The 71205-nt window shown below is 37.1% G+C and overlaps 8 protein-coding genes across 8 annotated transcripts; 1 reads left to right on the forward strand and 7 right to left on the reverse strand.

Moving 5' to 3' along the window:
* Nucleotides 1–4400: 4400 nt before the first annotated feature.
* On the reverse strand, nucleotides 4401–5946 carry LOC116213559 (WAT1-related protein At1g09380-like). The gene is made up of 3 exons (XM_031548566.1): nucleotides 5804–5946; nucleotides 5210–5327; nucleotides 4401–4553 (listed from the first exon to the last, which is right to left on the reverse strand). The coding sequence occupies exons 1-3, from the start codon at nucleotides 5944–5946 to the stop codon at nucleotides 4401–4403; spliced, it is 414 nt and encodes a 137-aa protein (XP_031404426.1).
* A 2378-nt stretch (nucleotides 5947–8324) lies between these two features.
* Nucleotides 8325–9523, reverse strand: LOC116214705 (AP-1 complex subunit mu-2-like). Its single transcript, XM_031550129.1, has 4 exons — nucleotides 9364–9523; nucleotides 9098–9239; nucleotides 8714–8836; nucleotides 8325–8534 (listed from the first exon to the last, which is right to left on the reverse strand). Exons 1-4 carry the CDS (start codon nucleotides 9396–9398, stop codon nucleotides 8436–8438), a joined length of 399 nt encoding a protein of 132 aa, XP_031405989.1. The 5' UTR covers nucleotides 9399–9523; the 3' UTR covers nucleotides 8325–8435.
* A 2100-nt stretch (nucleotides 9524–11623) lies between these two features.
* LOC116213342 (ankyrin repeat-containing protein ITN1-like) lies at nucleotides 11624–14493 on the reverse strand. Its single transcript, XM_031548230.1, has 2 exons — nucleotides 13090–14493; nucleotides 11624–12723 (listed from the first exon to the last, which is right to left on the reverse strand). The coding sequence occupies exons 1-2, from the start codon at nucleotides 13729–13731 to the stop codon at nucleotides 11977–11979; spliced, it is 1389 nt and encodes a 462-aa protein (XP_031404090.1). The 5' UTR covers nucleotides 13732–14493; the 3' UTR covers nucleotides 11624–11976.
* A 636-nt stretch (nucleotides 14494–15129) lies between these two features.
* On the reverse strand, nucleotides 15130–18909 carry LOC116215659 (AP-1 complex subunit mu-2-like). Its single transcript, XM_031551458.1, has 12 exons — nucleotides 18750–18909; nucleotides 18514–18655; nucleotides 17913–18062; nucleotides 17767–17829; nucleotides 17499–17675; nucleotides 17300–17403; nucleotides 16923–17030; nucleotides 16682–16778; nucleotides 16344–16441; nucleotides 16077–16218; nucleotides 15692–15814; nucleotides 15130–15512 (listed from the first exon to the last, which is right to left on the reverse strand). The coding sequence occupies exons 2-12, from the start codon at nucleotides 18640–18642 to the stop codon at nucleotides 15414–15416; spliced, it is 1290 nt and encodes a 429-aa protein (XP_031407318.1). The 5' UTR covers nucleotides 18643–18655; nucleotides 18750–18909; the 3' UTR covers nucleotides 15130–15413.
* A 3861-nt stretch (nucleotides 18910–22770) lies between these two features.
* On the reverse strand, nucleotides 22771–25058 carry LOC116213127 (protein LATERAL ORGAN BOUNDARIES-like). Its single transcript, XM_031547954.1, has 3 exons — nucleotides 24888–25058; nucleotides 24719–24797; nucleotides 22771–23644 (listed from the first exon to the last, which is right to left on the reverse strand). Exon 3 carries the CDS (start codon nucleotides 23632–23634, stop codon nucleotides 23149–23151), a length of 486 nt encoding a protein of 161 aa, XP_031403814.1. The 5' UTR covers nucleotides 23635–23644; nucleotides 24719–24797; nucleotides 24888–25058; the 3' UTR covers nucleotides 22771–23148.
* Nucleotides 25059–49351: 24293 nt separating this feature from the next.
* On the forward strand, nucleotides 49352–51216 carry LOC116212920 (myb-related protein Hv33-like). Its single transcript, XM_031547672.1, has 4 exons — nucleotides 49352–49504; nucleotides 49587–49759; nucleotides 49877–50006; nucleotides 50109–51216. Exons 2-4 carry the CDS (start codon nucleotides 49624–49626, stop codon nucleotides 50857–50859), a joined length of 1017 nt encoding a protein of 338 aa, XP_031403532.1. The 5' UTR covers nucleotides 49352–49504; nucleotides 49587–49623; the 3' UTR covers nucleotides 50860–51216.
* A 948-nt stretch (nucleotides 51217–52164) lies between these two features.
* LOC116212919 lies at nucleotides 52165–55698 on the reverse strand. Its single transcript, XM_031547671.1, has 2 exons — nucleotides 55193–55698; nucleotides 52165–55059 (listed from the first exon to the last, which is right to left on the reverse strand). The coding sequence occupies exons 1-2, from the start codon at nucleotides 55559–55561 to the stop codon at nucleotides 53575–53577; spliced, it is 1854 nt and encodes a 617-aa protein (XP_031403531.1). The 5' UTR covers nucleotides 55562–55698; the 3' UTR covers nucleotides 52165–53574.
* Nucleotides 55699–56225: 527 nt separating this feature from the next.
* LOC116212918 (copper methylamine oxidase-like) lies at nucleotides 56226–61216 on the reverse strand. The gene is made up of 12 exons (XM_031547670.1): nucleotides 60645–61216; nucleotides 60040–60149; nucleotides 59631–59936; nucleotides 59354–59466; nucleotides 58921–59251; nucleotides 58607–58822; nucleotides 58274–58510; nucleotides 57790–57975; nucleotides 57527–57667; nucleotides 56983–57251; nucleotides 56767–56848; nucleotides 56226–56655 (listed from the first exon to the last, which is right to left on the reverse strand). The coding sequence occupies exons 1-12, from the start codon at nucleotides 60877–60879 to the stop codon at nucleotides 56509–56511; spliced, it is 2373 nt and encodes a 790-aa protein (XP_031403530.1). The 5' UTR covers nucleotides 60880–61216; the 3' UTR covers nucleotides 56226–56508.
* Between the last annotated feature and the right edge of the window lie 9989 nt (nucleotides 61217–71205).

The following is a 71205-nucleotide window of genomic DNA, read 5'->3' on the forward strand; positions in this document are numbered from 1 at the left end:
CCTAACTGCTTATTACTCTCCTCTCCCCTACAATCGACCCACCAACAATATGGCGGTTGCTGCCTTCTTCTCTGCCACCTTCTCCCACAACCCCTTCCTCATCAGGTTCAACTGTCCTCTCCTCCCCAGTGGTAGTGACACCTCTTCCCGCCTCCACTCCCTTGGAATCTCTAGCTCCTTCCTCACCCCTGAAGCTCCTAACCCTGCTGCCATTACTAGTACCACCTCCGCCCTTACCAACTCTTCCCCCGCTACTTTCGTCCCCCGTTTTGGCCCCAATGAGCCCTGCAAAGGCGTCGATGTCCTCGTGGAGGCCCTTGAGAGGCAGGTCATGCGCCATGTCTTTACATACCCTGGAGGAGCTTCCATTGAGATACACCTGGCCCTCACCCACTCCAAAACTATCAGAAATGTCCAACCTCGTCACGAGCAGGGTGGAATTTTTGCTGCGGAAGGCTATGCCCGCTCCTCTGGCTGTCCTGGAGTGTGCATTGCTACTTCTAGGCCAAGCGCCACAGACCTGGTTAACGGTCTCGTTGACACCTCCCTGGACCGTGTCCCCATTGTTGCCATCACGGGCCAAGTACTGTTCTTATATGTATATATACACATGTTCGCTTGCCACGTTACAGCATGAGAAAAGAAAACGCCCCACAATATGAGCCTATTATATAGCAGCCGTTACGGCCACACATGCCGCTTTTTAGTTCCATCTCAAGTAAAATGTAATATAGAAAGCCCTTGTCATTTCTCTTTATATGTATACACAAATATATGTATATACATATACTGTAGAGAATTGAGACCGTGACCCAACTAGGTCATCGTATATTATATTTATAGATACACATAAATACAATTGAGGTGTCCCGATATAGTATCAACTATACATATTTTCTATTGTCACGATATACTTATTAAGACGAGCTTGTCTTGACAAAACTCGTAATAAGTTACCGTTACTTTCGTGGCATAAAATCTTATCTGTTGTTGTGCCTTTCCTTTAATCATAAATATAGAGAGACGGCGGACTTTAATATGTATGCTCGTGAGAAATTATGGATTATGGATGTGGACAGATTTCCTTTTGCTTCTCTTTCTCTCCGGCTCTTAATTATATTGCATTTTCTTCCGTAGCTATTTCCTTCCTTATCTAGAAAGTTCAACGTACAGCCGTGTGGAGAAGCATCTTTGATGAATATGATATGTACACGTACGTACGCTCGTCATGTGATCATTTGAACATTGATCACGTATGAATCAGCGTTGGACGGGGAATAGTCAGTATAAGCACGCATCTCAGTTTCTTTGGGCAGTGCTTCCTGGTCATGAGTAAGAGCTAGAGCCAGAGCTAGAGCATGATTATGATTACGATAATGATCTCTAATTTTTTTATTATTATTAAAAGAAAAGCCTATTGGAGATGTCCCTTGATCAGCACTGGATTAAGCTCTGGCCACACGCTTGCACTCAATTTCACACTTTCACCACATCTAGTTATCTGCTCCGTCAGCTCATGTAGCTTACTGGTAGTCGCAGGCTCAACCTCTTGGTCTTGGATAAGTTTCTTTACATTTCTCTGTACATGCATGAAGTAAAGTTCCAGATGGACCACCTTGAAAATAAATTTCGATACATTTAGTCATATGAGTATAAAAGATGTCGACACAGTCCTAACTGCTTGTTACTCTCCTCTCCCCTACAACCGACCCACCAACAATATGGCGGTTGCTGCCTTCTTCTCTGCCACCTTCTCCCACAACCCCTTCCTCATCAGGTTCAGCCGTCCTCTCCTCCCCAGTGGTAGTGACACCTCTTCCTGCCTCCACTCCCTTGGAATCTCTAGCTCCTTCCTCACCCCTGAAGCTCCTAACCCTGCTGCCATTACTAGTACCACCTCCGCCCTTACCAACTCTTCCCCCGCTACTTTCATCCCCCGTTTTGGCCCCAATGAACCCTGCAAAGGCGTCGATGTTCTCGTGGAGGCCCTTGAGAGGCAGGTCATGCGCCATGTCTTTACATACCCTGGAGGAGCTTCCATTGAGATACACCTGGCCCTCACCCACTCCAAAACTATCAGAAATGTCCAACCTCGTCACGAGCAGGGTGGAATTTTTGCTGCGGAAGGCTATGCCCGCTCCTCTAGCTGTCTGGAGTGTGCATTGCTACTTCCAGGCCAAGAGCCACGGACCTGGTTAGTGGTCTCGTTGACAACTCCCTGGACCGTGTCCCCATTGTTGCCATCACGGGCCAAGTACTATTCTTATATGTATATATACACATGTTCGCTTGCCACGTTACAGCATGAGAAAAGAAAACGCCCCACAATATGAGCCTATTATATAGCAGCCGTTACGGCCACACAGGCCGCTTTTTAGTTCCATCTCAAGTAAAATGTAATATAGAAAGCCCTTGTCATTTCTCTTTATATGTATACACAAATATATGTATATACATATACTGTAGAGAATTGAGACCGTGACCCAACTAGGTCATCGTATATTATATTTATAGATACACATAGATACAATTGAGGTGTCCCGATATAGTATCAACTATACATATTTTCTATTGTCACGATATACGTATTAAGACGAGCTTGTCTTGACAAAACTCGTAATAAGTTACCGTTACTTTCGTGGCATAAAATCTTTTCTGTTGTTGTGCCTTTCCTTTAATCATAAAGATAGAGAGACGGCGGACTTTAATATGTATGCTCGTGAGAAATTATGGATTATGGATGTGGACAGATTTCCTTTTGCTTCTCTTTCTCTCCGGCTCTTAATTATATTGCATTTTCTTCCGTAGCTATTTCCTTCCTTATCTAGAAAGTTCAACGTACAGCCGTGTGGAGAAGCATCTTTGATGAATATGATATGTACACGTACGTACGCTCGTCATGTGATCACTTGAACTTTGATCACGTATGAATCAGCGTTGGACGGGGAATAGTTAGTATAAGCAAGTATCTCAGTTTCTTTGGGCAGTGCTTCCTGGTCATGAGTAAGAGCTAGAGCCAGAGCTAGAGCATGGTTATGATTACGATAATGATCTCTAATTTTTTTATTATTATTAAAAGAAAAGCCCATTGGAGATGTCCCTTGATCAGCACTGGATTAAGCTCTGGCCACACGCTTGCACTCAATTTCACACTTTCACCACATCTAGTTATCTGCTCCGTCAGCTCATGTAGCTTATCGGTAGTCGCAGGCTCAACCTCTTGGTCTTGGATAAATTTCTTTACATTTCTCTGTACATGCATGAAGTAAAGTTCCAGATGGACCACCTTGAAAATAAATTTCGATACATTTAGTCATATGAGTATAAAAGATGCCGACACAGTCCTAACTGCTTATTACTCTCCTCTCCCCTACAATCGACCCACCAACAATATGGCGGTTGCTGCCTTCTTCTCTGCCACCTCCTCCCACAACCCCTTCCTCATCAGGTTCAGCCGTCCTCTTCTCCCCAGTGGTAGTGACACCTCTTCCCGCCTCCACTCCCTTGAAATCTCTAGCTCCTTCCTCACCCCTGAAGCTCCTAACCCTGCTGCCATTACTAGTACCACCTCCGCCCTTACCAACTCTTCCCCCGCTACTTTCGTCCCCCGTTTTGGCCCCAATGAGCCCTGCAAAGGTGTCGATGTCCTCGTGGAGGCCCTTGAGAGGCAGGTCATGCGCCATGTCTTTACATACCCTGGAGGAGCTTCCATTGAGATACACCTGGCCCTCACCCACTCCAAAACTATCAGAAATGTCCAACCTCGTCACGAGCAGGGTGGAATTTTTGCTGCGGAAGGCTATGCCCGCTCCTCTGGCTGTCCTGGAGTGTGCATTGCTACTTCTAGGCCAAGCGCCACAGACCTGGTTAACGGTCTCGTTGACACCTCCCTGGACCATGTCCCCATTGTTGCCATCACGGGCCAGGTACTGTTCTTATATGTATATATACACATGTCCGTTTGCCACGTTACAACATGAGAAAAGAAAACGCCCCACAATATGAGCCTATTATATAGCAGCCGTTACGGCCACGCATGCCGCTTTTAGTTCCATCTCAAGTAAAATGTAATATAGAAAGCCCTTGTCATTTCTCTTTATATGTATACACAAATATATGTATATACATATACTGTAGAGAGTTGAGACCGTGACTCAAATAGGTCATCGTATATTATATTTATAGATACACATAGATACAATTGAGATGTCCCGATATAGTGTCAACTATACAAGACAAGTAGACCACAAAGATCCCAAACCACTCATCGAGTCTTATCCCTTCAGATCACTTGCTCGTAACGAGCTTTTAGGCATGACTTGGAATATCCTTGAGTGCACCTAACATATACAGCAGAACTGGTCGATATGTCCTTGAGTATCCTGATTAATATAATTATTTTAGACTTCAGCATGGACATGATGATCGCCATCCAACGGTGCATCGGCTTGCAACTCTAGGTCTGGCTTCATCTCGTCCTCCTTTACATGTCCTTGCATTTCCTCCATAAAACCACTTATATCCCCACAATTATCACAATCCATCCCCAACATCTGAACAAATAAAAATATATGAATTGATCATCAAACAGTAGCAGCCACGCATTATTAAATGAATGTGAGTTTTGGTTAATCTATATCTATATAATATAATATATGAACTTGACTCCACATAGGGATAAAAATAGTAAATGTCTTAGTAATTCATAATAACAATTTAATATTATGAGTAATAATATAATAATAGAAATGAAAAATTAAAGGTTCATTAGATAACTTATTAAAATCAATTAAATTTATTCAATCTTATGATAACTTTATATCAAGAAATATTACAACACTTTTCCTGTTCTAAGGGTCTCAAAATACATATACTATACAAGTAGCCCACTTTTCATTCTCTTAATATCTTATTTTACAACACACTCTTCATCTATATTCCTTCCCTCATAAATTACCGAAACTCTTAGATCACGATTTGCTTAGATAATATTTTAATTAACAGAAAACATGGAAATACCTCTTAATGATGTTAAATTTGTTTATCATTATCGTTAGATAGAGTCATTTTTGTCTTATTTGCTATTAATTTTTATCTTACTTTGTTCAGGATATATAGATTTTTTTAATCCAAGTTTTACAAAATTAAGCCGTACATCACACGGGACAAAAAAAAAGTTAGTTAAAAAGGATTGATCAAATAAGAAGACCATTATAAGTATGTACTTGTCGAGATTAACTTTCTCACGAAGGAGGGCCCAACTCAAGATAGCGGTTGTCACGAGCATCAGAGGGGCGAACACTGAGACAAAGAGAGCACCCTTCCTCCTGATGCACCAAATCATTATACAAAATGCCAGTGCAGAACATACGATACCCTGTAAATTTTAAACCCTCTACATGAGCATCGATCGAGTTGATGATCACTTGACTTAAAGTATTTAACATACAATATGTACATAGAAGCTTATCAAGTAAAGAATTGCGATGATCCTAATACCGGAGTTGAGGGACCAGGTTGAGATGTCATGTTCTATCCGTACCCCGACAACCACACACTCAACACTAGTCATGAGGCACATGAGCGTTGTGGTGGTGTAAGGAGCTGTGAACTTGGTGTTCAATTTGGCTTGGAGAGTTAGATATATTTGTATAAGAAAATCCGAACATAATTATGTAAGAAGAAGACTATCAATCAAGTAATTAAAAATTCTTCAATATCTATTATCAATGCATGCCGAAGAATGAATTTTGCATCTAAATATTGTCGAGAAAAGCTGAGTCAGTTTACCTGGATGACGAACCAGAGAGACCAGGAAGCAGAGCTAGCCAGGTAGAAGAAAGGCCCTGAGATGTTTGTCTTAATACCGGTCATCTTCTCTGTGAATTTCCAATAGACGGGGGAGTTGCCTTCGATGTTCGGGTCGCCATAGAAGGAAAGAAGCATAGCTCCCCCCACGCACACTATTATGCATGTATATACATACTTAATATGTATATTATGATAAGAATATTAAATTACACTAAATAAAGTCTCATAATGCACATACTTAATATATATGTAGATACATATATATTTATATGTATACACATATCTTTAATATTGTGTAAGCGCCACAAACTGAGTATTTGCATAATAACTAACATATATGTATATACATATTTTTATATATTGTGACACATATTATGTAACGTTTTCATCGTGAAAATAAGTTTATTACCATAAATTATAAGATATTATGATCAAATGTTATCTTATCACTATATACTTCTTAGTACGAGCTTATTTTGACAAAATACGGAACAAGTTATTCGCTATTTTCGTGACATTAAATCTTATCTATTATTGTGGGTTTAAATCCTACTCAAAAATCAGTATAAAAAGTACTTATGCAATCGCTACTGAATTCTTGAACGAAAATGTGTGAAAAAAGTTTGTCGTATAGTCAAAGAAATAATTAATCTTTTTCTACGTATTAGGTTTATATCTGTTTATGTGCATGTATATAAGTACATTGGCGCCTTACCAGGTTCTTCTTAGGTCATAGCAACTCTTCCCAGGCACGAGCACAAATGGCTGAGCAATTTGGCACAGAACTTGATGGCATACAGTCGTTAAGAAAAGAGCTTGCTGAGATAGGGAGGAGTGTCAGGTCATCATTTCAGATTCGCACCTCCAGCTTCCGGTGCACTTCAGGGAAGAGTTTGGCGTGGAAATGGTGAATACGACCTCCAGCGGGCTGCCATTGAGAGGTTACCAACGTTTGAGAGACTGAGTCAGTCAGTTTTGGAGAAGGATGATGAGGGAGTTGAGAGAACGGTGGTTGATATCACTAGGCTCGGGCCTGGGGAACGGCACCTGTTTATAGAGAAGCTCATCAAGCACACTGAGCAGGACAACCTTAGACTGCTTCGGAAGATAGGCAAGAGAACAGACCAGTAAGCCAGGCCTTTTCTCATAGTATCGATTTTTGGCTAAATCTTCTGTTCCGATGACTTGGATCCTATTTCTGCTCTTATCTTTTGTTTGTTTCTGTTCCATTTGTACGATGTCTTTTAAGTCCTTCCACTTGGCTTTATATCGGACCATAGATTGTTCGATGTCAATGAGTACACTAAGTGAAACCTTGCTTTCTCAAATCTTGGTAGTTTATATTATGTTTTGCTTATTTGACTTTGTGACATGTCCTTGGTAGGGTTGATGTTCAACTGCCTACGACTGAGGTGAGATATAGGAATCTCTGTGTGGAAGCAGATTGTCAGATTGTCCACGGAAAGCCGCTCCCGACTCTATGGAATTCCCTGGATGACACTCTTTGTGTAAGTATGGTAGTTCCCACGTAGATGGCAAAAGGAGTTATTAGTTCAGCAACTCGTCAGGCAAGTTTGCATGGAATTTTGTGATCAGGGCTTTACAAAGTCAAGATAAGCATCATCGGTTGCAATTGCAAGCACCTGCATCGTTCATCAAGACTATACTATAAAGTTCAGGATACAACATTTGGATGAGCACGACGATCTTCATTCATTAAAATTCTGTATGATAAAACTACAGAGCATGGCCTTAATTTCAACCAGTTGATTAGTGGTGGGTTTATGGTAGTATTCTATTCTTTCTTCATGTGGGGAAGAATAATCAACTCGAAGCATATATGCCTGTGACTGAACTTTAAGCAATGGCTTCTTGAGTGAGTGAGAAGCTGGCTCGTGTCTGGCTGTATATTTTATATATGCCATTCAAATCCAAATTAAAGGAGTAATCCAGACCTGGAATACTCACCATTTTCTCATGCCATTAGAGCCAAGTTCTTTCCCAGTTTTGGTGTGCTGTCTGGTATTTTAATGATACTCCGTAGTCTCCATTAAAAGGGAGTGCTTGGGACGGGTCGCTCTGCATGCAGTATCTGTATTATTCACTTGCAAAGTTCTCCATTTCTTCTACAGCCAAACAGAAACCTCTCTGCCACTGTGGCCCTTCTTCTCTTCAGGTCAGTCTCACAAATGGGTTATTGATTTGTTTCATCAGTAAGTACCGAAAAGCTCCGGTTTATTAGTTCCTGATCACTTTCTTGTAAGGAGCTTTTTCATCTCTCTTTTGAGCGTGTGAATTAATTCTGTTGCCAGCTGGTGTTCCCAAGCTATAATTGTAGCAGCTAAGGCATAAGAGCTACTGATTTATTTTCATTTTAAGTTACAGTCGGCGGCGACATAGTGATCAAGAAGGCAAACAGATTGAGCTGTATTCACCACATAACCTTCATGTTAAGACAAATTTGTGCGGAAGTTTTGCAACAGGAAAAATCTGTTATGTGCAACAAAAATCGCAGGACGGATTTATATCTTTGCATGGGGAAACACCGTACGATTCTCCAGCAAGTTTCGAACCGATAGCATGTAGTCGAGATGTACATTGGTCAAGCTTCAAAGGTCGGGCTTTCACATGAGTCTCAGTTCATATTCTCCAGCCATTGTTATGTATCTCACCCATGGTAGAGCTTGGTACCCGCTTTTCTCGATGATCTTGAGATAACGAACCTATAGAAACAGCACAATCAATCACCCATAAGTTTTGGTCTCGTGACTAACGACTCCAAGAGTTATCGCAGTTTCACAGCTTCATAGATGCCCAAGGCTAAGGGTCAAATGAGTAATGTTATGAAGTTGTATCACACTTGAGAATCAACGTTAAGCAGAAAATGGTTAGAAAGCAATACCTGAATACCGGACACGGTGAAGTATGGGATCTCGAATTTCACTCGAATAGGAGCCTTTTTCTCGGGAGCAGCTTCTTCAGCAGCAATACTAGGGAGTCCGAATTCTGCCCTCAGCATGTACTCCTGATCATTTTTATTTCACACGCATCAAAGGTGGGACATGAAGTCAAAAAAAAATGCACATTGTTCGGAAATCTGCCAACAAAACGAAATTTGCCACCTAAGCTAAAATAATTGTACAGAATGAAAACCACCGGCAATTGCATTGCACAGAATGAAATTTGCCAACTAAGCTGAGCTCATTGGTAATTACGTGGTTGACTATAAACCACCTAAGCTAATTGTACAGAATGAAATTTGCCAACGGAACTCACAAAAATCTACCTTATTGCCTGGAAAAGATTTGATCTTCCAGACTAGAGCATCATTTTCTGGAGCATAAGAAGCAGAACCCATTGATGTCCTCACATTCGGCTTCGTAGCATCTGATGGCACCGGTAGCTCAATTTCAACATTTGTTGCAGTGCTGCCCCCAAAACAAGCGCAAACTATCTGTAATCCTTATAACTACTTTCGCTATATGCTCTCCACTAGTAACTTAGAAAACTCAAAAACTGATATATGGCTTTTGAGAATCTCGAAAGTTTTACCTGCGCTCCTTAAACTGGCTTCGTGCTTTTACCATAAATTCTATACGACTCCTAGAGTGCCGTTCTATTTGAGCTTCCACCCAAATGAGAGGTTTCACCTGAAGCCATATGAAGTGGAACCATAGTAAATTCAATCCTTATCCAATATATTGGATGCTTCAGTTACCAGATCTTCAGCAGTGAAAATTTTCCTATGTGCACATAAAAGTGATAAAGGTATAACTCTGAATTTGGATGTATCAGGGAGAGGCACGGACAAGTTTCCTGAGTGCTTAATTAGAAAACAGCAAAACACCTAAAAAAAGAAAAAAACATGTGGCATTGTGAAATTACCTGAGTGCAGAGCCTATACGTCATAAGATCAAAGAATCTGTCAGGAGGTATGAAAGATATTGTTCGATCATTCTCAAACCGAGCCAAACGTACACACCTACAACAATCAGAAAACCAAAACAGAGGAGAAAAGGTTGCAACCAGAGCAGCATGGTACAAATCACTTGTACACAAAAGCAGGAAGCAGTCCCAATAGGGAAAAGATGTACGTTAATTACAGAAAAGTAATCCGGATACATACTGATGCAACTTGATATCGTCCGGGTCAATAGCTTTTCCTTTGGTGGTCCGACCTTGGGCTTCAAGTAGTACTCTATCGTTCAGTCCCAGCTTGCATTCAGGCATGCCACTGAAGATACAGCTTGCAAGCATAGGTGCAGAGCATGCTGCTGTATTCAGCCTTGAGGGGATGAATGAATATGGTAATGCTACTGTCTTGGACATATGCACGGTCTTCGTACATACCTCTTCTAGCTAGCTAGCTAGTTAGTTTCACCACCAGCTTCAGATCAGCATCCATCCAACTGGCTGTATATATATATATTTTTTGCAAGCATAGGTGCGGTGCAGCATGCAATCTATTATCTCCAATTGACCTTCTCACGAAGACATTGAATGAAGAGAGTTGCTGCCAGGCTCAGTCACGCAATATCTCTTGCCCGATCTCAACACCTCTTCTCGTTGCCATCAAGTGAAGAGTAATGTGCAGATGATTAAGGAAGGGAGGGCAACTCTAGCTAGTATGAGTCGTCTGCTTGAATCAATGCGTTTTACTTTCCAAGGAAGGAAGGAAGCAAGGACGGAAAGAGAGGTCCCTCGATCGGGAAAGAAATGAAAATTAGAACTACAGCCAATCCTCTCCTCTTCATATTTTGTATGCGCGATGGAAATTAATTCTCCAATACAATCTGCAAATGTAAATGTGATGGTTGAAAAGACAACTACAAATTGATACATCGCCATGGCCTAGTTGAATTCATTGTCTTGCTGAAGGAAAAAGATCGTGGACGATGGTCTCTTGCAGCAGCAGTATTTCGTATTTGTTAGATAAATTTTCAAATAAAATGGGCCTAATTCGGACTTAAGTACATATGCAATCCAAAAGCTTAAGTCCATGGGTGGGCCTTTGTCTTTTATAAACTTTTCCCATATTTTCCTTTCAACCGGTGTGGGACATTTTTATCCTCTCACACTCCCCAATTTTTCTCCGACATCCCGCCCTCACGTGGTATCGTGTCGTCTTACACGAGCCACGTGACCTTAATCAATCGACGGGACCACACGACTTAATCACACCCGCTCTCACTTCGATGTCCCAACATCGGACACAACGGGTGCCTGCTCGAGGCACATGTTACACTTACACTCAAGCATACGGGTCACACGGACCCACGCATACATGCGCGTTATGCGCACCTCACGGCACAAAACGGCCCTACACACCCAGGACTATAACTGTGGGCTCTGATACCAGTAAGATAAATTTTCAACTAAAATGGACCTAATTCGGACTTGAGCTCATATGCAACCCAGAAGCTTAAGCCCGTGGGTTACTGGGCCTTTTATCTTTTATAAAATTTTCTTATATTTTCCTTTCAACCGGTGTGAGACATTTTTGTCCTCTCACACTCCCCAATTTTTCTCCATCAGTATTCTCATGGCCCTATCAAACAGGGAAGAAGGAATCTGGGTTGAGCCTATGGTATGGTAAGGATACCTCTTGTTTAGCTAGGATCCAATCCAACATCGTTAGTTTATTTTCTAGTGAATCTTTTCTGTGCATATATGCACACAAGTATAAAGCGAGAAAAATCAGCATATCTATCTTCTGCTCGCACAAGTCCAAACAAGAAATGAAGGGGAAGAGAAATACTTACTATGTAAGTTTTGTAGGGCCAGAAATTTGGCCAAATCTTATTTTCGAACGTCAGTGAGTCAGTACTGACCACATACAACAAACAACACGAGAGCAGCAGAGCAGACATTCATTATTTCACTTCAAATTCACTACCACTACCGAAAAAGGTATGATATTAGCCGCTTCCGCACGCCCCGTGCATTTTGAACAGTCATTTTGCCATCCGACTGATCAAAACGATCGAGGGCGTCAACAATGCCAAGCAATTGGCACCATCTCCGATCCCCATCTGGGGAGCTGCATGCAATGCAAAATTATTCCACTTTCTTACACGATACATAAATATACTATATAGTATACAAGAAAATAGATATAACGTAACTGCCTGCTCTCAGCTTGAGGCTGCTGCTTCTTCTGAATCTTTAATGGGCCCAAGCCTTCCTGCTGGTTCTGGCAGCAGATCTTCTACTTTTTGTCCACTTGAGTATCAAATATGCGAGGATAACTGCATTGAAGATGACAAGAATTCCCACCAAAGTTGACCAGCTGGAGAGCGACCCTCTGATCACGACTCTGAGCTTACTTAGAGCCTGGTCAGGTGACACTAGTATCATTGCTATAATGAAAGTGAAGCCCAAGAACGAGACGGTGATGCACACGATCATGGTCAAGACCCACATCCAGAACTTATTCTTGGGAGGGAAACCCGATATGAGCAAGAAGAGCACTGAGAGAGATCCCATAAAGGCCATAGTATTGCAGACCATGAAGTATCGGTATTTTGGTTCGTCGTAGTACGCCGCCACTGCATTCCCGGCTAAGCATGTGATATTATCGTCCCTTTTTAACCTGGAGCAGGTAAAGCCTGTAGTCGTGTCTTCTTGCCAGACTCCCCCTGGGGGAGATAGCACTGAATCGAAAGTTATGCCCGCAATGAGAGTGGCCACAGTCATCAGCGAGCCGCGAGTGTCTTCGATCCAATTTGTCGGGTAATTCACCAAGGGGACGACCAACTTATCCCAGCACCTCGACATCTGTTCTCGCTTTCCGACGCTCTTGAAATTCCCTGGAGACTGGTGCATGACATTGAGTGCAATAGAATTGTCCTCAGGCAACGCACTCGCCGATCCTTCTCTTACCGTGGGCACTGAAAGCAGAAATCTCACTGTCTGCACAAACAACGTAAGTATGTCAATGATCATGTGTGTACATATAAATATATGGTTATATACTAGCACCTGATGCGGTAACTGGAACATTAGAAGACAAAACCAATTGCAAGTATGAGCACCATATTCTATATATGTTGAAAAAGTATGTACAAGAACCTGAACGTGACAAGTAATTAATGGCATAAAAGCATGCACCTTCCTGTGATGTCAAGCCTAAATATATATTTGCCCTCTGAGTGCACAATTAATGTATAGATATATATATATATATATATATATATATTCATGGATTCAGATGGCCCTAACTAACTAAAATTAAGCACAACAGCATATATCGTCAGGGAAGGGATGTGGGGTAGGTACCTCTTCTTGTTTCAGCAAGACAGCTAAATGGAACATGGTGTTGCCTTCAGCATCTCTCGAGTTGAGTAGTAGATCCTCGTTATCTTCTGCCAACGAGTTGACAAGCACCTTGAGAGCATCCAACTGGTTGTATTTCACACACAAGTGCAGCACGCTATCTCCTTCGAGTGTCTGCTGGAGGGAGCCGCGGGTGGGGTCGGGAGAAGAGATGATGAGCTCTTTTACAACCTCAACTCTTCCTCTCATGGCCGCCAGGTGAAGGGGAGTCCTCCCCTCCCTATCACAAACTGATCGAGCATCGGGGTAGGCATCCAGCAGCACTTTGACGACCTCAGCATGACCATTTGCAGCAGCCAAGTGAAGCGGGGAGCATCTCTGGGCGTCCAGCTCTGCTGCCAACTGAGGCCTGTGGTTCAAAACCGCCTTGGTGAAATCTAAATGCCCGAGTAATGCAGCTACGTGAAGGGGAGTCTCAGGGGAGGAGGTGAGTGAAAGTCGGTCTAGTATAAGAGGATCTGCTTTTAGTAATGCGTCGAAGGTGTCGACGGATCCCAGCATAGCTGCTTCATAGAGGCTTTTTCTGTTGTCATCTTCGCAGTCTCTTTTCCTGCTTATAATGGCATCTCCCATCTCGATATCCATTTTCGGATCCTCCTAATTGCTCTCTGTTGTCGCTCTCCTGTTTGTTGCTCGACTTATTATACAACTATCGTAGACACTGTTCCCCCCCTCCACAAACAAAATATTATCAAAATCTTGTTTATCCTTTCCTTTGTCTTGTTTATATCCTGCCATGGAAGAAAAGCATCAAGGAGAAGGAAATCCATGAATTTAATTACACTTCTTTGCTTCTGTTGCTCCATAATATATATATATATATATATATATATACATGTATATGATTGTATATGGGACTACCTGCAGGAATGTAGTTAGCTGGCTAACTGGAGCAAAAGTTAAAAGTAGGAGAGGGCCACAATCTTTCATAGCTTTTCGTGGGGCTCAAGTAATTTAGTATAAGCTGGCGGTTGGGTTCCACTTTGTTTGGCAACCCCTATGCTTTTTTTTTTTTTTTTTTAATTTAAGTTTTATTTAAAGAGGCAGAATTGGATTGGCCCCCGCCCTCCCGTCCCGATTAACATTTGAATGAAGTTCCCCCATCTCATTTGAATAACCTGGAATTTCGATCCTCAGAGTGCTCTGCTGCTGCTGGACTTAGATGCTCAGGTTTTAATTTAGATCGTGTCTTGAACCATCTCTTGTTTTGGAAAGCTTCCCACCAAAAAGACTCGACTGGGATGAGCTCCTGGTCTAATCATAACGCAGCTTTTGTGTTCACGAGTCGTAAATGAGACAGTGGATTTCAAGCAAATATTGTGGCCAACGAATCAACAGATCCGACATGGCTTCCACGCGGACATGGGGGGCATCCCATAACCCCCAGTAATCCTCAATACATTCAAGCTTTGTTATAGAAAAAGATTATTAATCAGTTTAGGAGACTTGTTGGGTGGTACCTGAGCCAACTGCAAAACAAGCAAATACATATTCCGTCCACATACTCAGCTGGTCCCATTCTTTAACCGTGCAATCAGCTCATTTTTATATATGCCATTCAAATCCAAATTGAAGGGGTAATCCAGACCTGGAATACATATACACCTTTTTCTCATACCATTAGAGCCAAGTTCTTTCCCAGTTTTGGCGTTCTGTCTCGTATTTGAACGATACTCCGTAGTCTCCAGTAAAAGGAAGTCCTTGGAACGGGTCGCTCTGCATGCAGTGTCAGTACTACTCATTTGCAAAGTTCTCCACTTTCTTCTACAGCCAAACAGCAACCTCTCTGTCACTGTGGCCCTTCTTCTCTTCAGGTCAGTCTCACAACTGGGCTATCGATTTGTGTCATCAGTAAGTACCGAGAAGCTCCGGTTTATTAGTTCCTGATCACTTGCTTGTAAGGAGCTTTTTCATCTTCTCTCTTTTGAGCGCGTGAATTATTTCTGTTACTAGCTGGAGTCCCCAAGCTATAATTGTAGCAGCTAAGGCATAAGAGCTATAGATTTATTTTCATTTTAAGTTACAGTCCGCGGTGACATAGCGATCAAGAAGGCAAACAGATTGGAGCTGTATTCACCACATAACCTTCATGTTAAGACAAAATTTGTGCGGAAGTTTTGCAACAGGACAGATCTAATCTGTGCTACAAAAATCGCAGGACGGATTTATAACTTTGCATGGGGAAACACCGTACGATTCTCCAGCAAGTTTCGAACCGATAGCATGTAGTCGAGATGTACATTGGTCAAGCTTCAAAGGTCGGGCTTTCACATGAGTCTCAGTTCATATTCTCCAGCCATTGTTATGTATCTCACCCATGGTAGAGCTTGGTACCCGCTTTTCTCGATGATCTTGAGATAACGAACCTATAGAAACAGCACAATCAATCACCCATAAGTTTTGGTCTCGTGACTAACGACTCCAAGAGTTATCGCAGTTTCACAGCTTCATAGATGCCCAAGGCTAAGGGTCAAATGAGTAATGTTATGAAGTTGTATCACACTTGAGAATCAACGTCAAGCAGAAAATGGTTAGAAAGCAATACCTGAATACCGGACACGGTGAAGTATGGGATCTCGAATTTCACTCGAATAGGAGCCTTTTTCTCGGGAGCAGCTTCTTCAGCAGCAATACTAGGGAGTCCGAATTCTGCCCTCAGCATGTACTCCTGATCATTTTTATTTCACACAGCATCAAAGGTGGGACATGAAGTCAAAAAAAAATGCACATTGTTCGGAAATCTGCCAACAAAACGAAATTTGCCACCTAAGCTAAGATAATTGTACAGAATGAAAACCACCGGTAATTGCATTGCACAGAATGAAATTTGCCAACTAAGCTGAGCTCATTGGTAATTACGTGGTTGACTATAAACCACCTAAGCTAATTGTACAGAATGAAATTTGCCAACGGAACTCACAAAAATCTACCTTATTGCCTGGAAAAGATTTGATCTTCCAGACTAGAGCATCATTTTCTGGAGCATAAGAAGCAGAACCCATTGATGTCCTCACATTCGGCTTCGTAGCATCTGATGGCACCGGTAGCTCAATTTCAACATTTGTTGCAGTGCTGCGCCACAAAACAAGCGCAAACTATCTGTAATCCTTATAACTACTTTCGCTATATGCTCTCCACTAGTAACTTAGAAAACTCAAAAACTGATATATGGCTTTTGAGAATCTCGAAAGTTTTACCTGCGCTCCTTAAACTGGCTTCGTGCTTTTACCATAAATTCTATACGACTCCTAGAGTGCCGTTCTATTTGAGCTTCCACCCAAATGAGAGGTTTCACCTGAAGCCATATGAAGTGGAACCATAGTAAATTCAATCCTTATCCAATATATTGGATGCTTCAGTTACCAGAGCTTCAGCAGTGAAAATTTTCCTATGTGCACATAAAAGTGATAAAGGTATAACTCTGAATTTGGATGTATCAGGGAGAGGCACGGACAAGTTTCCTGAGTGCTAAATTAGAAAACAGCAAGACACCTAAAAAAAGAAAAAACATGGGGCATACAAATTATGAAATCACCTGAGTGCTGAGCCTATACGTCATAAGATCAAAGGATCCATCAGGAGGTATGAAAGATATTGTTCGATCATTCTCAAACCGAGCCAAACGCACACACCTACAATAATCAGAAAACCAAAACAGAGGAGAAAAAGTTGTAACCAGAGCAACACGGTATAAATCACTTATACACAAAAGCAGAAAGAAGTCCCAATAGGGAAAAGATGTACGTTAATTACAGGAAAGTAATCCGGATACATACTGATGAAACTTGATATCGTCTAGATCAATAGCTTTTCCTTTGGTGGTCCGACCTTGTGCTTCAAGTAGTACTCTATCGTTCAGTCCCAGCTTGCATTCAGGCATGCCACTGAAGATACATAGTTTCCCTTAATTTCATAGTTCATTACAGTCTAAAATATTTTACAGTTTAAGTAATAGCAGCAATGCTTTCAACAACATGCCATAGCCTAATGATAAAGAGGAATCACAATCTAAAATACCCTGAACAGTATGATTATCAGAAGTAAAAAATATATGCAACTTGCAAGACTCCTTGCACATAAAGTGCACCAAGCTTTTGACATGGAGCAAGGAAATGATCTTGTTTTCTCAACAACTCCAAAGAAAACTGTATACCTCAAATATGTTCTCATCTTGAGTGCCCCTACAACATCTGAGCGGATTATTTGCCCATTGCTGTTAACAAGTATATTGACGCTTTCCACCACATCCAAGAAGACCTAATAGAAGAATGAATAAATAAATAAAAGAACCCATCATGACATGATTTGCAGGTGCATGATTTTATAAGTCAAAGAAGTGTGATTGAACCTACTTCATTCTTCTTGTACCGTATTCCCTCACTACGCCAAGAAACTGCATTGGTCACAGCCATGGGAGGCCGTTGTGCAACTTCCATTCTGTATGCATCAGTCTTGATAAACTCGCTAAGAATTTTGGCTTCTGTGTATTGGGGGAAACCAAAGTCCATCATTTCGTCGAGCAGCTCATACTGTCAAATCATAATAATGCATCGTGTCCAAGTATGTCAAACTAATTTAGCCACAAAGGTATGATTTGGAAAATTAGTGTAAGATTCTTACCACAACGACAAAGTTATCTCTCAAGGATTCCTCTTCCAACTCCTCAAAGTAATGCTTAAAAACCTACAGATAAAAATCCTCTCAATTAGTAATTTATAAGTAAATCAAACGGATCGAATTCTTTAACTAAAGGCTGAAATGCTCACGTCGACTACACGGTGCAGAAAGAGGAGGAGGCTCGCGGCGTTACAGTTTTGCCTTGACGCTGTCATCAAGTAAACATTGTTGTGTTGTATAAACATGTAACTCACACCATTATCATACACAACGGGATCCTGAGACTGCGGATCACCACCCTGAAAAATATCAAGCAGTAGAACCTCTCCGTGAGTACAACTAAAGTCGCACAGTGCGGCTACCCAGAGCACCCATAAGACAAAGGCGGTAGTATTTTCCTAGTTTACCCGAGCAAAAAATCTCATTGAAAGATTAGTACAAATAAGCAAATACTTCATACTAGTAATACACATTTCTTCCTCCATAAGATGATAAATTCGCAATCACGAACACTCAATTACGAGTATTGGATTAACAAACAGCACGATCATGAGCTTCCTAACCGTGCTTAACGATCCGATCACATAAGAGAATACTTCATTAAGGAGCAAACAGTTCCAAGAGCCAACCGAATCCCAATAGCACTAACTCAATCATCAAGACCGAAAAAGGCTAAAAACTAAGCACGAGGAGCTAGCTGAATATGAGGAAGAACGCTTTTATCAATTTGGAAATGGGGATGATGGGCACCTCTTTCTCGATGAGCTTGGTGAAAAAGCGCTCGGCTTGGACGGCGGAGACATCGCCTCTGTAGTCCCGCCAAATCAAGACCCGGCCTTTGATGTCCAGGAGGAACAGCGCCGAGGCGGCGCCAGCCATCTCACGGCGGAGCCTAGGAGAGAAACACCCAATTGAATTGAATTGAATTGAATCGAATCAGATGACAACCAGCAGCTGGAGCTGATTGATCCGGACGGAGGACTTACTTGCAGCTGAATCAATCACAAAGCTTCTCGATCAATCGAACGACAAGAACGATTGCCCGCCCCCAGCAGATCTTCTTTTGCACCAATACGTTTCTGTAAAATAAAATGTCTCCTCTCCTTTTTTTTCTTTTTTTCTTTTTTTTTTTTTGCATTTTTTGCCTTTTTTATATTTAATTATAATTATTTTTCTCCTCTACTTTTTTCACCGGTAAATGACTTTGACTTTGATAAGTTAGTATCCGTATGACGTCATTCTTTCTTGCTGCATAAGCTGCAGAAAGCCTCTACTCTGCTCATTCTATTTCCTTGGTAAGCAAGTCATCAACTGACAGAGCGAACCGAGCGATGTGCAACCGTGAAGGGAAGGAATCAAGAAGTGCGATGGAAAGGGACAGGCCGTCGAGCACACAACATACTCTCGTTTCGCTCGACAATGTCGTGTATAAACTGATCAAGGAATGTCGTGTATAAACTGAGCAAAATTATTAGTGTCTTCCTGTAGAATCCCAACGGGAGATTTACAAAATTCCATGATAATTATCCTTTTAAATATAAACTGACAATTTTTTTCTTTTTTCTTTTTTTCTTGGCAAACTACTTAATATAATCTTTACGATTGTAATGTAGCGATATTTACAACATAGACGGGCCCTTTAATGCTCCCGAAGAAAAGCCTGACTAGCCCATGTTCTTATGCATAGGCCCATTTCTCTCTTGAGTTATGGATTGACGATTGAGCCCATACATGAACATAAGTGGGCCCAGTGGCCCCCTGACACACGTACATCATGTGATGGGCCCACATAAATTGGCCCCATATCCGAATCAAGTCCTCCTTCTCTCTCTCTCTCTCTCTATATGTAATATATATATATATATATAGCATACACGTATATGTATGCGTAATTACTACAAAATACGTATAGCAACACAAAAAGGAAATTTGTGAATTCGAAGTAGTGCTATCCCTTCTAATTAATGGATTAATCTTTCAACCTCATGATGGTCGGTTATGATCCTAATTAAGTCAAAGTCAATTTCATAAATTATCTACCGAAAAAAGTCAATTTCATGAATTCCGTTGCCAATGATAGGCTGCTTGTTGTTTGCCAAATAGCAATTTTAAAAAATTTTCAGAACATTCACCCAAAAAAAAAAATTTCGAACTATCCATTGCGTGACGTTGACCGAGATAGAGATGTCGTTAACAAACACGAGCCCCTAAAATCATATTTCTAATAGATTCAGCTTCTGTGTGTAAGTATATGTGTGTGCGCGTGTTCATATGTATAGTCATTCATTTCTATTTGGGGGGACCAAGGTAATGAGTAGGGGGACGAATTCTCTCATCAGGTCACTATATATATATATATATATATACGTGTCTAATATATATATATATATATATATATATTTGTATAAATGCTTGTAAAAGAGAAATAATAGTACCCTGAAGTCAGAGAATATGAATCTGCAGAAGATTCACCCCTCCACTAATGAAATGATAGCTCAATCAATTACTGGGGGCATAGAAATGTCTATTACATATAACGCGCACATACATGTCTATGTCTCCGTATGGTTAACACATCAATAGACATAGACATGGTTTATTACATATAATATATGCATGCATGGTCAAACATTTTTATGTCTACCCATCATGCCGATCATTGGATGACACGATCAATATATGATGATGAAGAGCTCCTTTCAGCCCCCAAAAGCACGAAAGCATGCATATATATATATATATATAAAACTTATAGCTTCAGAAACGTTGGGTACAAATACTCGATTAATTAATCGATTACCTCTGAATTATAGACGAGTCTTCTCTTTTACTACCAATTAAGGTTTATATCAAGCTGATATTTTTTTTTTGTTCATTTTTTCTGTTACAATTGAAGCTCATGTCTTATACTAAAAAATAAAAATCATAATATCTAATAAAATAAATATGGATAGTTTCATAACGAAAATTGAACATGTAACTTCTTGATTGACTTCTTTAAAATATTTAAACTTTTTGACCTATTCCGTTTAAGCATAATTATTTTCTCCGTAATCCATTTCTCTTATCTTTTCTTTTCCAGTCGAGCTTGTCCTCTTCATGATCTCTTATCTTCAATTGTTGTACGTGCTAATTAAATTCTCCTAATAAAACTCTACCAGTTATCTAAATGTCAAATGAGTCCTATACCCAAAAAATAAGTTCTATACCCGTGGTGTTTAGCTTGAAAAATTAATATATAATTAGTGTGTTTTACGTACATTACAAAAGAACTGCTATTGAGAAATAATCTTTTTCATTGCGCAAACTGATCTTCTTCTCCTCACAATGGGAGATTTCTTCTCTCTCTCTCTCTCTCTCTCTTTTGTGAATGACAGTGAGAGATTTCTTAACTGTACACAAAATTGAATGTTGGGGGAGAAGAGCATGGAGGGACATAATAATAATAACAGTGTCATATATCTATTTGTTCATGTTGTCCTTTATTGATGTTACATTTTTTTCTCTTCTTCATGCATGACGTTTGAGTCTGACTGCAACAATATATATGGTACATGTCTGTACACATATAGAGGGTGATAAAATAGAGATGCAGACTGACAAATGGTGAAGAAGAAACAGTATATGTAAATGTACGTATCACTCCTCTCGATCGAAGAAAATTAAGGATCGAATTTCAGACCTCCCTCCCCCTCTCTCTCTCTCTCTCTCTCTCTCTCTCTCTCTTTAATAATGCAGCTTTATATTTTTTTCTCTTGTACTTTTCTTTCACTTTTATATTTAGCCTATACGATATAAGTATATATATATATATATGTGCGTTTACGTGTTTATCTTCATGGAATGTGTGGTTGTGTCCTCATTGAATAGTCGTAGTAGGTCGAGATTCACGGTTACGGCTAAGAATGGACCTCTTCATTTGAATTTGTACTTATTTGGTTTGTTTAATACATGTATTCTCCTTTGTAATTGTCCCGGTAAATCGGCCGTGTTTCATGTTCTTGTAATTTTTCTCTTGAGCATTTTTTTTCCTCTGGTACCAGCCTTTTGATAGGAAATGAATTCTTATCACCTTTAGAGAGGGGGAAAAAAAAGAAAAAAGAATTTGCGGTTGTGTCATTTTGCACGATGTGCCCTAACTCTATGCATGTCTGTTCATATAGGTATTAAACATATCTATATGTGTTTGGAAAAAGAGAAACAGAGAGATTCTGGTGTACGTACCATTTCGCCTCAAAGCAAAGTCCTCTTTTCTTTGTTTTAGTAAACGAGCAAAGTACTTCTATGCCCTACTCATGCAATCCTAAAATAACATATAAATAGAGAGAGGGTCGAAAATATATATTCAAGATTTTTTAAAAAAAAAACATTTATATTAGTGCAAGAAAAGTATTATATACTTATTTTGTCAGTTGGGTACTTATATATATATGTGTGTGTGTGAGAGAGTGTGTGTTGGAGAAAAGGCTGAAAGTTTACCCTGCATTCTGATGAAAAAGCCTACTGCTGTGAATCCCAAAGCAGAAACAGTCGGCTTAATAATCTCATCAACCAAAAGTTAAATAAGATATCACATATATGCTTCAATAAATTACAGCAGTGGATTTTATGAGAATCCCCTTGACTCACTAAAATGCACAAGCTGTCAAGCTTAAGCAAAACAGTGTCATGTATATAAGAGTAATGGTAATTCGACTGCGTGTAAGATATATATGGTTCTTCCTCCAATAATTAAACTTATCTAATCAGAAACAACTAGGAGCTTTAATGAAGCAATCTATAATGCATGAGCATGAGGGAAATTGTGGAGTAAGAATTTCATTGACCAATAGGATATATATATATATATATATATATATATATATATATATATGCATGCACGCTGTAATTGAAGTCGCCACAGACATATCCAATTTAATTAGTTGATCCTGCAGAGAAGCAATAGACCATGCGCTTTATGCTGGTATCATCAGGTCTAATTAATGTTAAATTCCATATATGCTGACATAATTAACCCTGCAAAGCACTTTTATTTCATTTACGGAGTACAATGAAAGCACTTTAGCCCTCCTTAATTATATACTAGTTAATAATTGTTATTACACAAGTGACATCATGTCTTGCTACATATATAATTTATTATCACAATCTGCTAGCTGCATAAATTCAATCAACCTAGCGATTAGATATTCCTAGCTAGAGTATGCATGCATCCACTGATATCTCAGAATTCATATATGATGCTTGTCCCCATGTGCGTATCAGGACGACCCGCAGTTACAATATGCAAGAAGCAAGGGAAGAGAAGAGGATGGAATACGCATCAAGAAATACCTAATAGTTATCTCCTCCTCTTTCATTTATATCCCCTGAAGAGTTATGATTCTATGGAAGAGGGTAAGGAAGAGCATATGCGGAGCGTCGTGAGAAACCTACTCCACCACCGAAGCCAGAAGGTGCTGGTTGTTGCACTGAAGTACTAATTATTGACGTGGATGGATCAATCTCATTGTTGTGAGCGTATGTGATGAGATCTGCATTGGCTGCATCCAGTTCCTTTTGGAGCCTCTCGACCTGCCTCTGAAGGAAAGAGATGGCCCCGACACATCCGTAGACTGGATCCCTAACCCTAGCCTCAGCCTCGTAGGCAAGTGAGCTCACAGCATCATCTCTTTGGTGAGGCGGGATCTCGTTGAGGAGCTTGGCCACATTACTCGCACCAAATATCTTGTGAACGTTTGCAAACTTCTGGGGCTCCTCTGGTGGGAAGTAAGGCGCAAATATGCAGCCAGGCAAGCATTTCCTTCGAAGGAACTTGCACGCAGCACATGGAGAGTTGTAAGTACTAGTCATGGTTGACGAAGAGTACATTCTTTGCTAGCTACACCAAAGATATATACATCAGTACTTTTGAGCATAATTGTATCTATAATTCTCTCAAAGCATCCCTTAATTATAAGTCCCAAATAAATTAGCAACGCATCAAGCACACAAATATTAATGAAACGTTCATTGGTTAATTAACTACATATATGACATAGACACCACCTATAGGGTCGGATTTTTCTCAACACAGATACCGATATACTTGATCTTAGTTATGGACGTAGAGGAAAGTCATTACTTAAATAAATTGCCTCACATCGGCTGTTATAGCATCATAACCTCACAACTAGAAGTCGAGATCATGTAAATTCCTTCTTAGAGACCAATTATATATGTGTCCTGCTATGATCTGTATTTAACTATATAAGGCACAACAATAACTTCATGCATGCATGCAGATTAATCTCCATAAAACCCAACCTTATTAGATATGCATATGTATATAATTGCCAAACATATATGTAGATCGACCAACGAACACAAAGTTTAAATTTAAGTATTTATATAAGTGACTACTTATTCATGGCCAATTCCTCGTACGTGTTTAATTTTGAGGCAAAACTTCAACACAAAAAGCAAAAAATGTTCACTTCTTCAAGTCAACACTCAGATTACTGTAATCAAAGGTCTACCAAATATACTCAAGATCAGTCAGGACTCTCTGAAGTTGTCCTTTCTATACACATATATAATATCACTGACAAGATCTCTCTCTCTCTTAAGGAGCAAAAAAAGTTAAATTCTCACAAACAGTGAACTCACAGATCTCCCAGCTGGGTGAACACAGAGAATTGGGGGAGCCCTAATTTAGAAAATGCCCACTTTTGTAAAATACTCTCTCTCTCTCTCTCTCTCACTCTCTCTGTTTGCGTGTGTGTGTGTGTGTGCGCTCTCACAGCTTTTCCTGAAAAACAAGCTAGCTAGACACAGATATATAAAAACCTCCACTATATGATATATAAATATATATATGTGTGTGTGTGTGCTCAGATATTAATGTTTGGCCATAGCCAGGCTTGGATATAGTGTGATGGATGTTAGTTTGTGTATTTAGTTACTACTGACTTACCCCCTTTGTAATTCTCTCTTTCTTCTGCGGCTACACAGCTTACACTGATCGATCAGGTGCTGCTGGGTGGGTGGGGTTGCTGTTAATAAGATATATTCAGAGAGATTGATATGTATATATGTATATATAAAGGAAGTATATACTCTCAGTATAGCAAGCAAGCAAGTACCCTTTTTTTTCCCTTCTCTCTCAGTTGGAAGCCTTTGTTTCTGATGCATATAAAGCTTTCTCTGATCAGGAAGAGGAAACCCTAATTGGAGGACTTGAGAGAAGAGAGAGCCCAAGGTGGATTGCAAAAGACATCTTCTGTTCTGCGGATGTATGATTGAAGAGGTGGAGAATAGAGAGACAGACAGATAAAGAGAGAGCCAAAAGACAAAGGTAATAAATTGGGAGGTACAGTAGTGAAAAAGAATGACTATGACCTTTCATCACTTCATCTCATCTTATTTTTAATAATAATAATAATAATAATAATACACATATGTTATATAAAAATTTTGACAAAAAAACTAACATTGTAACCATCCAATCAAGGTGGATTGATTCGGGCGATAATATTCAAATTTGAGTTTTAAATATAAAGAAAATATACGATTTAGACAGTTTTTTCTTTAATGGGTCAACCAAACTCAACCCCGAGTTCGTCGGGTCTATTAGACTTTTCGAGATCATGATGGCATAGACGGAAAAATTAATATGATAAATGAGTGTATATATGTGAAGGTTATCTACAATATATAATCAGAGTTGAGGTTTGTCATAATCTGACTTTCATGCCTCTCACTAGAGGAAATCGAAAAATTCAGTTATTTAATAAGTTAATCATACCAAAAATCATGAACTTTCACCAAATTCTCAAATCTAGCAGCAACTTGCCGACAGTCTAAATCTAACATCCTTCCCCAAGTTTGTTAATTTTGATGACGTGGCAAGTAACGACGGTGACTGGGCAAATGAAATCCAACGTGGCAGTGACTGAGCATTTTCTATCAATTTGTAGGTCCCACTAAAAGCAAAAAGACACCTTCATCACCTGCTCGTCACCATCGCCACCTGCATCTCATTCCGAAAATCCACCATCTGCCTCCATCACCATCATTATCGCTACCTTCATTTCCTACTCGTCATCACCACAGCCACACCATCAACATCACATTCCTCATCCTCTGCCCACCCCTCACCTTGTGGAGCTGTGGCTGAAAGGGAAGGAAGGAGATTGAAGAGACATCGGCAGGGTCAAGAACGGACATGGCAGTAGCACAACAAGTGGCTCGAAAAGCAACAAAAGCTTAGGAGCTCAGCAAGGGAAGGTGGAAGCCATAGCAGCAGCTCGGGAAGGAGCTGCAAGAAGTAATAGCCTCGGAAGCAAAGCAACACCAGCAGGAGTAAGGAAAGAAGAGTAGGCAGCAGGTGTGTTGAGATATGTTGTCCCACATCGAAAAATTGAGAAAGAAACCACAAGCTTATATGAGGCTTGGATCCAGTAACCTATCAGCTTAAGCTTTTGGGTTGCAGATGGGCTCAAGTCCGTGTAGGCCCAAGTGGGTATTTTACATGGTATCAGAGCGGGTTATGCTTCCGCGCCCTCATGTGGACTCACACCACGCCAGATTCAATTTCGAGGTAGCCAAGAGTGCGCCTTATGTTAATCAGGCCCAAGAGTGGTCCGGTCCAGTTCCGAAGTAGCTAAAGGTGCACCTCTAGTTAGGCCCGAGTGTGGAGCTCGAGGCTAATTTGGTATTTGTCCCCCCTTGCCCGAGCACGGCTCGGGTCAGTTGTTAAGGGCGGGTGTTTAAAGCACGTGACACGTGTTGGACTACACGTTGCCACGTGAGGGCGGGTGTTGAGATATGTTGTCCCACATCGAAAAATTGAGAAAGAAACCACAAGCTTATATGAGGCTTGGGTCCAGTAACCTATCAGCTTAAGCTTTTGGATTGCAGATGGGCTCAAGTCCGTGTAGGCCCAAGTGGGTATTTTACAAGGTGGTTGGGTAGGCCTCGTGATAGAGATTATAACATGGAGAAGAGGGGAGCCGACATCTGAGAGTGATATAGAGAGAGCAGGAAAAGAGAAGGACGGGAAGAAGGAGGAGGAGGACAGAAAAAGATGTAATGATGATAGTGATGGTGATATTCAAAGGAGGCTGAGGAATAACAGTAATTAGTAGAGCAGCGGCAACAAGTAGGAGGCAAAGGTGCAACAACAACAACAGTTCTTAAAGAACTTTCAGCGTGGGGGGTTGTAGTATGGTGAGAAGGGAAGGGAAAGGGATGGAGAAGAGATGGTAATAGAGATGAGAGAAACATAAAATGGAGGAGGAGAAAAAGCTAGTGAACTGAGGTGAAAATAGTGAAAGAAGGAACAAGTTGGAGGTGATGGAAGGAAGCCGAGAATAATATAGATGATGATGAAGTTGCTGGTATGGTGATGGAGAGAGGATGATGGTGGTTGTGGCGTTAGTGATGGTGGAAGGAAGTGGTCGAAGAGATCGAAATGATAATGGAGATAGATGGTGTAAAGGAAAGGAGGAGAAGGAAAGTGACAGAAGCTGAGGAAAGATTGGGATGGAGCAAGCAAAGGATGAAAGGGAAGGTGGCTGAGGAAAGGTGATGATGGAGAAGAGATGAAGAATGGTAATGGAGATGGAGTGAAAGAAAAACGTGAAGGGGATGGAGGAAGCAGAGGGGAGGAAAGGAGGATGAGAGGGCATCGGGGTCTGTGTGTGTGCTATTGTGTGTGGTTGTGCATGTATGTGTGTTGCTACGAGAGAGGATGAAGAAGAAGAAAAATGAAGGTGTAGAAAGGATTGATGGTGATGGTATCATGTAGATGAGGTTGTAGAGGATGAGGATGACAGGGGATGAGCATGGCAATTGACTAAGAAGAAGAGAAGAGAAAGGGTTACAACGAAAGAAAATGTTTAGTCACTGTCATGTCGGATTCCGTTTGCCCTATTACCACTATTACTTGCCGCGTCAACAAAATTAACGGACTTGGGGACGGATGTTAGATTTAGACTAACGTTGGCAAGTTGTTTCTAGATTTGGAGGAAAAAAAGTGATTGCTGGACTTAAAATTTGATGAAAGTTCATGATTTTTACCGTAATTAACCCGTTATCTAATACTAACCCTCCACAAATTCTTCACGTGAGTGAGATTTCTCTCACATTAAAGATATAAGAGATTTTTTAGGAAAATAAAATAGCATGTTTTTTTTTTGGGTCATAGAAGTTGTTTAAAGGACCTAATATAATACAATATAGTATATGGATAGTTCCACAATGATAATCAAATTTATAGTCTCTTAATTAACACGTAAGAGCGTCCTTAACTGCTCTATACCCTCTTTCTCGAAGAGTGGGTTTTTTAATTAAATTTTTAGATTTTTTTTGTCCTATAAGTTTAGCATTCAATTAATTTTGATTCTTTAAGTTTTAAAATACCGAATTAGTCCTATACGTTTGCTCCATAAGGTAATTTTGTCCATTTCGTGACTTATAAAATAAAAAATGTCTTTCTTTTCCAAAGCTTACATGATCACATTTTAATTGAAAAATAACTTATAGGACTAAAAATATCTTCCTCAAAACTTATAGGATTGAAATTTTCTTACAGAGCAAACATATATGATTAATTCCGTAGTTTTAAATTTTATATAATCAAAATTGACTGAATATCAAATTTATATGACCAAAAATATTTTTTTCTTTTACAACATGTTTAAACTTTAGGAAAAGTTGCGGTAGCCGTAAAATGAAGGTTTTTCTTAAATAATAGTAAGTATAAGATTACGAAGGTAAAGTTAGATATAAATGAAAAATAAATAATATTCAAAAATTAATGCTGCGCACATATAAAATTTAGTGACTTAGTATCATATACATTTAATAAAAGTTTTTAATAAACTGATGAACTTACAATACAGAAAAAAGGGTCGAAATTAATTAAATAGCAATTAAAATCTTTGAGTTTTGATAAGAGAAACCATGCACACCTGAACTAATTAATATCAAGATCATACAACACAAAGATATAATAAATACTTGATATCGAGCAAAAGTGAAAATAATAAATAAATACTCCCATCGCATTGATTAAGTACATCATATATGTTCAAAAGATGATATAGACAGTGACGTATCTCTCATCTAGTGATTAAGATGTTTTAAATTCAATATTTAGTGAAATTATCCGTATTAATTTAGTAAATATTTAAAATTTTTATTTCAATATATTAAGTATATAAATCTCTTTTATTGAAAAAAAAAAAGTACATCATAACGTAGAAGGAAACAATAATATGAACTATGAAGTAGTAGTAGTAATCGTCTTTCCCCTTCGTGACCATCATGAGATGAGAGGGTCCCTGTCCCCTGTCCTTGTCCTTGTCCCTTGTCCTTCTCTCACCTCCTCCTCTCTCTCTCTCTGTACACACACACACACACACACACACACAGCTACATCCCTTCCTCATTACCACTTATTTAGTAGGGATAATAATAAAATGAACATCCATTTTTCCCCTTCCCAATCCCCATGTGGTGAAGTGGACCCGCCGATCTACTGTGGAAAGGCCAGGCCTGTCAAGTCACTTTAATTGTCGGACCTTGGCCTATTCTATCTATATACTTCCCGAAAGAAAGAATATACATGCAGATCTTACTAGCAAATATTACGAGCTAAAGTTGTGACAATTTGTTAATTTGAATTATTCTTCATATGCTAATGCTGGGCATTTGCATGTACAGTTACTTAACGCTAACTATAATTATTTCTCCTATCTAAATTTTTCTTCGATAAAATTAATTACTATTAGATTTTTTTTGGTTGAGAGTTCCTCGTAAGATTTGTAATTTTATCTGCCAATCATTTTAGTGAATAACCAACTTGCCCTGAATCTATCAAAAGAAGGGGGGGGGGGGGGGGGGGGGGGGGCGCAAAAAAAACTTGCCCTGAGGCCCACAATAGAGATCTCTTTGCAGGGTTTCAGCTCATGACTTTGACTGGGTCAACGACAGTGAAGCCCATTTCCAACCATTCCTTTTGGCCCGTAACCATCAACTCCTTTGCCCTCCCGAAAGGGCCACTCTTAGCTAATCAATCCTATCTGTGATTCATTTCTGTGTATGGAGCGTGCTCCGGTTATATTGCTTGTTTGTTAATATTCATTGCTGTTGCGGTGAAGGTAGCCTTTTCGGGTGGGTTCCGGCTTAGGCATTAGAAGCTCCTCGTCAGCTGTTGATAAATAATGTACCCAGTAGATGCCCAGAATAAACAGTTTACTTATAAAATCAATTTGCGACGACTGATCTTCTGTCGAATATAACAGTACAGAAAGTATCTGATCGACTCTATGATCAATATATGGTACGGTAGCATGCAAGACATTCATTTAATGATAATAAAACAAGTCGAAACAAAATGATAATATTATCCGAGCATAGTCCCATTGTTCTGACTATGCATGAATATATATTATGTCAGATAAGCTAGGGTAAAACTGCCAAACATGCACGCATGTGATTATTGAACTGTAACGAAACATCTTCCCCATTATTGGAAAACAACCACGCCCTTGGAACCATGGACTATATGCCAGCCAGCCGGATCGGTTTGTTACGATATCAGTAGAACGGCGGAGGAGGTGCATAATTGCCCATGGAAGACCGTTTGCCAACAACTGGAGATGGTGGAGAAGGCTTGACGTAGGCTCTAAGGCTCCTGGGCTGCCCCACACCAATCTTCCTTCCATAAATTTCACCATTAATACACCCTTCCGATGATGATTTCTTCATCACCTTCTCAACACCTAATCTCACATAAACCCATATAACGACATATATGTGATTACTAAGAAACTTCAAGCACATATATATACATTTAGTTTTTGTGCCGAACTGGTCCCCGAGCCTTAATTACCAGGCAAGAGGCACATATATACTATACGATCAGAAGAGAACTATATAGATTAAACCAGTTTTTGTTGTTTACCAGTACTTGTAGGATCAGTGAGACAGGAAACCGCAGGAAAATCCCCCATGATCAGAAGATGATGAAGCACGAGCACCGTCAGCGCAAGCTTCTGTGTCATAAGACGGTTCATCGCGCGAGAAGTTGAGTTGAGATCGGAGAAGAAAATGAAAGGAGTGAGTTGGAGACTTGAGATTGAGCTAGACAGAGTAAATTAATATAGCTCTATACAAAGATAGATTCCATTAGGTAATCCATTATACAGTTGGCAGTAGAAATTATATATTTTTTATCCACGTTTGTTGTCGATTAGCGAGCAGTAGACTTTGACTTTCGAGTTTTCTTGACCCACTCTCTCCGGTCTCCTTTCACACACGATCAGAGAGCTAGGCTGCCAGTTCTGTACTTCTCCGTCACTTGGGATCGGTGCTCTTCTTCTTTGGCAATGTAGTCAGCGTTTTCATACCCCGCTTTTGTTCTTCTTGTTACTTTCATTTGTATTTTCTACGACGGTTCGCCTTTCTAATCTTATCCAAAAAAAAAAGAAAAAAAAAAAAAAACTACGAACGACTTACGAAGAGGAGGATAAGCATAAGCATATATACGACTGTCTTCCACCGTAACGTTTGACTCTCATCCGATTCATACCCTACCTACCTACAGGGCTGGTTTAATTTTCAGATATAAATATTTATAATAATATTTCATAAATAGACTGGTCGTACTGCGAAAGCTAATCCAGATTTCTATTATCAATTAAATTGCATCAGAGAAAATATATATGTTTCTCGAGAAAACACGAGATGTTCCCGCTTAGGAAAATTATACGTGTTTCCACACAGGAAAATTGAGCGTGCTGAGTAGTCACGGAGACTGGCCGACTCGGTTGAATAGGGCCTTGGGCCCGTACAGGAAATTGGATGGCCAGCCCATTAATTCTCTCCTTCAGGCTCACACAGTACTAAAATTCTAAAATATATATGCCCATGTGGCCCAGAGGCCTTTGGAGCAAGCCCGTACATGTGTATCTACACAGTGTCCAGTCATCGAGAGTGACTTTGATTACAGACAAATATACTAATTCCATTGCCTGAGACTAATTCTCGTGCGTGCGCGTGCAGGTATTAGTTCCACCCTAGCCACAAAGTGATTTATTCGAAGAAACTCATTCTTATTTAACGATGAATACATGAACTCTTCACATATATGTAAAGAGTATCACGATATACATATACATATATATATATATATATATACTTAATAGTATTTATTGATGACCTAAAATTGAGATATCTTAATTTCGTTGGCGTTAATCCCATTTTCTAACCAAAAAAGTAATAATATTGAGTTATATGCCCTAGCATTGTAGTTACATCATATTTAAGAGGATGAAATACACATACATAAGAGTTCTAACGCGTAGTGCAAGCATATATGTATAGGATTAAACTTGGGAAAGATATACTAGAGGGAATGAGAAAAGCATGAATTGTTCATTTGCGCAATTATCTTCGAAGCAAAAAAAATTTCATTTGCGCGTATGCAATGTATATAATTGGGGTTTCAACCAAGTCATGAGATCGTCTTTGAATGAAGAAAAAGCGGAATCATCATTTGACTTCGAAACACAGATTTGATACCCTTTTTTTTTTTTTCCTTGAACCGCCATTGCCTATCATGAAGCTGTTTGTTGACCATCCCAACACATTTTATAAAACTTAATTATTAAAAGATATAATGTATTTTATGCGGGTATATATATGCAGAGATCATTCAAATATATATACAGAGAAAAATTATTTCTTCCATTTCCGATATTACACGTGTAAATATGCATATAATTTGTCAAAATATGTATCACGCGAGATTCATGTGACAGATCATTTTCTTTCAACATGAACGATTGTCTGCACATTTGGACTTGATAAATATTTTGATTGACTGACTTGATCGAATTTATTTGCAAATAATTGAAAGTAAATATTTGAACATGTAAAGTGATTAACTGAGTTCCTTGTGCATATAAATAATATTTTTTTTAATTATTTTCACTTACTTTATTTATATTACAAATACCCGATACACACGCACACAGATATATATATATATATATATATATATTACTTTTATATTGACAAGGCACTGTCGGCACATTGTACCAGATATGATTTCCCGACATAAACCCTCATAATTGTCTCTCTGAATTAGTCAGCCTTACTGATATCTCATGAATTTCAAACATTTTACCTTTCGCTTTTTCTACTTTTCTTGCATATCTTAGATATATGTCGCTTCTACACCCAAAAAATGAAATGAAAAAAGAAAAAACGTTTTCGTCAAATGCAAAAGCAAAAACATAGCTTTTGCAAAGGAATTGATATCTCATGATTCAAACATTTTCCCTTTTTAATTTCCCTTTTTTCTATTTTTCTTGCGTATCTTAGATATATGTCGCTTTTACACCTAAAAAATGAAAGGGTAAATTGCACTGGTGGTCCAAAATATTTTATAAATGTTTCATTATGGTTCAAAATTTTTTTTTTCATTGCATGATGATACAAAATGTTTCAAAATTGTTTCATGATGGTACAAACCGTCAATTAACCCTAACGCCGTTAACATTTTACTGACGTAGCGCGTCCTATGTGTCACTTTTGTTACATGAAACCAATCATAGTGCACCACATCATTTAAGAGAAAATAAAATTTTAAAAAGTCCAAAAAAATACAAAAAAGAGTAAAAATTTTGAAAAAAAAATATTTTAAAATTTTGAAAATTATTTTTACAAAATTTAAAATTATTTTAAAATTTTTATAATAAATTTTTTAAATTTAATATTAATTTTTTTAATTTGATATTAAAATTATTTTTAATTTTAAATAATAAAAATTATTTTTAATTTTAACTTAAAATTTTTAAATTATTTATTTTTAAATTATTTTTAGAATTATTTTAAAAAGTTTTAAAATTTTTAAATTTTTAGAATTATTTAAAATTTTTCGGCCACGTCAGTAAGAAGATGACACGTAGTAGTCACGTCTGTGTCGGCTTGACGGCGTCAAGCTTGAGTTGACGGTTTGTACCATCATGAAATAATTTTGAAATATTTTGTACCATCATATAGTGAAAAAAAACTTTTTAAACCATAATAAAATATTTATAAAATATTTTGAACTATCAGTACAATTTACCTAAAATGAAATGAAAAAAGAAAAACGTTTTCGTCAAAGGCAAAAGCAAAAACATGGCTTTTGCAAAGGCGATGTATCTATCGTGTCAGCAGGATAAATATTCTTTTGAGATTAATTCAAAGCTAATAATCAGAGAGAAACACACAGCACATTGATGTGTTTTTATGTCAAATCATAGATTCAAAAATCAATTGGAGAGAGATGTCAAACTATAGTCAAGATCTTATCATGATATATATTCTTAGTTAGGGATTTAATGTGATTAGACATGTACAGGAACAGGCCAATAATTTGAAGTTAACGATGTGTAATTATGTATATGTGACAACTTGAAGAGGAAATTAATCATCACGATAATATTACTGATCTTAATTATAGGCTGGTCCCCGTGCATTATTATTCGCCACCAGAAAATTCGCTCAAGAATATTCCTCCTCCTTTCTTTAAAATATTACTTTGAATTACTAAATCTAATTCTTATTAGTCTTTACTATCGATCAGTTATTACTTTATGATCTTTCGACATAGCTCAATACAAAATAGTAAAAAGGATTTTTCGTCAAATTAAATATTTATTTTGTGCATATGTGGTTTCCCAAATTTTAATTCCATTCTCTGCGCACTCCTCTTCTGTCCTAGATATATTGCTTCATTGAATCATGACATGTGTAAATATAGTTCCTTTCTTTGTTTTAGGGGTCGGTGTACAATACATAGGAACAAAAATGTATGTATGTTTTTCAGGTAAATTACTTGACCCAAGTAATTTACAGGTAATTTACTTGACCCAAGTAATTTACAGGTAATTTACTTATTTTTTACATAATTTACTTGAATAATAAGTAAATTATTTGAAATTTTTAAAGTAAAAATGTGTATTTACCATGCATGCATTTCAAGTGCATGTATCATAGACCTTTCCTTGTTATAGGGTTTTTCTACATTTACTTTTGCCCATCTTTGAAAGGTCACAACCTTTTAATGACCTTTTGGCTCGCCTTGGAGAAGAGCTCAATTATACCCTTCTCCTTTTTTATGGGGACGAGAAAAAATGAGCTCAAAATCATTTGTACAAACTTTGACAAGAGAAATTCTTATATGATCCTGTGTCACATGACACGGGATTATTACAGTCGTCCATTCATGAGTGAAATGCAGAGCTTACGCGGAGTGAATGGTTGTAATTCCCGTATCATATGATACGGAATCATGTAAAACTATCCGCTTTGATGAATAATACAATAATATGAAAATGAGAAATTCATAACATAGAGAAAATATTTATGTAAAGAAATTAACGCCTGAGGCTGGGAGGTTTCCAAAGCTTCACTTTCACTATTAATAATGATATCATCGGGTGTGATCATCATCATCATCATCATCTCTTCGAAAGGAAGCCTTTGATCATTTGCATTACCTGATCGATTGGGACCTTTCTTGAAAATGACATTTGATTTCATTGTAACACGGTTAGCTAGCAAAATGATCAACGAAAAAAAAATAATAAAGAAAGTAATGTAAAATATGTTTTTTTTATTAACATGGATTGATTCAAGTGATTCGACAGTTGTTCCGCTTAAGTAATATCTCGGGTCTGAATCCTTGTGAATGCAGAAAATTCACGTTGGGAAAGTTTTATCTCTTAATAATTCGACCGGACTCAACTAGATTATGACCCAATTAGACTTTCGAATATCACCATTCATATCAGAAAAAAAAAAAAAAGTCTTCTCTTTTCCTTTTAATTTCGAGTTCCCTATAGCTATCTAGCTTGCTACTATTCATTATTGTAGAAGTTTGTTTGTTATATTACAAGGTCTGGTAAGTATACACCGCGTTCGCGTAAGTCGAGACGATTTAAGTATATAATATTATATATTGAGAGATCACTAATGCATATGTATATAATCAACTCCTCTTATATATATATATATATAATTATTTTTACGGCTTAATTGGTCAACCTATTGTTAGTGAAAGATTGGAGTACTGCTTATATTGATCATAAGATTTTGAGTAAATGCCTCTAGTCCAGCTGTCCGGAAGAAGTGAGATTGGCGGAATTAATTAATTTCATAATTAGATTTCTTCCTTTTGCTTTTAAAATGGAACCATTGGAAATACCCCAAAATCAAATGAAAAGAAATTCTACTAATTGAAAAGGCCTCACTAATTTTCTAGAGTATTAATTACCCCGTTAAATTTTCCTCTTCGAGAATTTTTCTTTTGTCATTAGAAAAAGAAAAAAAAACTTGACTTATATGCACACACCTCTTGATTTAATTCGTCCAGCATTAGTGCCAAAGTTTTCAAAGCACAGCAATTTCAGGGTATAAACAAAAACTAGTTATGGAGTCACCATCGTGTTATTGAGATTGCTTCTCTTTTAAAATTTGCTGTTTTTTTTAATACTAATAACATATTTGCTTAGTGAAAGTGATTTAATTTACAATGCATTTGTTTTTCCAATGTTAATTAGTCATTCTTTGTTTCAGTTAGTGCCTAACATTGATCTAGAATAAATTGATGCATGCATACCAAGTACGCTTTAGCACTTCCCTTATGAGAGACGTGCAGATGTCGGAACTATGAATCAACGGACAAAATTGGAGATAGATAATATATGTATGGTTAACTAGCTAGCTTTTTGGGGATCGCGACTCGTGTGCTTGATCTATATGCTCCAACATACCAATACATTAAGCATACAGATGATTTTCCTAAAATTTTAAGCTCGGTATATATCAAGCGAGGTCTAAGAACCATCAAGGAAGGGGCTATTCGTTGTAGTCATATGTCTTAATGACCGATTCATACGGTCATTAATACAAGTTTAAATTTTGTCAGTAATAAGAGAAAAATAGTGATTGCTAAAGAAATGAAAATCACAGTAAGATCTCTTTACTATTTCATCACATTAATTTATTTATTCCGTGATAGCGTAGTGAATATATATAAAATTTCAAAACGATTTGTACAACGTAATATTTTCCAAATTGTTGGCGTATACTCATGGCATGAAAAGCATTTTCTAAGTGGAGTAATAAGAATGAAAATCTGACCTTTTGATGCATGCTGACGGAGCAACAGCCCAATCAAAAATAGAGTATGGGTCAAGTTGAAAACCTCTTTTGCGAAATTCCTCCTATGCGTTAGAAATGTGATCGTAATTAGCATGATGTGGCATTGCTAACCCTATTTTTCCTCTATAAGAGATACCTCGAAATCATAATATCGTTCATACTCACATATTGATTTGTACTCTACCAACACTGTAGAACACGAGCGGTTAAATTTCATCCGTTTTCTCTCACACGATAGCGATCTTTCCATTAAGTTTAAAGAGCATCCATTTGATATAGCTTGGTTTGGCATTTCATACTAAAATTTATTGGCATGTGAACGAAGAAGGGGGAGGTGGGGAAGAACTTGGTAAATGCTTGAGATGTCGATGAAAATGACGAGAATATATATCTTTAAAGCCGCCTATATATACGATAATTGTATTTTCTTTCATGCACCAACAAGTCACCGTTCACATGTAACTTTGCTTTTATTATCTTTCAATTACGGCCCAAGAGATTCCAATTCTTTTTTTTTTCGTCCAAAACACATATATATTATATATATAAAAGTTTGAAGTGTTTTTTCGATTTTTATTATTCCAAAAATATCCAATTCTCGTGACCTTTACCCTTTCAGTAAGTGACTTTCGATCGCGTTTTTCTAAAATATCTATATTTCTTGCTCCTATTCCCTCACATCTGTCTCGATCGAATAAGCTTTTCATCGCAGGTGCTGTTATCTTATTTGTTCATAACAATTTATAGTTTTAAAAATTCGTTGAATCGTACATTCGTTTTCAATGTTCCTTGCCAAGGGGTTCAAATATTCTCTCTCTCATTACAATACGTGGTTCATTAAGATGTAATAGTTAGGAAACTACATACCCATATGAATCACGAATAAATATAATTGAACATTGACGAGAATTTTCTTAATCAGTACATTACATGTCATTCTGTTGTCATGCTCCACCAGGATGATGAGCTGAGAGATGACCTCGACCGTTTACTGAGCCCCAGCGCTGATGATGCCTCAGCCTCGCGACAAACGTGGCCGTAGATCTCACAGTCACAGTCAACGCACGTGAGGCTTCTCTGTGGGTCGATGCTGCACCCGATTAGAGCTGGCAATCAATTTGCGGAGTAACCTCAGGGGATTCGCCCGTGCAACTGCGTTCCGTGTTGGCACGAGGGCAATGATCGGCTGCTTCGCGCTGGCTTCGCGTTTTCCAAATGATTATGAAATATTGTATTTGAGGGAAAAAAATAAATTAAAATTAAAGAAAGAAAGCGTGTCCTATGACATGCCCTAGCGGATCCCCAATCATTATGTCAGTTACACCAGCAAAATTGTTCGAATGCGAACTTGTAACAAACGAAAATTCAGGAGCTGTATATGACCAATGAGTCCATATGATCGTATTTACGATTGTTATATTGAGATGTGTTACCAAAATTAGATTGTTCTAATTTTCAAGTGAATGAAGTGTAATTTTGCCAGTGAGATCACGACTATTTTAATTAGTTGGCTTATTATTATTAAACGCGAGTTGATCCATGTGGTTCAACGTATATTCCCTTTTAAATAAGATATTGAATTTAAATCTTATTAATAGAAAAAAAAAACCCTGATTTGGAGAGAATTTTACCCTTTTAGCTGGCCGAACTTGACTCAAATTTGAATTAGTTGGGACCCATCTGCATATCAAGTAATGCACACCAAAATTAAAATTAGCTAGCCTATTGGGTGAGACTAGATATCGCTCGGGCGTCAGCTTAATTAAAAGGAAGCATATTTTGAAAGGTGCAATTGGTATTGTCATTGTAAGTTGTTTGTTACATTATTTTCAAACCAATTCATGATTCATCCTACCCCTAATGAATTGGCATGGGACATGGACTCACGAAGAATTTTCGAATAAGATTTCCATGATTGTTTTTGGAATAATTAATAAACTAGACGGAATTATTTGCTAATAGTAAGGTTGCAAGTTTTTCACAGATTAATTGAAGAAACTAGCTAGGTATTATGTGACACTAAATTGTACAAACTTGCAACAAAATATCTTCTTTATTACATATATATTAGACTCCACAGACGAACCTCCCGTAGACCAATGTGAGGGCGGCTAGGTCCCCCCTTCTTGGCCATAAACCGGGTTGTTGAAAGCTGATCACCACGCCGGTGACCATCTCGACCTTGACTATTGATCGGATTGTCATAGATTTATCGGTTGTCTTTTTACAATTAACAATAACAAAGAAACAAGTATATGATATATATATATATATATATATATATAATTTCACGTGATATTTCAATTTTTATAACATTTTGAAATGCAAAAAAAAAAAGGATTGCGAAGGTGATGGAAATCGTCCACATCGCCAAATTAAGAAAAATATAGCATCATGAATTATATATCAAAATTTTCTACACTAGTCGTCCAACCTGCTCGTTGCGCAAGCATGTACTTTAAATTAATTTTTAAATAAAAATATTGTGAATAGTTTTCATACTTAATTAATTTTTAAATAAAAATATTGTGAATAGTTTTCATACTTAGCTATGTACGAAATGCAACAACAAAATTAAAAATTCATACATACATACATATATATATGTATGAGATAAAAGTAGAATTTTGAAGCAAGTACATTCCACATTTCCAATGTCTAATAAGTGGTAGAGGCATACTTTCTCTAAACTTGTACAGGATGATGACCATTGATATGTAATGTTCATATGTATTACAATAAAACCAATTCTGGCAAAAAAAGTGATGGTAATAAAACTAACTTAAAAGTTTGGTGAGCAAATGGGTGGCATGAGTATTTTCTATATAACCACCATGGGTCCGTCACTCGAAAGTGCTAACTGCTAATGAGGTCATTAAGCCTTACATGTAAATGTCAGATCTCTCTCTTACATAACCAATGTAAAATTTACGAAGCGTAATAAATTCCCCCACTTTTAGCCCCAACGTCCTCTCTGGGCTCTTGAGTCGGGGTCCAGAACATAACTCCCACATATTCGGGCTGGTGGGTAGTCCCCAAAACGCCTAACCGCAATCTTGCATAATTGTGGGCCAAGGTCAACTCTAATATCATATGTAACAATCACGGGCATGTCACTCAAATGTGCTACCCACTGATGAGGTCATTGGGCCGTACATATAAATCACAGATCTCCCCTTACATAACTGATGTGGGATTCACGGATCGAGACATTCTAGCATCAAATATTGTTTGTTATGATAATACTTATATAGATAAAACATCAACGGAGTTAATGATCAAAATAAATCAACAAATTTGAACCTTAGAATTGAAAGTGCCATCAAACATCTCATTACTTCATCCATTTCACTCGATAAAGAAGAATCATGGGACATTTTTTTTCAGTGCGTTCCTTGATATATGGAAGCCCAACGAGATCCCGACTAATCCAATTCGAGTCGGATTAGTCTACTAAGAAGTAAAACTCTTCCAGCACAGAGTTTTTTCAATTTACAAGACTCGAACTCGAGACTTTTGCTTAAGGGGAATAAGTATTGAACTATTTGAACCAAACCATGTTGGTAGAATCATGGGACTATTTCTTGTGATCAAATATATCATAGTACATATTAGAAGTGAGGAACCTAAAACTACATATTGTTGTTGCTTTTTTCGGATAACACTGATTTACCCTAAATTTTTCGGTAAGAATACTCCATTTTTTTCAACTGTCCACCGCCTAATATTGAAAGTTCAGTGAGTCTTGGCTAATCTATATTTGAGTCGGGTCGGCTCACTTTATGAATTGATTTCTTAATTAGTAATAAACTAGCTTTTAGCTCGTTGAACGCACGTGTTTTGCTCTGATCCTTTTCTCATTAACTTTTATGTGCAAAATAAGCACTAAAAATAAAAAGAATGTACATATGAATATGAATATCATTTAAATAAAATATTAGAGATCATATATTGAACAAATAATAATGTCATTCATCAAAGAATACTTTTTAAAACTAAGTTGTCAATTTCTGTATTAGTACTAATTATCTTTTATAAAATTAAGTTTTCCTTTTTTGTATTTTGTCAGCGATTTGCTTTTAAACGCTATATGTCCATATGTGGAACTACATGCCAGATCCTTAAAATAATTTGCTTGGAAACCTTTCTTTTTTTTTTCTAAATTGATTCTTCTATACATTTCAAGGAAACATACTGAATTTGCGCATGTGTGTTTGGTTTTAAAGTTAAGTAGAGTTGAATTTTGATTTTAATTAGGTTGTAATGATTGTGTTATTGAATTATGAGAAAAATTATGAAAATGTAATGAATAGTTGAAAGAAAGTAATGATTATATTGTTGAATTATAAAAAAAGTAATGGATAGTTAAGAGAATTTCGTATTAAAAATTGAATTAAATAGTTAAAAAATTGAAGGAAAGGGAAAAGTAATAATTATTTTAGTAAAAAATAATAATAATAAATTTTAGGAAAAGAACAGCTTGTTTTAGTAGCTCTCAATCTTTCCACTTGCTCACTCAATTTCCTATATTCTCTATTCCAGTGGGTCTTCATCATTTTTACTTGGTCAATTCCTGTGAAAAAAGTAGGTGATAAAATCGAGAAGAAATACAACACAAATTAATGGGAGCCAATTTCAATTCAAGAAATGTAGTAAATATTTAAATTTAACTTACATGAACACTTAAGTTTGATCTTCTAAAGTCGTTCAATTTTCTTGAACAATTTTATCGTTGAATTGGCTGTTTGGATACAGGATGGTTTGGCTCCTCCTGGATCTAACAAAGAACTGCACCTTCCAAGCTGGAAATTTCTTTGCCCTGGGCATCCAATGTGAGTAGAAAATTAAACAATTCAATGATAAAATTGTTCAAGAAAATTGAACAACTTTAGAAGATCAAACTTAACTTACATGAAGAATTCCACAAATAGTAATCCGAGGAGTGTGCAAGGCTGATCCATCTTTATTGGTTCAAAATCTCTTACTTTTTCATCAACCTTAGTGGTTCCAACCAAATTTTGTCAACCGCTCAACAGGCTTTTTCAAATTTCTAACACAAAAATTTACAGAAGAAAAAAAACCAAAACATATGCGGCTTTACCCTGAGTATTGAGGCATGAGAGAAGGGAACTAAGAGCACAAAATGCTTAGGGCCTGTTTGATTTCGCGATAATATTTTAGAATCACAATTCTAACTTAATTCTACCCACTACAAAACAAAATAATTCATACAAAGTCAAAAAGTGAGTCCTATTTATATCACTTTTTCCCACAACAAAACAACATAACTCATACAAAGTCAAAGGGTGGGTCCCATTTATACCACTCAAAATCAAAATCAAAATCTGATTTTAAAATTCTACTATGAAACCAAACGCAACCTTAATTATACTTACAGTAGTTGTCCTTGACCTCTCCAACAACACCTAATCCACTTAATGAACCTGCAAAGGGATTGCATAAATGTCAAAATAGTGACCATATAACATTTTAAACTGAATATTAATCGTGTAATTTGAAATAGTTTCAGTAAAAATTGAAACCGCCATGGATGGCTTCCTGGTACCATGAGGGATCATATCGAGCTTCCAAAAGATGATGTACTCCCACCCCGTTATTATGACAAAGAACCTCAACCTCAACAATTCCACGACTTTGGGCACAGCTCAAGTTGCTTCCGTTTTATTAAGTTAAAAAAAAAACTCTTGGATGAAATCATGTAGTATTGGAGGTATGTGATTATAAGAGTCTAGGAAAAAAAATTTTAAAGTACTTACGTTGATTGCCTAATAAATTTGGCTTAATTAGCCTATCGAAAGAGCATTTTTAGGAGCGGAGTGAAACGAAAATGAAAAAAAAATGTATTTAAGTAGAATTAAAGTTGTTTTAATTTGTTGCCTCTACCGGTATATGTAAAGAATTAGTGTACATATAGATTTAATTAATACCTATTAAAAGGGATACCGATCCTTTCAATCACAGGGAGTAATGCTTCTAGCATTGGATACATGGTCAACCATTGAAAGACTTTATGATATGTTGAAAATATATTATAACAACACATACATGAACATATATCACATGAACATATTTGGCATGGAGCCAGGTGGCTTTATAATATTTTGATATTTGTTGCGAGAAAGAGATTAACTAAGTTAGATAGGCATTACAAAATATTTTTTAAAATTCTCTTGTCATGTGTGTTTAAACATAAAAGTAGTACTTTTAACCTCTATATTCTATTCATAGATTTACGCCTATAATTCTATAATATTTTGACATATACATGAACCTATACCGCATGAACACATATGCGGCATGGGATATGGTCAATCATGAAAATGCTTTATGACATTTTAATATTAGTGCAGATCATGTTTTAACTTTTTCAAAAAAAAATCTACTCAAAAAAACTTTTTGATAACAATCAACTTAAATTTTATTTTGATATTTACTATTCTAACCCTATTTAATAGGATGCAATACAACTTTATATATATATATGTCAATATGTCAAGAGTTTAATCTGTAATTCATTTGTAAAATTTAAAAATTATATCTTAGTTTTTAAATATTACTAATTTTTTATTTTTTATACTTACCATTAAAATGTCAATGTGTGTCAAGAGTTTAATTTGTAATTCATTTGTAAAGTTTTAATATATTAATATATCCACGTGTCAAGCGAATCTTTTTTATAATATTAGTAATTTTTTATTTTTTATAAAATAATCTTTTAGTAATTTATTTGTAATTTATTCATATATCAATGTATCAAGAATTTAATTAGTAATTTATTAATATATCAATGTATCAAGAATTTAATTAGTAATTTATTAATATGCCAATGTGTCGAGAATATGAGAAGTCTTGGTCGCCATGTAACTTACACATGGCAGAGGCTGACGCATGGCCAAACCTAATGAAGTAATGTGCCAAGCATATGAGAGCCTCAAATGCTACGTGTCAAGCATAGGGGAAGAGTTGAGTGCCATATGGTGGAACCGGACGAAGTATTCCAGCATTATATATATATATATATTGATATTTTGACAATTCGATTATATTACACGTTTTATTTTTTTCAGCTTTGCACGTGTTTTTTCATTTAATTAAGTTTATGTATATATGTAATATTTTTGCACGTGTTTCCTTTTTTATGGTACGGGATTGTCATTCTACCAATTCGATTGTCTTGCACGTTTTATTTTTTTTCTGATTGGCATATGTTTCTTTTTTTTGTTTAATTAAGTTTATATAGATATATGTAAAATTTTTACACGTGTTTATTTTTAAAATTTGGACACGTTTCATTTAAATTTGATTAAAATATTTTTTTCATTTAATTAAATTCATATATAAGCAATTGTTTTAGCATTTATTGTCGAGACATGTCGACATGTGGCGAAAATCACATGGGATATCACATGGGAGCTTGTATATATGGCGACACATGGCGGAAGCTGGAGAGGCCAACGATGACACATGGCGCAACATGATTAACTATTCCATGTATTATATATTATTATATATTTGATTGTCTTGCACGTTTTATTTTTTTCAGATTTGCGCGTGTTTCTTTTTTGCGTTTAATTAAGTTTATATATATACATGTAATATTTTTGCGCGTGTTTATTTTTTAAAAATTTGGACATGTTTCGATTAAATTCGATTAAAATAATTTTTTTCATTTAATTAAATTCAAATATTGAAGCAATTGTTTTAGTATTTATTGTCGAGACATGCGAAACTTGGCAGAAATTACATGGGATATCACATGGGAGCTTGTATACTTGGTAACGCATGGCGGAAGCTGGAGAGGTCAATGATGACAATGGCGCGACATGATTAACTGTTTCAGGCACTATATATTGATTTAGGATTTTCGTAATTTAAAGTAAATATTAATTAGGATCGTTAGAATTTAAAAGAATCAGATGGGTAGGGAGAATGAATATGTGACTACAAATTGATTCATTATTCCAGTGAAAAGTTCTTAATTAATTTTTTTATTGAGATAGCAAAGTTCTTAATTAATTGTTTATTTTCCTTTGGGTGAAATAGGGAAACGGGAAGTTTGAAACTTGTTATGCAATAGAGAGCTAAATGCTTGACACGTGGTACCACTTATTAATCATGAGATGACATATGGCACAGCTTCGTTGAACCTGTTTTTTAGGGTTTTATTAACCCTACTTTTTCGTTTCACTATTATATATTATACTAGTCGTAAAGTCCGTGTATTGCACGACATAGAACATGATTATTTTATATTTTTATTATAAAATATTGTTATTAATTGTTAAAAGTAATAATTTAGAATCAATAACAATACACTAGATTACTATTTCATATATATATATATATATATGTAAGACTAATAATAATATTAATAATAATTTACAAATAAAATAATGAAAAAAGTTAGTACATTAGTACAAATATAATAAATTTTGCATAAAAAAATTCCAACCACGTTATATCGTGGTAATACATCATGTCTTATGTTAACTATATACATAAATTGGAAAATTCAAAAATTTTACAAAAGTTTACGAGTTAGAAAAGCAACAAGTTGAAGAACTCACTTTCATGAATAGTAGACATACAAAAATAAGGTCATGTGAGTATGAAAAACTAAAGAATATAAAAGAATACATGATCTGATAACACGTCATATATATACATATATAAGAATATAGATAACATATCATATATGTATCTAAAAAAGAATATATGATTTGATTCGCTTTTTGAAAAGCAAATATAATCGTACGTGATTTGTTTTATTGAGATCTTGAAAATTTGAGAAAATAATGAGAATTCCCATATATATATATATATATATATATCTTGAAAATTTTAAAAACTCGTCTTCTGAAAAAAGTTCAAAATATCGAGAAACTAACGACAATCTCACAAATATATAGTTATATGTTTTAAAAACTTTTATAAAATTTAAAAAAATGAAAAATTAGTTTTACAAAAGAAGCTAAAAAAATTGAGAATTATAGTTAATTCCACATATCTATATTTATATACTTACAAATCCTTTTCAAAGAAAACTAAAAGAATTAAGAAAATAATGATTGGTCCCACATATATACATCTATATATTTTTTAAAAAATATTACTTTATTTTTAAAAGAAAAAATTAAAAAATCCATGATAATTCCTTTACAGTAGTCCGAACGTTCTGAGGCCTTCTGACTGGAGCCATTACAGCTCTGCTTTATATTATATTATATATCTATATATATATATATATATATATATAGATGTAGACATAGATATGCACATCTCTCTCACATGTATATATGTTTTTTTCTTTTTTCCTTTAGCAAACAATTTCCATCATCATCATCATGTTTTTATCTATATATATATATATATAGTTCCCTAGCATAAGAAAAGGTAAGCAACTTTGCTTCTCTTTCTGTTCAATTTCTTTGTAAGTATGATTTCTAAACAAAGCAACGACTTCCACTATTAGATATAATTAATCATAGCTTTCTTCATCAATACATACAAACTTTTAATTATTTATATTTTTAAATTCTTTATTCATGAGTGTGCGTTTGCAGACTAATTTATTTATTTTATAATAAAACTGTTCAGCTAATTTTAAAATTAGAAAATTTATTATGTCAATATGTGCATTTTACAATATAATATTCCCTTTTATATGTACCAAATAAAGCGATTTATTATAATTCATCATACTATTTTGTTGTAAGCAAAGACAAAGGTCGATCGTTTGGTGATGTACCAGAAGCATATTTTCTGATCCATAAAGATAATCTAATTACTGTACAGAGTTTTTCCACGTAATCAATTGTTAAATTTTCGATGTCCAGCAATATTGAAGATACTGATCAAGCCTAAAATTGATTTTTAGTTGGGCAAAAATAATGAGTGGTACTTACGCAGAACTTGAATTAGGATAGAAAAAATGCACTGGGCTTATTAAAAAAAAAAAACACTTAAGTAGTTGCTATTTGTGGCCCGAGAATCATAATGAATGATATGGATCGATTGCTGTTTATTTATTTGCTTTTTTAAAAAAAAATTGTTATTCTTTTTATTATTTTTTTCTATCAAGATAATGTAATATTTACTATTGAGGCGAATCTTCAGTGTAGCCTTCCCTTAGAGGGACAAACATATCATGAACGGGCCCACAATTTTTGGGAGAACTTTGGTTGTCGGTCGAGTTTTTTTAACACGTTGTTAGAAAATCATTTCTATATTATATTCACAGCTATGTTGTAATTTGAAGAAGTACAAAATCAATCATTACACCAAAATCCCACGCCTATCTCTATTAATTGTATACAGTACGTAGCTAGCGAGAACTAAGGGTGATCGGTTCCGGATATTCTGTATTTTTCACGATATCCGGATCCTACCCTATAAGGGACAAGTTCTAAAATTTTGAAACCGAACCCTACCATGTTGAATCCTGGAACCGGAACCTGTATTATACCACAGGTTCCGGGTACCCTGTTAGAACCTATAATTTTTTTTGTTTCGCTAAATAAAATCGAAAATGTCACATATATAATCAGTAATCACGCCAAATAGAATATTAACATTGATTTAGATTAATCTACAACAAGAAAAAATATATATATGTCTCATCAATTCATTAACAAAATTAAACATTCATAATACGATCTCACACAACAAAGTATCTCTATTATGATTCATTAGAGGAGACAGTAAATTTATTCTTTCATCTTTTTTATTTTAATAAATAACCGGTTTCGGGTACTCTGTATGCAGAAACCAGAATCGATTTTCACCGGTTCCTAATTTTAATATCCGAAACCTACCATATTTTCAATACGAGCTATCCGGACCTTACCCTAACGGGTAGGTTTCGACCGGTTCCGGGTATACCCGGTACCCGTGCACACCCCTAGCGAGAACGATTTAATAATTATCCACCAATAATACAATAATAATATATTCAGCAAAAAAAATAATACCATAATAATATATTTCCGTTTCTTAAGTAAAATGCGGACAATATATGCTAGTGGATGTAATACATATGAATTCATTTATATATATTTTTTCATCATAGAGAACTATAATTCTCGTCAACAAAATTATGATCATTATCATACCAAGAGGAATTTTTTTAAGAAAATCTCTCTCCATGGAGATAATTACTAATTATGAAACATTTATCGATAATTTATTATTCTAAAGTACAACGAAGATCAGCACCACCAAAAAAAAGTTTAGCTAAAGCACACATCAATAATATATGCAGGTTGAACTATGTAAAAAGTTGATTCTGATTTCTTTCACCCTTGATTTGAGGAAAGCAAGTAGTCTTTCCTTCTCATCATGTGCTTTTTACCTTTATTATTTTATTTTGTTATTCCACTCGCTGCCGTTACTCTATATCATTGAAACGACATGATCCAATATTGGTGCAGTTAACTAAATCCTTCCATTTGCGTGGATTATATCTACAATATAGGCATTTACAACTTACTAAAAGTATCTTATATAAATAAGACTAAGCCAATATCCATCAATACGCTTGAGTACATGGTATTACTTAAAATAACGAATATGTTATTGAAAAACTACACGTTTATAGAGATGTTGCTAATTGGTTTCACATTTTTATAAGGGGTAATTACACTGGTGGTCCAAAAAGTTTCACTAATGTATCAAGTTGATCCAAAAAGTTTTTTTTGCTACTTGATGGTACAAAATGTTTCAAAAGTGTAACATGATAGTACAAACCGTTATCTCACCATTAACACCGTCAAGCGAAGCTGACGTGGCCGAAATGTGACCGACACGTGGCTCTGATATATTTTTAAGAGTTGGTGGAACGTTACATGATGGTTCAAACTCTTTTAAAATTATCACTTACTGGTCCAAAATGTTTTACAGATATAACATAATGGTACAAAATATTTCTTTAATTAACTTAAAGGTCCACCCATATCAATGGCGAGATGACGACGTCAATGGCGAAATAACGGTTTCTACTATCATGTTACAACTTTGAAATATTTTGTACTATCACGTAGCAAAAAAAACTTTTTGGACCAACTTGATACATTAGTGAAACTTTTTGAACCACCAGTGTAATTACCCCTTTTTATAATTATTTTGCTTTTATTGATATGTATGTTTGATAAATGAGAACATAACATGATATCTTAAACACCAATCTAAGTCCTCCAATTCAAAGAAACAAAAGAAAACCAGCACCAAATTTTGCGTAAATCCCACTTTATTGCCCTCTCTCTTTCTCCCCCTCCTTTTTGGGCAATAATCTCTCTCTCTCTCTCCCCTCTTAACTTGAATTCTAAGAGTAGTTTGAACCCTCCATATTTTTCTTGATGTCTTGTCTCTCCCTCTTAGTCATAAAATAATAAACACACTAAACACACGTTCAATTCCCCAACAGATATTGATATATATATATATATATATCAGACATATACATATATAGCTATAGCCACACATACCTTCATATATCAGACTCTCAGAGAGAGATAAGGTCAGTACCCATCTCAACCAAGAGCTAATATATATGTGCCCTCCTTGTTGGGCTTTCACTGATATTGATCGTTTTCACACAGCGGCCTATTACATCGATCGATCAGAGGACGAAGGGAGATGGGGAAACATTCTTGTTGTGTGAAGCAGAAGCTGAGGAAGGGCCTGTGGTCGCCCGACGAGGACGAGAAGCTCTTCAACTACATGACTCGGTATGGAACAAACGGGTGCTGGAGTTCCGTCCCCAAGCTCGCCGGTAATTATCATATTGTTGATCAACTAATCAATTATCATTTAATGTTCGGCTTCAATATTCTCATATCCTTTTGTAAGTTTATTGACACTTCTGTCCAACCAAAATCATCTTCCGAAGGTTTGCAAAGATGCGGGAAGAGCTGTCGACTTAGGTGGCTGAACTACCTGAGACCCGACCTCAAGAGAGGCACATTTTCGCAGGACGAGGAAGATCTCATCATCAACCTCCATAAAATTCTTGGGAACAGGTAGTTACTTGATACAAGCGCATCTAGACTCCGAAAGCCGTAAGTCCGTAATTTTTCTTGTCGTGCTTATTGTTTTGGTGAATGCTTTTTTATCTGGTCCAGGTGGGCGCAAATTGCGGGGCAATTACCCGGGAGAACAGATAATGAGATTAAAAACTTCTGGAACTCGTACCTGAAGAAGAAGCTAATGAAGCAAGGCATCAATCCAGCTACCCACCAGCCACTCGCCGAAGTCCAGGTGAAAGAGGAGAATGACGAATCACTTCTTCAACCGCAAGAGGAAGTTCGAACAGTATCCAGCTTAAGGGCACGCGAGCCAACATTCCTCGTCAATGATACACTCGCTGATCACCATAACATCGGACTAGTTGATTCATCGAGAGGAATGAACGGATCGGCGCTTGAATATTCTTTACCTTTCTTTGAATGCCAAGCAGGTCTCGACCCAGATTTATGTAACCCGAGCTTGATGATGAGTCAGTACCATTCAAACTCGAGGTCAATATTCGACAACCAGAACTGTATAGGCACAAGCCCAGGGATCAAATTCTCGTCCATGCCAAGCCTGACTAACTATGAAAATTCGACCTCCAAGGAGTGTTCCAGCAACAGCTCGAATATCAGCAGTTACAGCAGCGGGATTCAGGTGAACGACGCATCGGAAAATGAAGCCTTCGATTGCCTGTTTCAGTTTGCAGTCAAGTCCAAAGACGACTTGAACCCGAGTTCATGGCAACTGGAGGAGGAGCATCTGGTGATTGATGGCAGCTCAGTAAACTTCAATAGCTACCAGTTAACTTCACTATCAGAAGATTTCACGAGGACGGGCTTTGGCATATTCGACCAATTGTAAGATCCTAATACCTCTGTATATCCGAGATGAGCACATAATCTTTTTCTCCGTCTCCTCGTCGGACGAAGGGAGTACTGATTTCACTACAAAATTAAGTCGAGATATGGGTCTCGGCTTACAATATACTCGGAGATTTCGAAGTTAAGAGAGAGATATACACATACATGTTGACATTTAATACACATATTACAGGGAGAGAAGTTTCTTCTGAAAGGTTTGAGAAATAAAAAAAAAAAATTCTTTTCTTTTCTTTTTAAATATTTTTAGTGCTGAATTTGTATTATTCTCCTTGTTATCTTACAACTTTGTTTCCTATAAGGACTTAAAGAAAATACATATTTTTTTGGAGGTCTATTATTTTCAATAATATTGTTAGTCTTTTCTCCTATCAATTAATCAAATTGTCTGTTCCAATAATAATGCATGCATGGGGGGGGTGTCTTTTTCTTGCTTAGCCCATGGCCGCATAATTCTAATTCTTCCAGTTCAAATATATCACTATTAGACATAATCTGATTGACAGATGGCGACCCAATTAATTAATTTCTTTTATAAATTATATAGAGAACGAAAAGTTTGTATGTTGCTGGCAAATATTATGATAATATTTGTGACAGCTTTACTTGATAAATTCTAGACTACTTTATTATGTCATGTCCATGTTTGTGTATATATATGTATGCATATATGTACATATTAAGAAGGGCCCCTCCAAGAGTCCCATTAATTAAATCGGTGGGAGTGTCCCAAGTAAGGCTGGAATTGCCCTCGAAGAAAAGGCTGAAATTGGCTGTGGCTTTTGATATGTCATTATTATTGAGAGGGTGAGACATCGAGGCTCGGCAGCCTGATGGTTAAGATTTAGGATAGTTATATTAACGTCTAGAGTTTAGCGACGGACCGCATCCTGTGAGAGTAGTTATATCGAATAAAACTCCGGAGTTCGAAGAGGGTGTGACTGCCCACTTTAAAAAATTTATTTTTTCAAATCAAAAAATAAAAGATGTAAAATTATTTTGATTATTGAGAGATTCATGGATTTAGTATAAGTGAGTGAGGTGAAATTTTAAGTGTAGGGCAAAGCTCAACTAAAATAACAATTATTGCCATTTTTCTTCTCAATGTTAACAAGGGATCCTATTTATTTACTTCAGATAACATGTAAGATGGTCAACAAAAAATTTTTAAAATTATAAGACAAACAAAATATTCAAGACATCATCCAACGCAAATTACATCAGAAAAGGAGAAGTATGCGAGCTGAATTCTAGCTAGGAATTCATGCCATAAAGAGTGATTCAGATATTGCAGCTCGACGGATATTATACGAGGCACTGTCATGTATGATAGGAGTCGACACCAATTACAGTACATTGCACGTTATTATTAACACAAATCAGAAAAAGGAAAGCCCCATATAAATGAACTTTGGCCATATATCGCCCATAAAAACTCGCAAAACCATCGATGTACTTTGAGCATCAGAAGCTGAAGTTACTCACTCATCAGCATCGAAGGTGAATTTTCTTCGAGGCCAGACCAATTTGTTTTTCCATCGAACCGAGGAAGAAGAGGGTGTTCCCGAGTCCCGATCAATCTGAGCAGGCCGGACCGACCATCTCGAACTCACGGTTCACACTGTATCAACCGAGACTTATGAGTAACAGAGATTTCGTATATACACTGGTGGTTTTGAGACTATATATCAGCCTTTGCCTCTACAAAGACATTACTCTCTTATGAGAGATATTCTCACCGATAAACCAGCTAACGATGAAAGCAAGCTTTTAAAGAGAGAACCGAATATTGAAAAAGAGATAAAAGACTCATTAGTTCATGCTGCGCTAACAAAAAGCTCAAAACAAAAGAGCTCCTGAAATGTCAGTAAACCAATCATATATTCCATCGAGAAGAAGTTACCAGTAACTTCCCGCTGAAGAAAAGCTGTTTTTCGAATTTACCAGAGCGATGGTCTGGAAAGATATTACTGATGCATCTGCTAGTTACACTTTTCATGATTCGGTCAGTCCATGGAACTATTATTAATGGCTCAATCCTCAACTGAAACAATTGGGTAAGCCAACGCTAAGCATCATGACATGAAAACTGAAACAACACTATAAATTAAGCAGATGAAAAATCAATGAAGAAATCCCCCTGCTGATGAAGGAAGTGCTGAAATGGTAGAAGGTGATTCGGCAATAGATCCTTACCCAAGCTTATGAAGTCAATGTGCAGGACTGGCCGATAAGAGCATGATATCATTTAAAACGGAAGGATATATCGCTGAATATATGCTGTCCAAAACCAGATACGATGTAAGCATACAAAATTCTATCACAGTATCACAGATTAGATCGAAGCAGATAAATCAGCAGCAAGTAGAAAGAAGGGTATAAGCAAGGATTTCCATTAGGAGCAGTGAAGTCGAAGAAAGCCAAGGCAGAAGCTACAAGACGATATAAAAAGCAGAGATAGGAGTAGGTAGCAGGATCTGGCAAACATTGAAAATCACAGGAAGTAATTCAACTGAATTACTTGGATCCAATTATAAAGCATGAGGATTAACAATGTAAGAGAACAGCTTCTTCATTCTATCAAGCCCAATCTCCTCTGAATACAAATGCACATTCTCCTCTGTAGTTGAAGTCTATCATACACGACAAACAGACCGATCTATGTGGAAGAATAAAATTTTGGGTCAAAGAATTCTGATTACAGAGCATGGGGCTGTCTGTGTGGGTGACCTCCCGCTTGAAAGAGAGTGAGTTGATGAATTGCTTTCGCAAAAACCTCCCTAAGGTCGGGGCGCTGAGACACTACGGAACGTGCTGACGTCTCGAGCACATTCAGTGCCCGTACTTGCTCAAGGGCACTACTGTTCCCAACATGAAGGGCAAGATAACAGAGCAATGTAAGCCCGTAAATCTGAGCACGATCGCTTGTCTTTAACAATCTCATTAAGGGAGGCACGCCATCGAATTCAATTATCGCCTTTGAGTGCTCCAAGTGATTAAAATTCTCAGGACAGACAAACTTCCCAAGGGCGATTGCTGCTTCGATCGCTGCATCCACATGTCTCTGTCCAAGCTGTGTAACCAACGGCTTGATAATGCGAGTTTCCCTTGTCGGAAAAGTTCTAGCTAAAGAACCAATTGACCTTATGGCGGGAATTAATAACTCGGGATCATTCTCTTCCTGAAGAATCCTCAACAGCTGTTCCAGAATTGCCTTAGCAGCAGGACTGTTCGTTTTGAAAGCTGCTCGCCTAAGATCAGGATTTGATTCTGCCACAGCCGCCACCTCCATCACGGTCATCAAGCAGTTGAATCGCAAGTCCCCTCTCTCCACCTCGATAATCTTAGCCAAACAAAGCAACCCTTTTGTCTCGGTAATCTTCCTGCTGTTCACCAGACTGCCCCTACACAACCTCCACAGAGCCCCAGCGCAACTGACCTTAAGCTTGAGCTTCATTTCAGGGGTCTCCACCTCCCTCTCCTTCCTGTGATGCCCGCCCCTGCTGCTACCATCGGAATGGGACGAGAACGAGGAATTCAAACTGGAGTAATTGTTCAGCGACTTCGGTTTCCCCCCCAACTCCTTGTTAATCTGAACAAGGGAATGAATGCTCGTTCTACCTGCCTGAATCTTCGGGTCGTCCAAGGCGGTGTCCATCGAGAGTAGTGTGATCAATGGCTTAATCACGTTCTCTCGAGCAAACTCCTCCTGAGCTACATTGTCCAGCTCAGCCATCTGGCCCACCAAATTAGCCACGGAAACCTGAACCCTCATAGGGGAATCAGCTAGAACATGGACAATAGTCGGGATCCCAAGCTCCCGAACAATGATCCGCACCCGCTCTTGATCCGTCCCAAGGTTGAACAAAGCATTTGCTGCAGCAATTTGGGCATCGGGCAGGCCCCCTTCTTTCAGCAGCTTCAACAGGGGCTGAGTTCCACCCTCGTCAACAATCATCTTCTTGTTCCTTTCGTTGTCGCGAGCGAGTGAAGCGAGCTCATTGGCTGCATCAACTCGGTCCTTGAGCTGGCCCATCTGAATCGTAGCGATGTAAGACCAGACCCACGCGAGGATCGGGTCATTGCTGGCGATCGGGGGAAGAGCAAGATTGGCACCGTCTGACTCGAAGATAGAGAGCAGCCATTTCATGTCCGCAATGGAGGACTCCAGCAGGGACTGGACCTGATAGAGTTTACAACGGAAATGAGAATCAAAATTCAAACCTTCGATTCTCCCAGCTCAGGAAATGAAGAACTCAGCAGAATTGAATTGCTTGGGGGAGGGGGTGGGGGGAAAAGTGGGAGTTGCTGAGGACCTTACGGAAGTCGGTGGTGGTGGCGATGGCGAAGACCTGGCGGAGGACGCCGGAGCCGTGCTTCTTGCATTTCTTGACGAGGGTTAGGGCTTTCTCGAGGTTCTTGAAGATGTCGGAGACGATGCGGCGGACGGGGCGCTCGTAGAGGGAGGGGGTGGAGGAGGTAAGGCGGACGGCGGAGCGGAGGAGCTGGGAGAGGCGGTCGGTCTGGTCGGCGAGGTCGGAGCACTCGGGGCGGGTGGTTTCAGCCTCCTGAGCAAGCTTAATGACCCGGTCAGCTAAGATGATCGGGGAGGAGAGCTCCTCCTGAAGGGTCCTCTCCTCCCCGAAGGGCGTCGCCGGAGCAGCAGTAGCTGTAGCAGCAGCCATTCCTTCCTTGCGCGCTCTCTCTCTCTCTCTCTCTCTCTATGTGTCTGTGTTTCTTGTGAGCTGATGCTTTTCCTTTCTTGGACTTTGGCTCTGACTGACTGACCACTAGAGAGTGTAGAGAGAGAGAGAGAGAGAGAGAGAGAGAGAGAGAGGAGAATTGAGTATTGGAATTTTTAGTAGCAGAAGTCTTTGTTTGTGTTCCTGATTTAATTTTTAATATATTTGCACTTAAATTTTATTAGATTTCAAACTTAAATTTATATATTCCCAATATTTTAATTTTATTTGAGGGAAGGTATGTTGGTCCGTGATCCTATCCCTATTTCCCACCACTTTTATTAATTTGATTAATTTAATTTAATTTCTGAATGAAGAATATTGGATTCTTTTTCTTTTCTTTTTTCTTTTTTATGGGGTGGGGGAATCAATAATATAGACTGCCAGGTCAACTTTCCACTAAAAAGAAAAGCCGATTGGAATATATCGTTTTTTTGAATTAAAATTAAATAATTAAATGGAGAATATATGCTTCGTGTTTTAGGATACGTGCAAAAGTAAGCACCCAAAAAAGGATATGTGCAAAAGTAAGGGACATCACACCATGCAAGCTGACCATGATTTGAAGGTCGACTCCTTGCATTACGGGATAGGCGATTGAACCAAATGGCAAAACCACAACCCTTTCCAAGTCGGGATATCTTTGGCAGCCTGACCATGAAGATGGATAAAAGACATGCTGATAAACGAAGTCACGTCGGTCCTTTTAGTCGTCTAGCAAATGGATCCATATACAACAAGGGACTGAAGTTTCCCGACACAACATCCATAGGGATTTCGAGAGTTTGCACAAAGACGAATTGAAAGCAAGTAGAAGAGACAGCTTTTCAAATTTTGCCAGAATTCCACCGGGCAGGATGGGTGAAATTCGAGTGGACAGATATGACTTTTCAAAGCTTTGCCAGAATTCCACCGCCCGGGAAGGTTTTAGCGACCACGTTGTCCTTGACCTCACTGCTGATGTCTTTGGAATCCATATCGCATGACACATTTGGTGGGACATCGACAGCAGGCGAGCAGTTGAAGAATCCATGAGGCTGCAGTACACACGTGCAACCCATTAGTCTCATTGCCGGAGAAGCCATCCTAGGACGCAAAACTGGTTAACAAGCCCGAGGAGAGTATGTAAAAGCGCAAACTACATGTACCATTAGCGTGAAACCTATGCGCTCCACCGGCATAACCGGCCAGTCTTCCAGTCGAGGAACATGAGTGATCCCAAATACATACCTGCAATTTTTATCAGTATCGAGACGATTTGATTATCTTTTGGAACAACCGAAATTGGGATTGAGAGCAACAATTCTTCGACACTATAGGACGATATACAGATATCCAGTACAGAGGGAATAGATGTGGATTACCAAAGGACAATGTTGGTTTCTTCAAGGGGTCTATTCTGCTTCACCCATGTGGGCAATCCTTCACCAACACGTGGATTTTGATTCGGGAACTCACCTCCAGGGAACTTCTCGTACCGTGCATAAGGTGTCACCCAGAGATTATGCTTCAAGAAAGCAGCTCTGCGCAGAAACTTAGCCTCGGAGCCTGCTAATGGAAGACAGTTCGAACCTGGTACAAGCTTGTAGCCAGTTAACTGTCCGTTCCTATTGACAGTCCGAGTGTTCCTCACCTGGAGTATGAAATAGCAGGTGGTCATGCTGAAGAATCTATACGTATATGCTCAAGGATTTATAATTCACAAATTTCCAGCACAAATAGAAAAGCCATATATCAACAAACTAGAATTCCCCTTTATGTTCCCCAACAGGTTCAAATTCTGATCCTAATGTCCAGGACATGCAAACCGTTCAGTATCATGAATAATTCAATATGAGCTTAAAAGGCCGTAAAAATTAGTTCGGAAAACTGGAATATCGACGAAGGCTAGTAGAAAGAGTGCCGTACAATCCAATGGCGGGCAGTCAAAGGATTGCAGTCACGCATCGCCTGCAACTCTGATTTGAGCAGTGTCTCTTCAGCATAGAATGCATTGTTGTGAACATTATTTTCTCCAGGTTCCTCAACCTTCATATTCACCTCAACAACCTGCCAAGATCAGATATAAATCCAAAGTGGAAAAGGCAAATAAGCAATGCTGAGAGATTAATAAAATCCAGTTGAAATACATTATCAATAAAAAATCACGTTAAGAAGCTAGAGCAATGTACCTGATTGTATGCTTCTCCAGGTTTGCAGTCAACAGCCATGTCCATACGAGCGACAAAGAAGTGTTGGTGGACAGGTGCATACAAACCAGGTGCAATCATGGTACCATATTTTCGAACCTCTCCAGGGAGCAATGCTCCTAAGCTCAGAATTCCAGTGAGTTTAACTTCAGCTTCCATCTTTCCATCCTGTATACGTAAGAAGGCAGAATGTAGCTCCATAATATTTCCAAAAGTCCACTCCTTAGAGCTGTCTATCATGTTCCCGAAAGATAAAGTACATATATATATATATATGCAAAGATGGACTATTCAGGAATGAATTAATGATAATATATTTTTAAATCACAGAGGGAATAACTGCATTGCTTGGACAATGTACACGGATGCATAACAGATATATAACAGAGGGTAGGTGCAGGAAAAGTAACATTTGCATTGAGTCAAATATTTGAAATACCGGCCTTTTTAGATATTTTGGACTCACCTGATAGAAGTGCCAGAAGAATCCATACTCATAATTGGCCACAGTGCATATAAAGGACACTGATAGCCGTCTAGACCTCCGAACTTCCGCCAAGCCAGTTCTCCAGTCTTGATGCTTCCACAGGATTCCATGATCTTCCTCATGCAAGCATACACAATTTTCAATCGTTTCCACACCTCCAGTGAAATTTGTAAAATGAGCATCAAAGTACTTGATATAACCCAAACAATCGCATCCCTGCCAAATTGATCGACTTAGGTTAAGAAACAGAGGGCTTGATGGGATTTATTGACACAAGTATGACAAGAATTAACTTAAAAACAGCAAACCGACCTTCTTGAGAGAATGTGCATTCTTCCCGAGGCCGTCTTCCCCAGCATCAAAAGCATTTTTCCTATAATGTGGTTCATTTGGATCCCCATAGGGTACAACCATCTCCGCAAAGCTCAACCTATGAGCTACGGGTCGCCTACCATGACTGCCATCAACATAAGCAACAGAATGTATGACAAGACCCTCCTTGGGAGTAAATCCTATGCGGAAATTCCACTGCCAAAATAAGTAGAATATCAGTACATGCGGAAGGTCAAAAAAGAGTAAGTACAGATTTTCCACAATTAATTGTGACATTCCAGTGACCACTCTACCTTCTGCCATTCCACATAGTATCCACTAACACGGAAACTGGGACCTTCTGGCTGTATTATTTGTAAAGGTTTCACATCACTCCTGTCAACACCTCCTCGTGTTTCACCGGGAGTGTAGTTTCTCAGTGGATCAGCTGGAGGTAGAGGAACAAGTTTACGGTCCTCAAACTCAATCACAACCATGTTTTGCATATCAACTACAATATGAATGCCCTCAACTGGTCGAGCATAACCATTTTCCATAGGACAGTCACTCTCAGTTCTACAGAAAATGAGAGGTTTAGCAAGTCTTCGACTAGGAGCATCAGCATCACTAAAATAACCAGCACACCTACAGAAAGAACATGTAAACATGGATCACAAATAGAAATAATGTAGTATGGAATATCAATAATATTGTACAAGAGCCCATTGATTCCTTAGTTGAACTTACCACGCATCGACCATGACAAGATCCATATCTTCAACTCCCCTCTTTTTCATCGCCTCTATAAACGGAGGAAAATCTTTAACAGCAGCTTCACACTCAGCATACTCAGTTGCATCCTAGGTTTCCGCGGAGTAGTGAAGAAAATCATAAGATAAGGAATCCATGCAGCGTAGCAACTTTTTCTTATAAAAATATTTTGAGAAATTGAGAAATCTATTTCTAATAGTTGATGCGAGAAAGAATCTCTCAAGCCTGAAAGTTCAGGCTAGTCTGAGCTTACCATAGGGGGCTGAACATCAGGAACAGCTTCCGATGAGATCACCTTTCCTCTGTGATGCCCACCTCTAGTAGCAGCATGCACTTCCGATAGCTCGACGACCCATATGCTCGTCTCATTCGTCTTCTTGTTGTAAGTTACAAGTCTAGCTCGCCTTGGAGGGAGCTTGCTCGGAATTATCGGCCCGCCCTTGGTTCGGGGAAGTAATGACGGCTGGAATGGGGGAAAGAAATAAGCATCCGCCAAGGCAACAACATTTTTTTCTGGCTCCAGTAGAACCACTTCAACAAAGCGCATGCTGTCTCTAATCTGAAACGCAAAAGAAAACAGATCAATAACCATCTTATCGAAATTAATCCTAGAAAAGGGAGTATATTGCTACAAAAAAACACGATATGACTCATAAAATAACCTCAGGAGTCGACCCTGCAGCTCTGACAGTCGCCACTGCGACTGAAATTTCAGCTACCGATAAAGGGTCCAAAGGATGGCTTGTTTGAGCTCGTAGCATGACTGGAACACCTGCAAAAATGCAAGAAAATTAACAATCGATCAAACAAAAGAATCGGTAAGATGCAGAGAATCGCTAAGTAATAGTAAAGGTCTTTGATTTTTCCAACCTCGCAAAGAGCTGTTCAGCTGACAACGACAACATACATAAGTAGAACAACAGATTCAGACAAAAATAATTCAATGGTGTTAGGCTCATGGGTGGGCCGACAATCCCGCACATTAACACACCGAACATGTAAAGTTCCATGCACCAGCACAAAAGGCGAAAGGGTCCAAGAATGATGTAAAAGCAAGCAAATACTATCTATGTCGTCGTATTAGCCTTAGCTTTGATGCGTCAGAGCTTTCTCTTTCTCTTGTTTCAACGCTTCTCCAGTTCAGCTATATACGAATCAGGTATGATGTGTACCGAATCATTCATAACCAATCAGGTGATCCGACGAGAACGAAACATGTCGGACGAAATGGATGGAAAAGGGTACCTCCGGGCGTCAGTTTCATTACCTTTGGTCGAAGGATTTGCGGAAGGATCAGGGACAGAGTCGACAGGGCGAATCAGGGAAGCCACGGCGGCGGCGGCCTTCTTGTCCTCGCGGCGGTCGGTCGCGGCCACGGTCCATTCCCCGGAGGCAGAGGCCGAGGAAGGAGCGGCCTCCCGAGGTACGACGACGACGGAGGCGGGGTTGCCCTGGAGGCAACAAGCAGAGGAGGGCGTCGCTTTTTGCGGAGCTGGGGCCATTGCAGGGGGTTCGAGATCGCGCCAAATCCACCGTAGCTGTTGTGAGTCTCAACGCAGTCTACTGACATACAGCAAACCCTGACTCACTCTCTCTCCTGCTAATGCCTCCTCCCCCCTCACCTCACTCTCAGTCCGCCGCCACCACCAACGCGGCCGAGATCGACTCAGGAGCTTCAAGAACTCAAAGCGGGGAGCAGGGACAGGATCAGAGAACCTCAGTGACGGAGATCAGAGGACCTGGGAGGACGGAGACGCCATGAAAGGACGAGTGAACGGTAATGTCAGAGCTCAGAGAGAGAGAGAGAGAGTGAGAGAGAGGTGACAGAGTGGCAGAGGTCAAGAGCCCCCTTTGCTGCTATTTATATGGGAGAGGCCATCATCACGTGCACAACTTCAAGTTGGAAACTTATTTTATTATTATTATTTTAGGTCCATAATTATCAACTTTTTATATTTTTATTATTTTATTTACTTTTTGGGTCAAAATAAATGTCTAATTGAATTTCTTTTTCGCTTTGGATAGGAATAAAATCGTCAGGGGCAGAGGGGGAATGAAACAGGTACATAAATATTTTTCTTTTTAATTTGGTTCTGTCCTATTATTTTTTCATGATTTTATTATTATTTATTTTATGGAGAATAACCTGAAAAATCAATTACTTTCAAAAATTCATCGATTTATTAATTTTTTAAATTTTGACATGAAAAATCACAACGTTTACTTCCGTTTTTCTGACTTATCACTCCGTTAATTGGACAGTCAAAACTGCGAACATGATCGTTAATGGCGTGCCTACGTGGATCATATGCCACAAACTTCTCAACGTAAAAAATAACATAGTTTGCTTTTTTCATCATCTACCAAATATCAATAAATTTTTCATCATCTACCAAAATATCAATAACTTTAAAAAATTACATAGTTTACTTATATTTCCTCATCTACCAAAATATGGCTTCTTTCAGGAATCACATATACCAACAGTTATATGTATGTTGATTTGAATGTTAAATGAATTTTTAACAGAAAAAAAAGTGTTACAACAGTTATAAGTTCGTCATTTGCAAATCAAAAGAAAATCCATATTTATTATCACATTAAGTAATATATAAACTCAGATATATTATACTGGAAAGAATAACCATTCAAATAGAAACTTGTTTACCTCAACTTCTATAAAATTTTAGCATGGTTTAACTTGCCGGACATAATTTCTGTCATATGGTTATTATATAATATGTCTAAGTTCCTATCTGTATACCTATCTATGAAAGCAGGATAAAAGTTGCTTGTGCTAGATTGTCCTAAAACAAACTTCATTTTTGAATGGAACTTTCTCGATCTTTTGAGATTTTCCTAAATAATAAAATTTTGAATTTTAGAATTATATAAATATAGATTTGTGAACTCGTTCATTATTTTATCATTTTTCTAAGTTTTCTTTATTTGTTAATTTTTTAATTTTAAATTTTAAAGACAAATAAATATAAATTTGTGAAACCGGCCATTATTTTCTCTTATTTTTTATTTTTTATAAAAATGAATTTTAGTTTTATTTTTAAAGCATATAGATATAGATATATGAGATCGATCATTATTTTTTCGCATGTCTGTAGTTTGATTTTTGGTACATTCACAGTTAGATTTTTTTATCTGAGTTCAACTATTTATTTTTTTCTCACACAAAACTTTTTTAGGATTTTTCAATTTTGTGTTTGTAGTTTAGGTGTTAAATTTGGATAATGTAGATGTGATGAGTTTCTATCTTCAGTATTTTCATCACATCCGCATTATTAATAACAATTGGTCCCATAAATCTATATTTACATGAACCATGCCAAAATAACCATGCCAAGATAAGTTGAACTATGCTGAAGTATTCGGTCCCAAGGTCCAACAAGTTCAACCATGCTAAAATTTTATGGATGTTGGTGTGTACAAGTTTTGTTAGAATGATTATTTTGGCATGGTTATTGCTTTTGCAGTATAATATGTCTAAATTCTATATTATTTAATAGGCAAAATATATAAATATTATTTTGATTTGCAAATGACAAACTTGTGAATTGTTTTAATGCTTCTTTTCAGTTAAAAATTATTTTAACATTCAAATCAACATACATATATATAAATTCATAATTCAAACTTATAATCATTCAAAAAAGCCATATTTTGTTATATGTGATTTTTTAAAGAAGTCATATTTTGATAGACGATGGAACATAAATAAACTATGTGATTTTTTAAAGTTATTGATATTTTGGTAGATGAGGGGAAAAAAGAAAACTATGTGATTTTTTAGGTTAAAAAAGCTTGTGACATATCATCCACGTAAGCAACCGTTTGCCACATCAGCGCTGTTAACGGCCACGTTAACGGTTTTAACGGCTCAATTAAATGATTGGTAGATCAGAAAAATGAAGGTAAATATTGTAATTTTTCAAACCAAAATTTTTTTAAAAAAAAATTGGTAGATCGATGAATTTCATGAAAGTAATTGATTTTTCAAACTATTTTTCCTTATTTATTATCGTCTCATTTATTTTATTTATCGTCACATACATCTATATTTTTTTAAAAATTGCAAGATTGTAAACTCCTACCAATAAAAAAAAAATTTGTTAGGTATCTATTCTCGGATAGTTAAGTGGAGATATAAGCATGTTAAACTCATAAAACTGTAAAAAAAAATTCGATATTTGAACTTATAAATACATGATAATGCTCGTCAATACCAGGGCTAGTCTCGGTATCATATCATGGTTTGAAAGTATTATCAATCGAGATAGTGATCATAAATATGTATAATAAAATAATTTATATTATTTCTTTTCCATTGTATTATTACTAGAAATGATCATTTAGGAATTTTTATGCATGTTCTTGTTTTGTTCTCAAGGATGGAGATGCAATTACCTCATATGACTAACATAATGTTTTCAAATTTTTTCCCTTTAGGATAATATTAGATTGCTGAGGAAAGAGCAACTCGAGTGGCACAGTGAATATACAAGACCTCGAACAGACACGACAAGTGCGTACATATATAGAGAATTATAATGGTTGCGAGGAAAACATGCAACCTTGGGACTACATGATGAGTATTGAGAAGTCCTAATCCGACTGTAACCGACGTCAACATTTACGGATTGGCGTTTTGCTTCGTCTTTTTGAAATTGAGTTCAAGATGTGGTCATGCATATTTTGGGGGTCTTATCAAAGGGGACCAGCATGATAAGGGGAGGAGGGGTTAATAATATGACAATGCATTAGAAGCCAAATATATATACGTCGACTTCGTGACATTAGCATGATAAGTCCATTGGGATATGCATATTTGCATATAAGGACTCCTTTTCTTCGGAATTTTCATTCCAGGGTCTCACCATATTTTGTACTGCTCTGAGTAGGCATGTACAGGAAGAAAAGGCCAAGGAATTAATTGAGAAAAATTAAAGCTACAGCTGCAGTATATTATTATAGTATTTATTTTTATTTTTATTCTTTTCCTTTTTTGTCTATTCTTCTCGAGAGATCTCCATGTAATTAATTTTGCCTTCCTATATATATGTAATGTTGTACAATTAATGTTTTACCTGTCTTCTTCCAATTTTGTCCAAGAAATTATGGCCCATACCGATACTATGCATTCATTTCACCTATCTGTATCCTTTAATAAATCTCAAAAAATAATATATATTTATATATTTGTGGAAATAAATATGTAATGGGGTTAAGGGAGCAGTTGTCTTAGAAAGATAATCTCTTTATATAAAGCGAAAATTTTAATTAAACTTTGAGCTTCTTTTGCATGGTATGTTTGTTATGTGCTTGAGATACAACTGGATTTTTAAGTTTACAGTTGTTTTTCTTTTATCCAAAAAAAGAAAAGAGCGATTCTTAGAATATCATTCTATATATGTGTACAACATTTTCTGAAGTTATGTACCGAATATAGGAATTAATAAAAGATCTATTATTTCTTTGCTAGAAAAAGCAAAAAATCTAAAAAAAATTAACATAAAGATTACAAGCAGAATTAATGGCCTTTATGAGTTTCTTATTTTTTCCACAATTACCAAAAATAAATATTGAATAATTATGTAAACAATAAATTTTTTATTCCATATGCGCTGCATTTATATATATTAGAAACTTCTCAGTGCATAGAATGGCTAATTCGCGTGTATAGCGTTCCCATGGTGATGTTTTCTTATTTCCAATACAATCATAGTTGAATTACTTTGGAAAAGGAAAAAAAAAGAGTTAAGTGTAAGAATTGGAGATGGAATTTAAAAAAGATATAAAAGTAATGTGATAGCATGTGGAATTGAGAGGTTAAGGGAATAAAGCAAAGTAGACACATGAGACAAAATATAAAAGGAAAATAGTATTAAGTCGAAAATATTTTCATTCAATTCTTCTCTTTATTTTAAATTATATCATCATATTTAAATTACCAAGATAAGGGGTACTTTTGACTTTTCAATTGTAACATATAAATATAGTAGTAATTGCAGTTTTTGATTAAATAATAGTATAAGATATATAAGATAAGATTCCATGTATAAGATATATAAGATAAGATTCCATATTTTTCTTCTTCTTCTTTTTTGAAATATATGACTTATTTTTCATTTTGATAGATACGATATTCAAATAGTTACATCTTCTTTACCATGAATCTTTATTTTTAGAAGTTTTATGACTAAGAAAAAGGACTTTTCATGAAAAATATAATGCAGTGGCACGTATTTTCAATTTTCATACAAAATTATGACGTTTCAAGGCCGATTTCACATCAATGGGATTTTCAGTGTCCATTTATTTCTTTTCAATTAGCCTTGTACTATGACACGTGTTTCCAATTTCCACACAAAACTATGACGTTTCAAGATCAATTTCACATCAATAGGATTTTCAGTGCCCCTTTATTTCTTTTCGACTAGCCTTGTCTATGTCTGGGTCCCTTATAATTGTTATTAAAAAGAAATTACCAATAGTCTCAAAATAAATCGAGATTATTACCTATTTAGATTTCTAAACATGGATTTGTATTGACTTCAGTGTACTTATCAATGTGGTTGACTACTCCCACCGAGAAGCTATAGCTGTAAGTGTAAGTTGAGCTCAGCATTGACTAGTAGAGGAAAAGCCATCGCACTGAGAAGGAAATGCAACCATTGACATTCTAAAAGCTAAGCTAAAAGCTTATCACACTTCATTATTTTTCCTCCACAGATAGGTTATAAGATGAAGTGGGAGAAGCAGGATGTCAACTATGATATAAAAGAGAGATGCTAATTCCTCCGACCAATTCCTGCGATTTTCTGCCGACACACTCATAGTGGCAATCTTGTAATTTCAACATAAAGCAGGGGCATTTGTAATTGCTGAGAGGTTCGGCCATTCGGAGGATGAAAAGTCGGAGGAAATAGCATTTTTGGACATAAAATATCAGGGCTTATAATTATAGCTATATAGGCTAGTAGTAGTCAATTTAATAAGCTATAATGATTAAAGGTTCTTTTATGACGAGGATTGCTCCCAATTCATCCAATTAATTCTCACGGTTCATGTAAATATCTTCCACAGTCATGGAACGGGCAAGTCCGGTAATACATGTTGTGCAAATGGGTCATCGAATGATATTCTCCAACGTTATTTCATGCAGACACAATTTTAAATTTTTATTGTGGAAGTCATGTCATTAGATCAGCAACCTAATTTAATTGGGTTATAATGAATATTTTTTAAAATTATATATATATATCATTATCATGTGTGTCAGATATTATAATGGGCGCCTTTTTAAACTACCTATCGGGGTCATCCTTCTTGAAAGGGAGCTCGCGATGATAATTAGGGTGGGAACCAAAAATGACATCCACTTGATAATGATGCTCTGTCCCTCACTCACTCCCTCACACTTTAAAAGTTAAAAAGGAAAGACAAGCTGACTCATCTCTCCTACACCTACCTCCATTAATGGTAGTATATGAAATGAAAGTAGCAGTGGATTTTTGTCCATTTCCTTTCTTAATTAATTATATTTACCAATGATCTCATCTCAATTCATAAAGTAGAGTGATATTCGACGTTAGACATCCAATATTATGATTGTGCCCTCGCGCGGGTATATAGATTTTAGCAGCTAGGGGTGGAGTTTCTATACAAGGTCGTATGCTTTAATTCGTTGCTAAATAAGTAGATTTGACAATCTATGGGCAGGATAAGGACATAAGATTCTCCCCCCCCCCGGCCAAGAAAGTCATATTCTTAGACAATACTATCGCGTGCCATCCTGCATAGTATATAGGTCATGAAAAAGTTTGACTATCGGACAGGTTAAAAAGTCGGGCGAAACGTCTCATCAACGCTAAAAAAAGTAGTGGACGATGGACAGTCGCGCACAAATGGATCATTTGTATACAATAAGCAAGTGGCAAGTTGTTATCTGCATATAATTCAAAGTGCCCACAATAATCAAAGAACTTCAAATTGGTTCCTAAAGGGCAGGAAGGCCATCTCCTTGCACTATGCTTTACTTTATGGATAAATCAATATATATATATATCGAGAGAGAGAGAGACATATATGTATTTACTTTGATAACCACTATGAGATATATATATCCACAAAGGCTAGGTAGGGAGCCCACCATTTACGGCAAAAATTGGGGCCCGCCACAACAAAAAAGAGAGCCCACCACCTTACCTATTTCAAAACCATGCAAGGCTTCTATCCCGTTCAAGTGAACTTACTACAAGAACAGGACCAGACAGAAAAGGATGGGGCCTGCACAGTTCATAATAAGACAAACAAGAACTCATGTAGGGCCGAACTTTAATAAAAGTTGGTAATAGAAATGTACACTAATAAGAGGAACATGCATTTCTTCGTTCAGAGACATACCATCAAGTCCCCGGGCCTTGCCCACATTAGATCGACCCGATAAGTCAATATCTGTCTTTAGGATATACACGGCACCTCTCATGAGGAAATAGTCATACGATAGATATCCATTTGATTTATGAGTAGATTAACTCTAATTTATTGGATCCTAATTCAGTTTTCTAGGCAGGCAGGGGAATTTCTGATCATAATCTGACCTATTATTAAGTTAACTAGCACGAGGACCTGCATTTCATTACGGCCACAGGTCGGATTGTCCTTTACTTTCTTTTCAAGAACTACACAAATAAATAAATAAATAAATAAAATTGAGAGCTCTCTAATTGCTTTTAAAATTCTCATGCCAATTTTTTTCCCAAAAAATCTCGAGCTATATCTGTATCTATGCAATATTCAATATGATTTGTTACATTGTATCGCCGAGGTTTACAACTTTTCAATAACATTAACGTTTGATCATGATTTAATGCTAGATTTATAAAACTCATTGTTGTCACCAACTAAAATTAAGCACTTATTTATTTTTCAATTTTTAATTACATTATACTATTATCATCTTGATCATCATTTAAATTCAACTGAATTTTAAAATTTTTCATGGGTTCTGTATTACTACGATTATCAAAAAAAACCACAACCAAAATAATTTTTTCATATTTCTTTATGTGATATTATTTATTGATATTATAATTTATGTATAGTTTAATATATATACTCTAAATGCCGCAGCAGAGTAAATATAAAAATACTCTTTTTTTTTTTGAAAGAGAAGTCCTACTGGAAATTGTGAATAAGGGATGGAGGACGAAAATTGTGAAATTTTATGATAAATTAAAAAAAAAAAGCTTTCGGGAGTTGTTCAACTTTTCTGTCTTATTTGGAAACTTATATATATATATATATATATATAAATGTTTAAAAGGAAAAACACAAAAATGAATGAAGATGGAATGCGCGGTCCCATCAATCCACAGTATTCGTCGTAGAAATACATAATTGGAACGATATTTAATTATTTAATTTATATTGATATTATAATTTTTGTGTATTCTAATATACTCACTCCAAATGCCTCAATAGAGTGAATTTGGAATTACTTTAACTTTCTTAAAAAAGAATTGCTACTACCTACCCAAAAAAAGAGAATTGCCACTAATATTGAGATCCTAAATAAGAGTAAGTGAAGGAAAAAAATGAGAACGGTCACGTCATCGGGAAAATTATTAATAAGGCAATAACGACGGAAAACTGTAAAAAAATTAAGAGAAATAAAAAAAGGGGCTCTTAGGAAGTTATTGAAATTTACTGTTTTTATAAGAAAAATTAAAACATATATAAAACGTTTAAAAGGGAAAATACAAGAAGGAAGGAAAATGGCACGCCACGCGGGCGTCCCATCAATCCAGTACTTGCCCTATAAATACTGATTGAGACGAGATATAATTATTTAATTAGTTAATTTATTGATATTATAATTTTTATATCGTTTAATATACATACTCTAAATGTCCTAAGGGAGTAAATACCAAAACATTTTTTTTAAAGAGAAGTGCTTTTAACATTGAAAACATATATAAGATTAAGTGAAGGAAAAAAATGAGAATGATCGCACTAAGGGTGGAAAATTATGCAAATTTGAAAGAAACAAAAAAAAATGGTTCTAAGAAAGCTGCTGAACTTTTCTGTTATATTAAGAACATTGTGTATATAAATAAAAGGAAAAACACACAAAGAAGAAGGAAGATGGCACGCGGGTTGTCCCATCAATCGAGTATCTATTACAGAAATATTAATCGAGACGAGATTTAATTATTCAATTAGTAATTATTTTATTGATATCATAATTTCTATATAGTTTAATATACATGCTCTAAGTACCTATATAGTTTAATATACGCGTCCTAGGTACCTTAATTGAGTAAATATAGAAATTCTCTTATCTATTTGAAAGAATACTATTAACATTGAAATCATAAATAAGATCTGAGTAAAGCAGAAAATGAGAACAACCACATCATATGAAAATCGTAAATGAGGGACGACTAACTACGAAAATTGTGAAAATCTAAAAAAAAATAAAAATAGAAAGAGTGACTATAATGGTTTGAATCCATGATTATAAGCTCTTAGAAAGAGACATACATAATAACTCATCAGGAGTGTTGAGACTTTTCTGTCTAATATATAAAAACGTTTAAAAGAAAAAATGCGAAAATTATAAAAAAAGAAAAAAGAAAAGAAAGAAAGATGGGTATGCGGGTGTCCCATCAAATTCGGTACTCACCACATAAATACTGATTGAGACGACCATTAATTATTTAATTAAGAGAAAACTAACAAAATAATCATTTAAAAATTTTAAAACTAATAAATTACTATTTGAAAGAATTTTTCGAATAAAATGATCGTTCAAAGATCAGAATCCATAATGTTTTACTACCACCGTCAAAATTTCATTAATGTCGTTACGGAAAAATGACATGGACGCTTATATGGCATCTAGTGGACAAATGACTCCAATTAACGTAGCACTTGCTCAGAAGCGATGTCGTTTGTGCTCATTCAAAAACCGACCGTTTAAAAAAAACAAAGGTTACTTGCCCAAAACGACACCGTCCTCGCCCCACTCCCCTCCCCTAACCAAACGACGACGTTGTTCCTCTCCCCCGCCCCCACCGAACGACGTCGTCACCATCACCCCCTCCCTCCTCCATCTACAATCAAAATTAGGGCAAGAAATCAAAATTAGGGATTTCTCCAAAGCCTCTCTCGGCAAAGATGACCCAATTTCTCTTCTTTCTTTTGGGTTTCTTTATTTTTTCAAGAAGTGAAAAGGACAGGGACACTTCCCAACTGGAAAGCAAAGTTCCCATCGATGGACTGAGACATTGAGCAACTAGAAAGCGAGCTCTAATCAAGCCAAATCGAGTGAAGGTCGACGAACCTCGAAGTAGACAAACCAGATCGTCATTTGATCTTGTCGATTTCAGTACGAGTGAGTAAATGACGGTGCCCTATCAGAGCCTCTCCAACCTGCAATCATGAAGAATAGGGGTGAGAAATCCATAATTTTGATTTCTTGCCCTAATTTTGATTGCGTATGAGGGAGGAAGGAGATGATGGCGACGACGTCGTTCGGTGGGGGCGGGGGGGAGGAACGACATCATCGTTCGGTTGGGGGAGGCAAGTAGGGCGAAGTCGGCGTCGTTTTGGGCAGGTAACCTTTTTCTTTTTTTTTTCCCCTATAAATGGTCGGTTTTTGAATGAGAACAAACGACGTCGCTCTTGGGCAAGTGCCACATTAATCGGAGTCGTTTGTCCACTAGATGTCACATAAGCATTCATGTCATTTTTCCGTAACGACACTAACATAATTTTGACGGTAGTAGCAAAACGTTATGGATTCTGCT

The sequence above is a fragment of the Punica granatum genome, chromosome 7 (genome assembly GCF_007655135.1).
Source record: "Punica granatum isolate Tunisia-2019 chromosome 7, ASM765513v2, whole genome shotgun sequence".
Classification (NCBI taxonomy): Eukaryota; Viridiplantae; Streptophyta; class Magnoliopsida; order Myrtales; family Lythraceae; genus Punica; species Punica granatum.

Bases quoted from the DNA above. Each gene is read 5' to 3' on its own strand.
- LOC116213559 (XM_031548566.1), bottom strand. From the start codon at position 5,946: ATGCTTCTTTCCTTCTATGGCGACCCGAACATCGAAGGCAACTCCCCC. The intron at 5,328-5,803 runs GTTCGTCATCCA...TTGGTGCATCAG, and splicing joins TCTGCTTCCTGGTCTCTCTG to GAGGAAGGGTGCTCTCTTTG. The intron at 4,554-5,209 runs GTCTTCTTATTT...TTATTTGTTCAG, and splicing joins ACAAGTACATACTTATAATG to ATGTTGGGGATGGATTGTGA.
- LOC116214705 (XM_031550129.1), bottom strand. From the start codon at position 9,398: ATGGTAAAAGCACGAAGCCAGTTTAAGGAGCGCAG. The intron at 8,837-9,097 runs GTAGATTTTTGT...AAAAATGATCAG, and splicing joins AATCTTTTCCAGGCAATAAG to GAGTACATGCTGAGGGCAGA. The intron at 8,535-8,713 runs GTATTGCTTTCT...CTGTTTCTATAG, and splicing joins TCACCGTGTCCGGTATTCAG to GTTCGTTATCTCAAGATCAT.
- LOC116213342 (XM_031548230.1), bottom strand. From the start codon at position 13,731: ATGGATATCGAGATGGGAGATGCCATTATAAGCAGGAAAAGAGACTGC. The intron at 12,724-13,089 runs GTACCTACCCCA...TTGTTTGTGCAG, and splicing joins TCTTGCTGAAACAAGAAGAG to ACAGTGAGATTTCTGCTTTC.
- LOC116215659 (XM_031551458.1), bottom strand. From the start codon at position 18,642: ATGGCTGGCGCCGCCTCGGCGCTGTTCCTCCTGGACATCAAAGGCCGG. The intron at 17,830-17,912 runs GTGAGCATTTCA...TTTTATCTGTAG, and splicing joins TTCTGCACCGTGTAGTCGAC to GTTTTTAAGCATTACTTTGA. The intron at 15,815-16,076 runs GTAGATTTTTGT...AAAAATGATCAG, and splicing joins AATCTTTTCCAGGCAATAAG to GAGTACATGCTGAGGGCAGA.
- LOC116213127 (XM_031547954.1), bottom strand. From the start codon at position 23,634: ATGTACTCTTCGTCAACCATGACTAGTACTTACAACTCTCCATGTGCT.
- LOC116212920 (XM_031547672.1), top strand. From the start codon at position 49,624: ATGGGGAAACATTCTTGTTGTGTGAAGCAGAAGCTGAGGAAGGGCCTG. The intron at 49,760-49,876 runs GTAATTATCATA...CATCTTCCGAAG, and splicing joins TTCCGTCCCCAAGCTCGCCG to GTTTGCAAAGATGCGGGAAG. The intron at 50,007-50,108 runs GTAGTTACTTGA...TATCTGGTCCAG, and splicing joins CATAAAATTCTTGGGAACAG to GTGGGCGCAAATTGCGGGGC.
- LOC116212919 (XM_031547671.1), bottom strand. From the start codon at position 55,561: ATGGCTGCTGCTACAGCTACTGCTGCTCCGGCGACGCCCTTCGGGGAG. The intron at 55,060-55,192 runs GTCCTCAGCAAC...AAACTCTATCAG, and splicing joins CCACCACCGACTTCCGTAAG to GTCCAGTCCCTGCTGGAGTC.
- LOC116212918 (XM_031547670.1), bottom strand. From the start codon at position 60,879: ATGGCCCCAGCTCCGCAAAAAGCGACGCCCTCCTCTGCTTGTTGCCTC. The intron at 58,511-58,606 runs GTCGGTTTGCTG...TCAATTTGGCAG, and splicing joins ATGCACATTCTCTCAAGAAG to GGATGCGATTGTTTGGGTTA. The intron at 57,976-58,273 runs GTGAGTCCAAAA...TTACGTATACAG, and splicing joins TCTTCTGGCACTTCTATCAG to GATGGAAAGATGGAAGCTGA.